Source organism: Pristiophorus japonicus, unplaced genomic scaffold (assembly GCF_044704955.1).
Source record: "Pristiophorus japonicus isolate sPriJap1 unplaced genomic scaffold, sPriJap1.hap1 HAP1_SCAFFOLD_62, whole genome shotgun sequence".
NCBI lineage: Eukaryota > Metazoa > Chordata > Chondrichthyes > Pristiophoridae > Pristiophorus > Pristiophorus japonicus.
In genome coordinates this window covers 4,062,863-4,134,951 of record NW_027254531.1, presented here as the reverse complement: position 1 = coordinate 4,134,951, position 72,089 = coordinate 4,062,863, and the positions used below count along the sequence as shown (strand labels likewise).

Here is a 72,089-nt window from a genome sequence, read left to right as displayed (position 1 = left end):
TTGTGTGTAATGTTTTGTTCTTTGCAATGAATTTGGATGTCCTTGGGTGAAATATATAAATATATTTGTGCATCTATATGTGAGTTGTAAATTAAATTGTGTGGAACCTTGATAATCAAATTGTTTGCTTTCATATCTGTTTTATTATAAATGTATTTGTTTTTATGTCTGTTTTTTTCTGAATTTATCTCTAAGTATCGCTGTGCTACAATTGTATTTACGTTTATTTGCTAGGTGTTTAAAAGTAACATAGATACAAAGGTACACACTGAAAATACATTTTTAACAAATACAGATGCTCCACAATAATATTATAAATAACTTTGTTGCATTCAAATGTATAAACACTAAAACAGATATACAAACTTTATTTATATCCCACAGAACAAATTGCAACTTGACACAGAGACACCAGAATATATTTAGTGCTATCACTGATCAAAGAACATTTTACTCTCTACGGTGCTCAGCAAATTCTGCTGTGCCTGTGTTTCCTCTGCTTGTGCTCGGTGTAAGGGAAAGTTTGGGCGGGCCGTGGTATATTGTTTCCCAAGGCTGGGCTGAAATGTGCTGTCTGAGGCCACATTCAGTGCTATAGTTGATATATAATAATCATCTGGATTTTATGTATAAAGGCATAATAACAACATCTACAGATGTTTCATCCCGGTACACAAATCCACTGCCAAATTAGTTCAAATGCTCACCATCCCCAGTAGTTAACCTTAGCGCAAGCTCTAATGATGTACAACTCGACAACCCAACCCGGTAACAGGTCCCTCCTGTGCGAGATCTGGTCCCAAAGCCCCACGATTCTGCAGCCGACCTCGTGCACCGTTTATCCATAGACACGTTGTCATTTCTAAATTCAATAGCGCGGGGCACTGGGAATAATCCACAGAATACCTTTGTGGTCCTGCTCATTAATTTTCTCAATTGCACTTGAAACTCTGACTGAAGGAACTCATCCCCTTGTTTCCTTCTGTCATTGGTTAGCACATCGATCACGGCTGCTCCCCTTCACCTCTCAGAATGTTCTGCACCCACTCAGTGATGTTCTTTACCTGGCAGCAGGGAGGATATACAGCACGCATGACTCACGTTTGCCGTTGCAGAAAGGTACTGACTTTTGAATCCCCAATGACGTCAACTTATGTTACTTTTTAGTTTCAAAAGCAAAGTACTGCGAATCCTGTAAATCGAAAATGAAATCGGAAAATGTTGGATATACTCAGCCAGTCAGGCAGCATCTCTGGAAAGATTTCTGATGACGGGGTTGTGATTAAATTTGATTGACGTGAAGCGTCAACAATGCAATCCAGATACGGTCCGATATTTTAATCCCAAAGCGCCAGTTTGTGGGTTTTGAAACCAATGCGGATACCACGCATTAATCTGGAAGCTAAATTGTTGTTGTTCTGGTAAAGTCGCAACACCACAGGACTGCAATCAATATCCAAGTCTTTAAGATTAACATATGTTTTACAATTAATAAAATGAGCCAGTTCCAAAAGGCATTCAATCTTCAAATGGTTAACTTCTGCCGTTTAATTTCCACAATGTCTGCCGGGGAAAAACACAGGATTTGGCTGTTTTTTTTAATTGCAGTTCAGTGCTGTTGCGACTAGTTTACTTTGAACATTCTCCTTTTAAACATTCTCACAGAGGCCGCCTGACTGGTTCACGAGTTCTCGGCATCAACGTTTACTCACCCCTGTGACCGCCACCTAGTGGTTAAGATGCAATGCTCTATCCTCGTCAGCACAGGTTCGATGCCCGTTCTGGGATTTAATCGATTAAAATAAAGCTTATTAAATTAATTTCATAACACTCTGTGAATAAGTAATAATTATTGCAATCACCATGGACAACTTGGCACATTCTGTTTCAAACTGAGGGAAATACATAGCAACGGAGAGCCTGCCAAAATTGAATCAGATTTTGTGCTTTGCGTGTGATGAAATTTCAGCATTTCTCATTTCACAGAGTGTATTTTAAGACTCTGCTTAATAAATGCTCACTGTTTATTACAGCAAGATTCTGGTGCAACTGTGATTGGATATTTATTCACTGCACCCGCTCATTTGCAATGGAATTCTTCCAGTCACACAGCCTTCGTTCAATCGAAAAAAATCGAGATCGTGAATAAATTATTTATTTATTTCAAACAAATCAAATTCAATCTTTTAAAAATATAATTTAAATGTATTTATTTTTTTAAATGTTAAATATATATATATATATTTGTAAATTGGCTTTTTGTCTGGGTTGGTTTTCCGACCCTCAGTCCTTCCTGCCTGTCTATCACCTCTGGTTTCAATGATCGTTTCAGCCCCGCGTGTTCCTGACACCCACTCTCACTCACGCACTGCACAATTGCAATCAGGGATGATAGAAATCTCACTTTATTCTTTTAAAAGGGAACTGCTGTCAGTCAAGGGTCATTCTGCATCTGTGTAAAAGGGATGTGCTTGTAGTCGCAGATCATTCTGTGTCTGTTTAAAAGGGATGGTTGTCATTTCCTGTTCATAATCTGTCCCATTAAAACGAATTTTCTCATAATCCTGCATCATCCTGTATAGTTTAAAAGGTGTGTGATTTGAACTATGATGGATGAATTGTTGAACTGTTGTGTTCCAAGTTACCTGGGGTTTGCCTGCGCCGGTGCGCACCCAGATCGCCGTGCATCTGTTCAGTTACTCGAAATATGCTCATCTTTTCCTAATCCAATCCGTGATATCGCAGTTGCCCCGAATTTGCTCCCAATAGACACAACAGCATTTTTTGCGCTGATGATCGAGGCTGCGTGACCTAATGGATAGAGCGTCTAACTTCGATTGCAATGGTGACGTTATCAGAGGATTGCAGATTTGAGTCCTGCTGCGGTCAATTATTTCGCTGCGTGAAATTTTATATGCTTTGTTGTGATTCTGCGGAAAAACCAACCATCTCTTCCAGTCACTCAGCTGAAATAAATCAAGGCTGCTTGCTTTGAGAATCGAAGGGCACGTTTTCATCATTGTCGATCTGGTTAAACGGGCAGAGCAAGCTGTGAAGTGGACTTTCTTGCTCGTTCTTTCTGTTTGCATACAAAAAGCAGGAGATTGAATGGCTTACGCTGTGGTGAATCGGAGACGCGGTGATCGAGAGGTGAAAGCGATGGACTGCTGATCCATTGTGCTCTGCACTTTTGTGTTCGAATCTCATTCTCGTCGTTATTTTGTTACAGCTTTGACAACTCCCTGATGGTTTTGTTAACCACATCGCCAAATTCCCCTATTACTGACAAGGATGCTGCACTTTGATCATGTCATGTCTCAAATTCATAATATTTTCGTCAAAGGGATAACATTTGTCGGACTGTGGAGAGGGGGTCTAATTGGATAGGTCTCTGAGGGACAGCGCAAGCACGATGGGTCGAATATCTTTTCTAACTACCGTAAGAATCTGAGAGCTACACTCTCCGCTATTGGTGGCTCATTGGGCTAGGGGTATGATTCTTGCTTTGGATTGGTCATATTTGAATTGCGAGAGGTCCAGGTTCCCAATCCCGGCCGAGCATCGCCATCTTTTACTCAAAGTTCCGCTTCTCACAGCCGCCCGACATGTGAGAAAACAGACATATTTCACATTGAATGTTGGTAATATGGGGTTATGGGTAGCGGGCAGGGACGTGGACCTGAGTCCAAGATCCGATCAGCAATTATCGTATTAAATAGTCGTGCAGACTCGTGGGGCCGAATGGTGTATTGCTGCTCATATTTCATATGTTCTTATGTGCTTATAAATGGGCGGTCCCTTATTCTAAGACTATGTCCCCTAGTTTTCGTTTCCCCTATGAGTGCAAATATGCTCTCTGCATTCACCTTGTCAAGCGTCCTCATTATCTTATAAGTTTCGATAAGATTACCTCTCATTATTCTGAACTCCAGTCTGGATAGCCCCAAACTACTTAACCTATCTTCATAAGTCAATCCCCCTCATCTCCGAAATCAACTGAGTGAACCTTCTCTGAACAGTCTCCAAGTATATCCTTCCTTAAATACGGAGACTTAAACTGTACACAGTACTCCAGGTGTGGCCACAGTAATACCCGGAACAATTGTAGCAGGTCTAATTTGCTTTTATAAACCATCTCACTTGCAATAAACGCACATTCTATTTGCCTTCCTGATCAATTGCTGTACCTGCATACTAATTTTTATGTTTCAAGCACAACGACGCCCAGGTGTCCCTGTACTGCCGCACTTTGCAACTTTTCTCCATTTAAATTTAATTTGCTTTTCTATTCTTTCTGCCACAGTTGGTAACGTCACATTATCACACATTATATTGGAACTGACAAACTGTTGCCCACTCACTTAGCCTGTCTATATCCCTTTGCAGTTTTTTTTATGTGTGCTGCTCAGAATTAGCTTTCCTAGGCATCCTTGTATCATCAGCAAACTTCGCTCCTTTACATTCGGTCCTGTCATGCAAATCGTTAATATAGAGTGTAAATACTTGAGGTCCGAGCACTGATACCAGCGTGACCCCACTAGTCACAGTTAGCCAAATGGAAAATTACGCATTTGTCCCGATGCTCTGTTTTCTATTTTTGAGCAAAGCCTCTATCGATGCGAATATTTTACTCCCAACACCGTGAGCTGTTATCTTGTGCAGTAACCTATTATGTGGCACATTATCGAATGCCTTCTGGAAATCCAAATACACCATATCGACTGGTGTCCGCTTATCCACTCCTTACATCCTCAAAAACTCCAGAAAATTTGTTAAAATGATTTCCTTTTTATGAATCCATGCTGATTCTGCTTGATTGAATCATGCTTTTCCAAATGTCCCGCTACTGCTTCCTTAATAATGGACTGCAGCTTTTTCGCAACGGCAGTTGTAAGGGTAACTGATCTATAGTTTCCTGTTTTTTGCTTGTCTCGTTTTTAAGGGGCGTTACATTTGCCGTTTCCTCATTCGCTCTAACCGCCTCCGAATCCAGGGAATTTTGAGAAATTATAACAAATGCATCCATTACCTCTGCAGCCACTTCTCTTAAGATCCTCGGATGAAAACCATCAGGACCAGGGGACTTGTCTGCCTTTAATGCAATTATTTTACTAGCATTACTTCGTTCGTGATAGTGATAGTATTAAGTTCATCCCTGCCTATATCCGCTTGATTATCCACTATTGCGTTGTTTTTAGTGTCATCGACTGTAAAGACCAATACAAATTTTTTTGTTCAACGTCTCTGCCATTTCCCTGTTCTCCAATATTAATTCCCCAGTGTCATCCTCCAGGGGACCAACATTTCAATTAGCCATTCCTTTCATTTTTATGAATTTGTAGAAACTCTTACTATCTGTTTTTATATTTCCTACTGGGTTACTTTCATTATCTATCTTCCCTCTTTAATCATGTTTTTAATCATTCTCTGCTGGCTTAAAAAAATCTCCAATCCGCTGCTCTCGTCTCCCATTTGTCTTGGCCGCATGTATACCTTTGATTTCAATTTGATACCCTCCATTATTTTGTTAGTTAGACACGGATGGTTATCCCTTCTCTTACAGCCTTTCCTTCTCATTGGATAAATTTTTGTTCAGAGTTATAAAATATCTTCTTAAATGTCTGCACTGCTCATCAACCATCCCACACCTTGGGCTACTTTCACAGTCTACTTTATCCACCTCTACCATCACACCTTTGTAGTCCCCTTCATTTAAGCTGAGGACACTGGTTGGAGAACCAAATTTCTCTCCCTCCAACTGAATTTGAAATTCAACCATATTGTGGTGACTCAATCCTATACGATCTTTTACTACGAGATCATTTATTAATCCTGTCTAATTACACAGTACTAGAGCTAAGATAGCCTGCTCCCGAGTTGGGATAGCTTGTACAGTAGAAACAAATTATCCCGGATACACTCTATGAACGCCTCCTCATGTCGAGCCTGACCAATTAATTTTATCCAGTAAATATGAAGATTAAATGCCCCGATGATTATTGCCGTTTTTTTTTTTACAAGCCTCCATTATTTCTTGATTTATACTCCGTCCAACCGTGTAGCTACTGGTAGGAGCCCAGCAGCGGCTTTTTTCCCGTTATTGTTTCTTATCTCCACCAAAACTGATTCAACCACTTGATCCTCTCGTTTCTAACCAACACTCATCCCATCTTTTATTAACAGTGTTACCCCACCTGCTTTTCCTTTTTGTCTGTCCTTCCGAAATGTCAAATACACCTGAATATTTAGGTTCCAGTCCTGGTCACCTTGCAACCACGTCTCTGTAATGTCTTTCAGATCAAACTCATTTTTACCTATTTGTTCCGTCACTCATCTGTTTTGTTACGAATGCCACGTGCATTTAGAAAAAATGCTTTTTAGTTTGTTTTTTACCCTTTTTTCCTGCTTGTTTCCTCTGTCCTACAAACTCACTTTCTATCTTTTGCTTTTAATTCCAACTCTACTCCCCTCCCTATTGAATCTATTCTAAGGTTCCCATCCCCCTGCCAAACTAGTTTAAACATTCCCCAACAGCACGAGCAACCACCGCGTCCTGCCGGCCCGCCGCAATGCGAGGTTATTAGTCCCGGCTCTGTTGAGGGGCAACCCGTCCGACTTGAACAGGCCCCAACTCCGCGAAAATCAGTCCAAATATCTCAGGAAACTAAAGCCCATCCTCCTGCACCATCTCTCCAGCCATGCATTCACGTGCTCTACCCTCCTATTACTCTACTCACTAGTTCGTGGCACCTGGAGTATTCTGGAGATTACTACCTTTCAGTTCCTGCTTTTTAGCCTCTAGCGTAGCTCCCCAAACTCAGCCTGGAGGACCTCAGCCCTCTTTCTACCTATGTCATTGGTAACAATATGGACAATGACCGCTGACTGATCACCCTTCTCCATCAGAATGCCCTGCAGTCGCTCGGTGACATACTTGCCCCCAGGAAGACAACATATTATTCTGGTGTCACGTCTGCGGTGGCAGAAACTCCTGTCTGCTCCCCTGATTATTGAAACACCTATCATTAAGCTATTCCTTTCTTCTCCCTCCTCCCCTGTGCAGGATTTGTATCTGGCTGCACTCGCCAGAAGCACTATGTCCACACCAGTACTCAGAAGATAACATCTGTTGGCGAGCGAGATGGACTCGGGGGCTCGTGCACGACCTGCCTCGTCCTCCTATTCTGTCTGCTGATCACCCTCTCCCTCTCTACCTGCAAGCTCTTAGGTTGCGGGGTGACCACTTCTCGAAGGGAAGTGGGTAACTATTTGATAGCGAACAGTTTGCAGAGCTCTGGGGAAAGAGTCTCATTCCATGCTTCTGTGATGCTACAATCCTCTCTCTCAGTGAGCTTGTGTTTTCACCTTTAATCGTCAGTTCATGGATTTAATTCCCGGCCGTGCCGGCAGGGATTTTCTCACATTTAGTGTGCTGGTTCTCTTTTTCTCTCTCTATCATTCATTCTATTTCTCTCTGACTCTAACTTTCTTTACGTGTGTCAGTCTCGCTTTATGTATACTTCAGTTGCAGTCAATTTATGTCCGCTTTTCTCATTGGGGATCTGTTTATCTGTCCAAATATGGTTTTTCTCTCTGTCACTCTCTCCTTCGCTCCCCACATCATTTTATTCCATACCTTATGAGTTATCTCTTAAGCGCTGGTTCAGTCTGAACTTGCTGATACTGATTGGTTGACGTGCATTTTAACATTATTCATTCAAATATGTTCAGTGTTGACGGGAAGATTACATGTTCTGTGGGTTAAAGCAAGGAGCTTTCTTGTCTAGTTACGGACGGTCAGTTCAATGCGTTATTTGCCTAAGTGCTGTGCTTCTGCGGTTCAACTTTTCACCGACCACAGTTAAAAACAAGGCATATATCCTCCCACGTTTGCAGAGTATGCAGGCGTGTAGTTTGCTCTGCGCTGAAAACTAAATTTTGAGTCTGCAAGCGATTTGCCGAATTTCCAAGCACTGCATTGCAGCGTGCCCATGACCAGGATGGCCGAAATGTTAATGCGATGGAATTAAAATTCAACTGATGTGTCTCTGCTTCTGGTAGATGTTCAAACAACTGGTTTGACAATTAGACTTAATGCTTGTTTGTTATGAAAGCGTGGAAGCGGTCATAATCTCTGCAAATAATATACTTTTAATTCACCCATCAAGACAACATTTCTTTAATTATATTAGGTGTTCTGCCAATTGTCTGAACATTGGAACAGGATTAGACCATTCCGCCCTTTGTGCCTATTCGCCATTCTGTTAATTCTTAGCTGAGCTCGATCTTAACTCCATCTATCTGCATTGGCTCCACATCATTTTAACGAGTGTCTAGCAAAAACTATTAATCTAAAATTAAAATTTTTAATTGAGCGAGTATATCCTGCCTTTTGTAGAAGATAAATCCATCACCCTTTAAGTGAAGAAAATTTTCCTAACGTCTCTATCGAATGTACTGCCTCTGATTTTAACATTGTCGTAAACTCCCCCACGAACAGTAAAAAAAAGCTTGATCTCTATATATCTTATTCATTCGTTTCAAAACCTTAAAATCTCAATCAAACCACCACTTAATCTTTTATATTCCAGGGAGTACAGGCCTAGTTAATGTAATCTCTCCTCATAATTTAACCCGAGGCATCCTGGTAACATTCTGGTGACTATGACCTGCACACATTCCATTCCCGCCTATCATTTCTAAGGGGCCGTGCCCATAAGGGGACTCGATATAATGTCTTTCTAGATATAGCAGAGGGCTCAACAAACAGCGGGCACATATTTATAGTAATTGGAGAAGGTTTACAGGAGATGTGATGGGAAATTTCCACAGGCAGAAAATTGTGGTTGTCGAATACGAATTGCCTGAAAGAGTGTGCCTTTTGATCAAAATGGAGTCCTGGCCCTTCCAGAACTTTCTGCATTTTAGCAGTCAGCTTGCATAAACAGCTATACCTGGGCTGAGATGGTTGATGGCCATCAGACAGCTAGGAGACAAGTCATGCTGAGACAAGTAAAAAAGAAAATTCAAAAAAATAAATAAAATAATGTTAAAAAAAAATAAAAAAAATAAAGCTAGCAAACAAAAAAAGCTTTATTGAATGGAGAGAGACTTGTGAATGTCTTGTCTTTGAATGAGAGTGCTTCTGTCTTTTCTCCTTGTGTCTGGAAACCTGTTTGGAAAGGTTGTGGAGCTGCCTGTTTGTTTTAGCTCCACCCACTTTTTCAAACAAAGTGAATTTTTTTTTAACCCTTCATAGTTTTGTCCTGTATGTTGGAAGTTTAAGACATTTTAAGTTAGAAGCGCAGGTGTGAATTTATTCGGATGAGAAGTTATGGAGCTAGGAAATGCACAAAGGATAGGTTTTTTGAGACATGGTCCCGGTGGTTAAAAGTTGAAATGACTTTTTTTTAAAAAAAAAGCTTTGTGGGTCTCTCGATGTGCAGGCTGGGGGAGTACACTATTTGTCCTTGGTGTAAAATCTTGGTACAAAAGCTTCTAGCTCAGTAAGAGGATTTGTTTTTGATAAAGAGTGGCAGTACAATAGTTGAATTGGGATTTTGAGATATTTCAGGTGATCTCCTTGAGTGCATTGGAAAAATCTTGGGTTTGGAAGCCTTTTAATAAGATTAGAAAACAAGTACTTTACATTCTGTGATCTGTGAATCACTATAAGCATAACTGAGAAGTCCGTGTAACACACAGATTCTTCCGGTTCAGAAGCCCAATAGTGACAAATGGAGGTTTGTCCATGACCTACGAGCTGTGAATGAATCTACTATATTCTCACAATGCTTAGAGTTGATTTGGAATGAGGTATCCCGGAATGCTTTCCAGAACCTTAAACAGTCCCTCACTTCAGCACCCGCCTTGGGATTACAAGATTACACTAAGCTATTCAACTTATTTGTGCATCACAAGTCGGGTTTTGCACAATCCGTTTTGACTCAGTTACATGGGGACAGGCAGCGACCAGTAGCATATTTCAGTACCCAACTAGACCCAGTGGCACGCGGACTACCAGGATGTCTTCCTTCGTTGGCAACAGCTTATTATGCTATGCAACAGGCTCAGACAATAACTCTAAATCATCAGACCATTTTGTATATCCCACACTCTGTCGAGATTTTACATCCTAAATGTGCCACCCAATACCTAACCTCCGCAAGAACCACTAAATACGAGGTCGAACTGTTATCAAATCCGAACCTTATCATCAAAAGATGCACTACCTTAAATCCAGCCACTCTACTCCCCACGGAAGACGACGGCGAACACCATTCATGTGAAATGGTAACCGAATTCGTGACTAAACCACGTATCAATCTCACAGATGTACCAATGTGTAACCCTGAGCTAGTGTGCTATGTTGACGGATCAGCCCTACGAAATGATAGGGGCCAACCTAGAGCGGCTTATGCAATTGTAACTCAGTTTAATGTTGTCGAAACAGCCTCTCTTCCAGACTTCTTTTCAGCCCAACAAGCCGAATTGTTTGCGTTAACTCGAGCCTGTATTCTGGCTGAAGGACACACAGTTAATATCGACACTGACTCCAGGTATGCTTTTAGGGTATCACATGACTATGGACAAATTTGGAAGATTTGCGGGTACCTGACTTCTTCAGGAACCCCTATCAAAAATGCAGAACAAGTGGAAAATCTCCTGCGAGCCATTCAATGCCCTTTGAAACTTGCCATTATCAAATACCAAGCACATACAGGCCAGTAGAATGAGGTGGCACTTGGGAATGCCAGAGCTGATAATGCAGCTAAGTCAGCAGCTCTGTCAAAAGGGGGGATGCAGGTGTCATTGTTCCCACTAAGGAAAGATAATTGCTCAGACCCGCCACCCACTATTAATGACGTGCTGGCCTTTCAGACACAGGCCAGTACGGAGGAGGTGGTGACCTGGACGAAGGATCAATGTTATAAAAATCCGGAAGGAATATGGGTTCAGCACGACGGCCGCGTGGTGGCCCCCAGATCCTTACTTCCATGGATTGCCCGATGTGTGCATACATTCACACATGCAGGCAAAGTGGGATTGGCAGATTATATTTTGGCAACTTGGTATGCACCAGGTATTTCGGCAATTGCAAAACAAATCTGTGAAAATTGTGTTACCTGTCAGACAATGAATCCGGGTAAGACGGAAAAAGTAGAATCTGCCTCCCACCCAAATCCAGTCGGGCCTTTTGTTCATTTACAAAACGATTTTATTGAATTACCTATGTGTATGGGATTCAAGTATGTATTAGTTATTGTAGATGTGTTCTCTAGATGGATTGAAGCCTTTCCATGTAAAAAGGCCGATGCCACTACTGTTGCTAAATGTTTGTTAAAAGAAATTGTACCGCGCTTCGGAATCCCTGCTAAGCTTTCTCGTGATAACGGGTCACATTTCACGGGAACTGTTATAAGAGCAATGTGTAAAGCTTTGCAGATTAATCAACGTTTTCATTGCAGTTATCATCCACAATCAGCTGGACTTGTTGAAAGATATAATGGAATGCTTAAAAATAAGCTGGCAAAACTGTGCGATGACACTGGACTGAAATGTCCAGAACTGCTGCCCTTAGCCTTGATGGTAATGCGATCTGCAACCAACAGAACAACAGGCCTGTCACCGCATGAGATAGTTATGGGACGTCCCCAAACGACTACCTTTTACAGCACCATTTACTGCAAAACAGATGGACATCCACAAAATGGAGGAAAATATGTTGAATTATTGTATTGCACTAAACAAATGTATTTCCAGCTTTCATTCACAGGTAAAGGAAGCCCAAGTCAAGCCAGCGGAAGGAAAGTGTCATAACCTGGAGCCAGGGGAATTCGTTTACATCAAGATTTTTAAAAGAAAAAGCAGTCTACAGCCAAGATTCGAAGGACCATACCAGGTCTTGCTGGCGACCAATACTGCAATCAAGGTAAAGGAAAGACCAACATGGATCCACGCATCCCATTGCAAAAGGGCACCCGACCAGGAGGAAGGGACGAAGGAATCAGAGGAACAGAAAAAGGAAGACTGAATAAGGAACTGTATGGACTATGGGGACTGATGGTGCTGGGCTTGACAGGGTTTTACCTCACATTATTGATTACACCAGGGGTACAGACCCACCACCAAAGGGAATTGCACGTAAACGTATTTATGGCACTGAGTCATAGGTATGCTCAAAAAAGAAACTTGTCGAGTTGTTGAATATGTTCCCATGTACCTGTCCACTCCAGGGGGGGTATTCCCCTGAGATCTGTCCCCTTTAAAAATCGGAAATGGTAGAATGGTTGACAGTGCAAAATCTGTGGAACAGGGTTTGATCATATTCCTGCTGATAGTCTTCGCCCTGTATCTATTTCTGTCGTCATTAAGTGTTGCTGTGCCAAGGTCGGAGAAACTATGTTACCTCCCGAGACCACGGCTAGAATTATGGTAGCAACAACTGCTGAAGGCTCTTGTGTGGAAATGGAAATGGAGAGACTGTACAAGATCAGAATGTATTGAGTTGTCCTTGTGAAGGACAAAATGGGGGAATGTGGAAATGTATTTTTATCTAAGCTGATACCATACGGTATTTGTGTGCCTTTTGATCAAAATGGAGTCCTGGCCCTTCCAGAACTTTCTGCATTTTAGCAGTCAGCTTGCATAAACAGCTAAACCTGGGTTGAGATGGCTGATGGCCATCAGACAGCTAGGAGACAAGTCATGCTGAGATAAGTACCCCCCCCCCCCATGGTGCTTTCCTATTGTCTACACTACAGGAGTTCCATGTCACCCCACCCTTATCTTCTAGCCATTATCTCTTTCCGAGACCTCATCCATTTGATGCAAACAGATAAACTGACCAGGAAATTGGAACAATCCTGACACAACACAAGACAGGTGATAGCCCATTACCTATGACTCATGGAATAATGGCCATTTGGCTTTCTGATAACCATGACAAAAGGAAATATCTGGATACCATGTCAGGACCAGGATATAGTAATTAACTCTTTATCTGTATTCACTGACTGTGAGACAGAGCAATACACAGGGAGACGCCAGAACTTTGGTTTTACTGCATAAATATCTTGTTAAACTGAACCATTTCGGAGGTGTTCACTTAGACCTTGACTGAGTGTAATCTACCCCTTGCTAGCAAGTAAATTGAAACTTCTACCGGAGCTGTAAGTGTCTGTGTCATTCTTTTCGGAGGTCGAGATTTCGACACAGGATGGGCCGAAATTGCCTCCTTCCGTGCTGTAAACTTCTATGAATCTATTATATTCTATAACTTAGTTTACTCCAGATATAATCTAACTACATCTCTGTACTGTTGATGAAAAACTTCCATTGCATTATAGTCTAACCCCAAGTTATAAAGCCTAACATGCCATTAGTTGTTTCGAATATATTTGTAACTTGCTACTGCATTTTAGCGGGATGGGCACTTGGACTGAAAACCACTTTGGAACTCCATCCCTCCGAGCTGTGCTCTATTTAATTAGTACTCGGACCTAATCTATGTGATCTAAAATGGATGACCACACAATTACCTGTCAGGAAACTATCTGCCACTGAGTCGTCCATTCATTTAATCTATCAATATATCTTTATAAATACACGGTAGCATCTTCACTAATTACTATATCACCAATATTTGCATCATCGTCAAACTAGGATATATGGCTGCCTGTTGTGCCTTCTTAATCTTTAAGAAATATAGAATGAAACAATTTTTTTAACACTAACATTTTAAAACGTGCCATACTTTGAAGCCCTGGTATGGTCTGTCGGAAGAGGAGGTAGGAGTAAGATTTCGGGTCGATGACCCATCTGATCCTACAAATATACATCATGCAACTGTGCGCTGTTTTCAAACAGTAAAAGCACGGGCTTGCATCCCCGTAGCATCTTTCAGAAACATAGGATGATCCACTTGCTCGCCGTTGCTCAGTTTGAGCTCCGACAGGACGACCAGCCTCCAGACATCATTACAGCCTTAGTCCAAATATGGACAAACGTGATTAATTCTAAACTTAGACGAGAGTGATTTTCCTGGACATCAAAGCAGCATTTTACGGAATGTTTCATCAAGGAGGGTTCCAACGTTGAAGTCCTTGCGGGATTAATCTCCACTGCTGGAGACATACCTAGCAGAAAAAATGATGGTTATTGTCGTTCGACGCCAATGATCTCAATCAGGATATCACTGCAGGAGTTCATCATCACCTGCTTCATCAATGACCTGCCCATCATCATAAATTCAGAAGTGGGCACGATCGTTGAAGATTGATTTTTCCAACTCGAGTCTCAATTCCACAGATAATGAAACAGGAAATATATCGCCTTTCCTTTATTTTCGCTTGGAAATACTTCTACAACAGGACATTGGTAGTACCATCACCTCGATGACTGGACCATAGAGCCACATAAATTTACAGCACAGAAGGAAACTATTAAGTCCATCGCGTCCTTGCTGGTGGACAAAGCACTATCCTGCCAAATCCAATTTCGAGCTCTTGGACCATAGCCATCAAGTCCATATACAAGTACTGCAGTGGTTCACGAAGTTTGTTCATCACTACCTTCTGAAACGCAATTAGGGTTGGGCAATAAATGTCAGCCATGCTACTTACGCCCACATCCACTGAATTAATATTTTATTAAAACGTGCTTTACAATAAATAAAGTCATTCTTCAAGTATGGTCACTGGATGTACTGTCGGGCAATACTGCAGCCAATTACCACACAGCAAGATCCCATCGATGGTGGGATACAAATATGTGCAGGACACAAAAGAGCATTCCCCACCTCTTAGAATCATAGAATCGTAGAAGTTTGCTTCAGAGAAGGAGAACATTCGGCCCATGCTGTCTCCGCCAATCGAAAGAGCTATCCAGCCGAATCGCACTTCCCAGCTCCTGATCTGTAGCGTTGCAGATTCGGGCAATTCAATCCATATACAAGTACTGATTGAATGTGATGAGGGATTGTGTCTCCGCCAACTTTTCAGTGAGTGAGTTTCAGACCCAAATTCATTCTGGGCGAACAGATTTCTCCTCGACTCTCGTGTAATCTTTTTATAAATTACTTTAAATCTAGGCACTTGATTATTGACCTCATTAATCAGGGGCATATGTGTTTCTTATGGAAACTATCTCGGCCCCTCACAATGTTATACACCTCAATTATGTCACCCATTATTCTCATCAGTTCCGAAGAAAACAACTCAATCTTTCCCCAGAACCAAATCTATCCATTCCTGGCAACATCCAGAGGACAATAGAGGAAACAGATGGAAGTGGAGGTGAATTGTTTGTTTTTAAGCTCTGAGTTGTCGTGATCTGTAATGCACTGCCTGAAAGGGTGGTGAATTATAGAATCATCGATGCATAGAATTGTTACAGCACGGATGAAGGCAATTTGGCCCGTCGAGCCCGTGCTGACACTCAGTGAGTCTCACCCCCATGTCATTTCCTTGTAGCTCTGCAGATTCAACAGTAACCCTGAAAATGGAATTGGATAAATGCTTGAAGGGGCACATTTTGCAGGGCGCTGTGGAAAGATCTGGGACTAATTGGATAGCTCGTTCAAAAGTACGATGGTCCAAGTACTCTCCATTGGTAATGTATTATTTTATGAAATGTTTTCTGATAGTTTCATGTAAATGGCGCTAGTCATTTGCCCGTTCCACAGTCCCACTTCATTTATTTGTACATGCGAATATGCTTTTCCAACCGAGTTGAAATGAAGTGGGATTCGGTGGCAATGCGATGCAGGTCAGCTAGTTTATCAGGGCGCAGTGGCCAAGTGGTAAAGCTTCGGTCTCGTAAACCAAAACACATGGGTTCGACCTCCACATGCATCTATCGAGATTTTATCACATTAAATGTGACATTCTAAAGCTTTTTCCTTTTTAACTATCAAAACACTTCACAATTTTGAACTTATATCATAAGTCGCCTCTTAACGTTTTGTATTCTAAGGAGAAAAATCCCAGCTTCTCCATTCTCTTCGTGTAATGAGGTCCGCAACTCTGGCAGTATTCTTGTAAATCTATTCTGCACCCTCTCCAAGGGCTTGACTTCTTCCATGAAGCGTGTTGCCCAGAACTGAACGTAATATTCGAGCGAAGACCTCATAATAGCTTTTTAATTGTTTGGCATAAATTCCTTGTTTTTATACTCTATTCTTCTATTAACAAAGGAAAAGTCCTCATGTCTTCCAGATCCTGCCCCGTGTATTAAATTGTACGATTTAGAGCTGGTTAATACAATACAGGGAGAGTATTTTGACCGGTTTCAGGATCATTGATCTCCAGACGCAGATGCTTAAAAAGGGATTTAAATTTTCACGTATAAATCTGGCCCCGTTAAAATTGTATCACTAATTCATATTGCCTCTCATCATCCTCCTAAAATATATCACTTCACAATTCTCTGCGTTAAATTACATCTGCTATCTGTCTGTTCATTTCACCAGTTGGTTATTTTCATACTCCCTCTTTGTAGCAATTACTATCTGCTTTGTGACCCTTTGCTTTTCTTTCGAGCTTTCCCATTCACCAGGATCTGTGCTACTTTTTGCATTTGTGTACGTTTTTACTTTTAGTTTAATGTGGTCCCTTACTTCTTTATTCGTCCATGCCTGTTTTTTTGGCCCCTCAGGGGTACACACTGATACTGTATCACTTTTAATTATTTTTAACACCTCCTCTCATTTTACCCATTAACAGATTTTCCAAGTTTATTCTGGACAGTCTCTGTCTCAGCCCCTTGAAGTCGGTCTTACCTAAATATAGAATGGTAGTAACTGTTTCGCGTTTCTCCCTGTTAAGTTGAAGTCGATAATGTTTTGATCGCTATTAAATACATTTTCACTTACCCTTAGGCTATTGAATAAATCCGGCTTGTTACTCATTACTAAATGTAAATTGGTACGCCCCTTGTTCGTTCTGGAACATATTATTGTAGAACTAGCCCGGACACACTCAAGAAATTCACAATTTTCTAACAGGTGCTAGTCCGATTATCCCAATATATATGAACATTTAAATCCGCTATGAAAACCACACTTTCTTGAATACACGCTTGTCTAATGTCTACATTTATATATTCTAGTACTTCACAGCTGCGACCAGGGGGCCGATACACAACTCCCACTTTTGTCTTAATTCCTTTCCTATCTCTTAATTCTACCCATAAAGTCTCCACGTCCGGCTTACTCGTAATTATATACTCGCTTAGAACTGAATCGTAGAATCATAGTTATTTACAGCACGGAAGAAGGATATTTCGGCACATTCGCTCAACGCCGGCCAACAAAGAGCTATCCAGAGGAATCCCATGTTCCAGCTTTGGTCCGTCGCCGTGTAGGTTATTGCACTTCAAGTGCATATCCAAGCGTGCTTTAAATGCTCCGAGGGTTTTTGCCTCTACCATCCTTTCAGGCAGTGAGTTCCAGACTCCCAACTTGCTCTGGGTGAAGACATTACCCTTCAATTCCCCTGTAAACTTGCAACCAACGACTTTAAATCTATCTCCCCTTCTTGTTGAACATTCTGCTCTGAAAAATAGGTCCTTCCTATCCACTCTCTCTCGGCCCCTCATAATTTTGAACACATCAATAATGTTTCGCCTCAGCTCCCTATGTTCTAATGAAAATAAACCCAGCCTATCGAATCATTATTCATAGCTAAAATTCTCCAGTCCAGGCAACATCCTCGTAAATCTCTTTTGCACCCTCTCTAGTTCAATTACATCTTTCCTGTAATGATGTGTACGCAGTAATCTAGCTGTGGCCCAAATAATGTTTTATATAGCTCAAGCATAACTTCACTGCTATTGTACAATATACCTCAGCTAATAAAGGTAAGTATGCCGCATGCCTTCTCAACTAGCACGTTTTCTTTGCATCCTGAAACAGGGAGACAATGATGAAATATTACAACAACAACTTGCATTTATGTAGCGCATTTAATATAGTTTGACGTCACAGGGTGCTCCACAACAGCTTAAACCAAATCAAATAATGTTGACACCGAGCCACATAAAAGAGATATTACGGCAGATGGCAAAAAACTTGGTCAAACAGGTAGGTTTTAAGGAGCATCAATCTTGACATCTTTTTGAAAGACCGTAAGCCCGGAATATTAATCAGTTTTATTTCCTCAAGGTCTGAAAGTTGTGAGAAGTTGGCTTTTGAAGTAGACTCATGGGTGTCGAATTCATTATATCATATAGGATATTCATTGGAAAAACAGGCTTTTCGGCCCAACCTGTCAATATCGCCGTTTGAGGCCTCTTTCCGCATCCAGCACTATCAGCATTCAGTTCTCCCTCATATATTTATCTAACCGCTCCTGACATGCATCTATAATATTTGATTCAACCACTTTGGTAGTAGCGAGTTCTACATTTTTACCACTCTCTGGCTAAAGAAGATTCTTCTTAATTCCCAATTTGATAGTTGCTGATTTTTCTTATATTGATGTTCTCTAGTGATACTCTTCCCCACAAGTGAAAACACTCTGTATCTACTCTGTCAAACATTTCAAGATATTAAAGGGCTCTATTAGGTCACCCCTCAGACTCCTCGTTTCGTTACAAAATAAATTGAGCCTGTCGATAATTTCCTGATAGTATACCATCTTCTCCACACCCTATCCAGTGCCTCGCTATCTTCTTTTTAATTTGGCGACCAGCATTGCATACAGTACGCCTAATGTGGTCTAACTATCGAGAGCTCTGAATTTGGTCAGTTTTGAAACAGGCGTGGCCCGCATATCATCTTTTGAGGAGACATTTCACAGCCATCCTGTAGCAACTAAAGGCCGTTTGCTTACAGAAGCTGATTGTACATTTTCAACATTCTCGATATGGGTGCACGGGCAGGACACGTCGGGAAGGGGACATTTTGCAGCGTATTTATGTACGGATGCAAAAAGCCTGAAATGGAATAGCCGAGTTCCGCTGGATGGCAGACGAGAGGTTAAGGCGTTGGACTGCGAATCGATTGTGCTCATTTACGTTGTTAATCGTTTGTTGTTGATAAACCTTCCAAGCATTTGACTGAATATGACATAAATTATGCTTTGAATCCAAATCTCATCAAAACTCTAATTTCCTGAAAACATAGGTTATCCATTAAGCTGACTAAGTCACGGTGATTTATTATATTTTCTTGAAATGCCAACTGAATTTACTGACTGGAGGAATTGTACTAACTCCACGTGATCGGCTCGGCACATCCTTGGGGCGAATTGCGAGCGGTGCGAGAACATCCTGCAGCAAAAACTGCAACTGAGTCATTAATCTTCTTTAAGGAAGGGGAAATGCCCCCTATACCTCATGCTATACAAGTGGGCACAGTTACATCCAAATCTCATCATGCTTAATCCCCTCTTCGCGGGACTGGAGAACCATTTTCAAGAAGGAGGCTCATGGTCTGCTCAGCAGAAAGTCAATGTTCTGCATGTTCTTTCATTCAGCTTTCCAACTGGACACAGGCGACCAATTGCCGTGCGAGCAATGCTGACTATTCTAAGTCAACAATATTGGAATGTGTTTACAAAACTAATTTTGAATATGTAACCTGTATTATCAAATAAGAATTTGCAGCATGAATAGCTCTTTATTGTCGTCTCTCTCGGCATTCTCATAATGAATACTCTACCTTAAGCCAACTGTAATTGGTGCTGCTTTGCTTCACTGCGAGCGCGAAGGGACACATCTGTGAAGATATTTGCCCCGAATTAACACTATTCCTGTGCTATTGTCCACATCTTTCTTACCCATTTCTGCCCTTGTTGCAGGTTAGATCAGCCCAGGCCGTCCATTGAAGCCTGATAACTCAATCAGCGAAAAGCAGAGAAATACAAGAGACAGAGACAGGTAGAGACAGAAAGAAGCATGCGAAGACAATATCAGAAAAGGTCATTGCATCTTGAGGGGAAATTCTTTTGCTCTCTTGAAATGTTGTAAAGCGTAAAAGATAATTGGGCGACGGTTTAAACGTGACTCGTTCCCTGGCGGATCTCTCAGGCGCTTAGATAGGGAAATGCAGCCCGCAACTAGAGCTCTTATTTGTTCGAGCACTGAATGGAGCTTTAAACAGTGTAGTGGCGAGCAGGTAAACTTGAGTGGATTTCAGACCCACAACAATAAATTATACGGCTATCGCAGGCAATTGCGGTTTGCTGCAAACTTTCACTTTCCAGCCTCGGAACCAGCCAACCCTGACCTGAAGGGCTATGTGGAAAGGACAGGAAAGTGGGACTAGCTGAGAGCTGGCACACTCTCGATGGGACGAGTGACCTCCTGCTGTGCGGTAATAATTCTATTAATTTACAATTGGACTTTGATAGGAATGGAATCGACAAGTTTGAATGTTTCTGTAGAACATAATCAGCGAGAAGTCCAATGCACGAGCCATTGCAACACTGAGCACAACATTTGTCGCGAAAAGTTCAGGAACATCCTTGTTTCTGTTGGAGGTGGTGCAGGAATTATGTGGAGATAACCAATGCGTTTACATATCTTCTCTTTGAAATCGAGCGTGTTTCCGGCACATTATTCTTTACATCAGAGTTACTGATTAAATGTTTATGCTGTTGTCACAGGAAAAACTCCCGAAGCATCCGAAACTCCCGTGGCTTTTCTGTGGCTCTGTTTACTCTCTTCCCTTCCTCCTGCACGCTGCCATTTGGTAACCTTGTTTTAAATGTTGCTCTGGTCGAGGGCATTCTACAGTCTCAGAACCCTACCGTTTCATATGTTTAGTAATTATGAAATTCATTGAGCTACAATGGCAGCGCTTGCGACAATACATTAAAAAGCGGTTTATTGGAAACACGTTGAGATCACAGTTTGGTTTTGCGCAGAATTGAACCTCTATCACTCAAGATTGACTGTTATATTTACAATAAACTGTATCTTGTTATAAATGTTGGCTCATTAGTTCCGTAGAATTAGATGAGGAATTGTTTGATCCCCTCATTTATCACATGTGGGGAACAGACACGGGTATTCATTGACAAATGGCCCACAGATTGCCACTGAGATAACCGGAGTGAGAGAGACAGACAGCACCGTGATACATGGCCGAATATACAAGACAGATGGATCAATAGAAAAAGGCCTCAGACATCACATGCAAAATCATCGGTTGCTCTAGGTGAAGCTCGAACTCACAACCTCGGCATTTCCCGGGCCTGCACTGTCATATAAGTACCGCGCGGTAACCGATTGCGCCACTAGAGCTGCCTGCATTGCGGTATCAGTGCTCCCATCATAGAGCTGCCTGTTCCATCTGTCTCACAAGCAAGAAGACAAAGATTCATCGAATCATTCAACACAGAAGGAAGCTGTTCATCCCATCGTGTCAGTGCCGGCTCTCTGCAAGAAGCCTTCAGTTATTGCGACTCCAAACTTTTTCGCCATAGACGTGTTTTATTTTCGTGTGCAATCCATTTTGTTATTTGTAATGAATTTGGATGTCCTTGCGGGAAATTTATAAATATATCTGTGCATCTATCTGTGATTTGTAAATTAAATTGTGTGGAACCTTGATAATCAAATTATTTGTGTTCATATCTTTGATTTTATAAATGTACTTGTTTTATGTCTGTTTTCTTTATGAATTTATCTCGAAGTATCGCTGTGCTATAATTGTATTTACGTTTATTTGCGAGGTGTTTAAAAGTAACATAGATAGAAAGGTATGCACAGAAAATACATTTATAACAAATACAGATGCTCCACAATACTATTATAAATAACTTTGTTGCATTCAAATGCATAAACACTAACATAGATATACAAAATATATTTATATCCCACAGAACAAATTGCAACAGAAACACCAAAATATACTTAGAGCAATCACTAATCAAAGAACATTGTACTCTCTACGGTCCTCAGCAAATTCTGATCTGCCTGTGTTTCCTGTGCTTGTGCTCAGTGTAAGGGAAGGTTTGGGCGAGCCGTGGTATATCGTTTCCCAAGGATGGGCTGAAATGTGGTGTCTGAGGCCACGTTCACTGCTATAGTTGATATATAATAATCAATTGGACTTGTGTAAAAAGGCATAATTACAACATCTACAGATGTTTCATCCTGGTACACAAATCCACTGGCAAATTAGTTCAATCCCTCACCCGCCCCAGTAGTTAACCTTCCCGCGAGCTCTCTTGATGTACAACGCGACGTACTGTAACAGGTCACTCCTGCGCCAGAACTGGTCCCAATGCCCCCGGATTCTGGAGCACAACCTCGTGCACCGTTTATCCAGACACACGTTGCCATTTCTAAATTCAATTGCGCGGTGCACTGGAAATAATCCATAGAATACCTTTGTGGTCCTGCTCATATATTTCCTCAATTGCACTTGAAACTGTGACTAAAGGAACTCATCCCCTTCATTACTTATGTCAATGGTTAGCACATAGATCACGGCTGCTCCCCTTCACCTCTCAGAATGTTCTGCACCGACTCAGTGATGTTCTTTACCTGGCAGCAGGGAGGATGCACACCACGCATGACTCACGTTTGCCATTGCATAAAGGTACTGACTGTTGAATCGCCAATGACGTCAACTTATGTTACTTTTTAGCTTCAAAAACAAAGTACTGCGAATCCTGTAAAACTGAAATGAAATCAGAAAATGTAGGATATACACAGCCAGTCAAGCAGCATCTCTAGAAAAAAACTTCTGATGACTGGTTTGTGATTAAATGTCATTGACGTGAAGCATCAACAATGCAATCCAGACACTGTCCGATATTGTAATCCTAAAGTGCCAGTTTGTGGGTATTGAAACCAATCCAGGTACCACGCATGAATCTGGGAGCTAAAGTGTCGTTGTTGTTCTTGTAAAGTCGCAACATCAGAGGACTGCAATGAAATGTCCAAGTCTTTAAGATAAATCATATATTTTACAGTTAATAAAACGAGCCAGTTAGAAAACACATTCAATCTACAAAATGGTTAACTTGTGCCGTTTAATTTCCGCCATGGGAGCCGGGGAAAAATACAGACTTTGGCTGTTTTTTAAATTGCAGTTCACTGCTGTTGCCACTAGTTTACTTTGAACAGTCTCCATTTGAACATTCTCACAGAGGCTGTCTGACTGGTTCACGAGTTCTCGATATCAATGTTTACTCACCCCTGTGACCACCACCTAGTTGTTAGGATGCAGCGCTCTATTCTCGTCGACACAGTTTCGATGCCCGTTCCGGGATTCATTAAATTAAAATGAAGCTTATTAAATTAATTTCATAACACTCTGTGAAAGATTAATAATTATTGCAATCGCCATTCACAACATGTCATATTCTGTTTCAGACTGAGGTAAATACATGGCAACAGAGAGCCTGCCAAACTTGAATCAGATTTTGTGCTTTGCGTGTGATGACATTTCAGCCGTTCTCAGATATGAGAGGCAGACGGGGAAGACTGACGGAAGGCAGACAGAGAGCGAAAGACAGGGGCAGAAGAGGGTGAATGGTGGAAGGGAGACAGTAAGTGACAGACAGGGTAGGCAGACGGGAGCTAGCCAGAAAGATAGCAAACTGGGCTGAGATAGAGAGAGACAGACAGACGGTGGGGTGAGGCAGTGAGAATGAGAGAGAGCGGTTGAGACAGAGGTTTAAGAGACAGATAAATAGCGAGTTGGCTGAAACAATCGGGGTAGATAGGGTGAGACGCCGAGTGATAAAGATGGGGGAGACAGCAACGGCAGACAGATGAAGGATAGAATAAAAGGAAAAGGAGGTGGGGTAGCATTGCTGGTTAAGGAGGAGATTAAGGCAATAGTTAGGAAGGACATTAGCTTGGATGATGTGGAATCAATATGGGTAGAGCTGCAGAACACCAAAGGGCAAAAAACGTTAGTGGGAGTTGTGTACAGACCTCCAAACAGTAGTAGTGATGTTGGGGAGGGCATCAAACAGGAAATTAGGGGTGCGTGCAATAAAGGTGCAGCAGTTATAATGGGTGACTTTAATATGCACATAGATTGGGCTAACCAAACTGGAAGCAATACGGTGGAGGAGGATTTTCTGGAGTGCATAAGGGATGGTTTTTTAGACCAATATGTCGAGGAACCAACTAGGGGGGAGGCCATCTTAGACTGGGTGTTATGTAATGAGAAAGGATTAATTAGCAATCTCGTTGTGCGAGGCCCCTTGTGGAAGAGTGACCATAATATGGTGGAATTCTGCATTAGGATGGAGAATGAAACAGTTAATTCAGAGACCATGGTCCAGAATTTAAAGAAGGCTAACTTTGAAGGTATGAGGCGTGAATTGGCTGAGATGGATTGGCGAATGATACTTAAGGGGTTGACTGTGGATGGGCAATGGCAGACATTTAGAGACCGCATGGATGAACTACAACAATTGTACATTCCTGTCTGGCATAGAAATAAAAAAGGGAAGGTGGCTCAACCGTGGCTATCAAGGGAAATCAGGGATAGTATTAAAGCCAAGGAAGTGGCATACAAATTGGCCAGAAATAGCAGCGAACCTGGGGACTGGGAGAAATTTAGAACTCAGCAGAGGAGGACAAAGGGTTTGATTAGGGCAGGGAAAATGGAGTATGAGAAGAAGCTTGCAGGGAACATTAAGACGGATTGCAAAAGTTTCTATAGATATGTAAAGAGAAAAAGGTTAGTAAAGACAAATGTAGGTCCCCTGCAGTCAGAATCAGGGGAAGTCATAACGGGGAACAAAGAAATGGCGGACCAATTGAACAAGTACTTTGGTTCGGTATTCACGAAGGAGGACACGAACAACCTTCCGGTTATAAAAGGGGTCGGGGGGTTTAGTAAGGAGGAGGAACTGAGGGAAATCCTTATTAGCCGGGAAATTGTGTTGGGGAAATTGATGGGATTGAAGGCCGATAAATCCCCAGGGCCTGATGGACTGCATCCCAGAGTACTTAAGGAGGTGGCCTTGGAAATAGTGGATGCGTTGACAGTCATTTTCCAACATTCCATTGACTCTGGATCAGTTCCTATGGAGTGGAGGGTAGCCAATGTAACCCCACTTTTTAAAAAAGGAGGGAGAGAGAAAACGGGGAATTATAGACCGGTCAGCCTGACATCGGTAGTGGGTAAAATGATGGAATCAATTATTAAGGATGTCATAGCAGTGCATTTGGAAAGAGGTGACATGATAGGTCCAAGTCAGCATGGATTTGTGAAAGGGAAATCATGCTTGACAAATCTTCTGGAATTTTTTGAGGATGTTTCCAGTAGAGTGGATAAGGGAGAACCAGTTGATGTGGTATATTTGGACTTTCAGAAGGCGTTCGACAAGGTCCCACACAAGAGATTGATGTGCAAAGTTAGAGCACATGGGATTGGGGGTAGTGTACTGACATGGATTGAGAACTGGTTGTCAGACAGGAAGCAAAGAGTCGGAGTAAATGGGTACTTTTCAGAATGGCAGGCAGTGACTAGTGGGGTACCGCAAGGTTCTGTGCTGGGGCCCCAGCTGTTTGCACTGTACATTAATGATTTAGATGAGGGGATTAAATGTAGTATCTCCAAATTTGCGGATGACACTAAGTTGGGTGGTAGTGTGAGCTGCGAGGAGGATGCTGTGAGGCTGCAGAGCGACTTGGATAGGTTAGGTGAGTGGGCAAATGCATGGCAGATGAAGTATAATGTGGATAAATGTGAGGTTATCCACTTTGGTGGTAAAAACAGAGAGACAGACTATTATCTGAATGGTGACAGATTAGGAAAAGGGGAGGTGCAAAGAGACCTGGGTGTCATGGTACATCAGTCATTGAAGGTTGGCATGCAGGTGCAGCAGGCGGTTAAGAAAGCAAATGGCATGTTGGCCTTCATAGCAAGGGGATTTGAGTATAGGGGCAGGGAGGTGTTGCTACAGTTGTACAGGGCATTGGTGAGGCCACACCTGGAGTATTGTGTACAGTTTTGGTCTCCTAACCTGAGGCAGGACATTCTTGCTATTGAGGGAGTGCAGCGAAGGTTCACCAGACTGATTCCCGGGATGGCGGGACTGACCTATCAAGAAAGACTGGATCAACTGGGCTTGTATTCACTGGAGTTCAGAAGAATGAGAGGGGACCTCATAGAAACATATAAAATTCTGACGGGGTTAGACAGGTTAGATGCAGGAAGAATGTTCCCAATGTTGGGGAAGTCCAGAACCAGGGGTCACAGTCTAAGGATAAGGGGTAAGCCATTTAGGACCGAGATGCGGAGGAACTTCTTCACCCAGAGAGTGGTGAACCTGTGGAATTCTCTACCACAGAAAGTTGTTGAGGCCAATTCACTAAATATATTTAAAAAGGAGTTAGATGAGGTCCTTACTGCTAGGGGGATCAAGGGGAATGGCGAGAAAGCAGGAATGGGGTACTGAAGTTGAATGTTCAGCCATGAACTCATTGAATGGCGGTGCAGGCTAGAAGGGCCGAATGGCCTACGCCTGCACCTATTTTCTATGTTTCTATGTTTCTATGTTTCTATGAGTAGACAGAGACAGAGAGAGAGGCATACAGGAGAGAGAGGACCAGAAAGACCTACGAGGAGGGAGAATAAGAGAGACATATGGGGGATCAGAGCGAGAGACAGACATGGGTAGGAGAGTGGGAAAATAGACTGATGGAGACAGGCGGTGGAAAAAGACAGAGAGAGGCAGGTGGGGAGAAAGACGGAGGAGTCAGACCGGTAATACACCGAGAGAGAGAGAGAGAGAGATCGTACGGTAGCAGAATGGGAATGTTACTGAACTCCTAATCCAGAGGCCTGGTCCAAAGTTTCCGAGATATAACTTGAGATCCTGCAAAGGCAGCTGAGGAATTTAAATTCAGTTAATTGCATCAATCTGAATTTAAAGAGCTAGTATAAGAAATGACCATGATAATACTGGAGTGTCGTAACAATTCATCTGGTTCACTAATAGCCTTTAGGGGATGAAGGAGAGAGTGATACAGCAGACGGAAACGGGCAAGTCAGAAATAGAACAGAAGGACCAGACAGACACAGCAAAGTTCGGGAGAGAGACAGCCAGAAAGGGGAGACAGCGAGGGTGACAAACGGTGGAGTTAAACAGGAGGGAGACAGGGATGTCGCGACAGAGGAAGGCAGTAAGAGAAGTAGGTTGACAGACTGTGGGGCCAGACGGTACGAGAACTTCAAGGGACAGACTGTAGAGACAGACGGGAGAGGGGTGGAGGGGGAGAGACTAATGGGCACAGACGGGGAGACGGAAAAAGAGATAACAGCAGAGGAAAGAAAAATACAGTGGGCGTCAGACGGAGAGACAGGCGGGAGGGGCACAAAGAAAGACAGGCGGGGGTTACACACGTGGCGAGAAAGTCGACGGAGTGATAGATAGGACGAGAGAGTGTTGGAAACAGATGGCGAGACAGAAAGAAAGACAGATGTGAGGAGACAGAGAAAGAAAAATAAACGGGGAGACTCTTTCCAATCTCGCTCTCTCGTCTAATTTTAGTATATAACAATGTAACTGACACTGAAAATAGTATCGTGGAACATAAAGTTGCAAAGAGACGTTTATTAAGTGTTTGCGAAAAAAACTGTGCAGTGATAGGTCCCTGTGGCGAAGTGTAAATTCTTCCACATTGAACCTAAGAACGATGGATCAGAGTATATTATACTTCGACACTGTGCCTGACAATGATATTTAGTAGTGCAAGTTCTGTAATCTCTCCTAATCCTCCGGTTTTTGCTGGTCATAATTCACCTGTCTTTTGAACACCAAATGCCCCTGTTTCTGAAACTCCTAATTTCGTGTAGCCGGTGTCTGAATTCCCCATGTTTCAGAAGCTCCTTATCCCTCTGTTTCATGAGCTCCTTATCCCACTGTTTTAGGAGCTCGTTATCCCTCTGTTTCAGGAGCTCCTATTTCCATGTTTCGAACTCCTTATTCCCCAATTTCTGCAGCTCCTAATTCTCCATTTTCTTGGACTCCTCATTGCTCTGATTCAGCTGTTTCTGTTTCCCCAGTTTCTGGAGCTCCTCATTTCCCTGCGTCAGGAACTCCAGATTATCCTCTTTCTGGCGCTCCAATTCCACTGTTTCTGCAGCTGCTCGTTCTACTGTTTCAGTAGCTTCTTTTTCCCTTGTTTTGGAGTAACTAATGTCCCTGTCACTGGAGCTCATATTTCCCCTGTATCAAGTGATCCTAATTCATTTCTTTCTTTAACTCCTATCTCTCCTTTTCTGCTGCTCCTAATTCCCCTGCTTTACAAGGTAAAGTGCTGGAGCTCTTAATTTTCCTCTTCCTAATTACCTTATTTCTAGAGCTCCTCCTTTCCCTGATTATGATGCCCTCTCCTAACTCCCCAGTATTTAGAGCTAAGAACTGGAGCGGTCTAGCAATTTCTCTGTTTGTGGAGCTCTCTGCTAATTTTCAGGTTTCTGTCATGATCTCCTAATTCGCCTATTTCTGGTGGCCCTTCAGAAATCCCTCGTATCCGGAGGTCCTGATTACACTGTTTCCGTTGATCCTCATTCTCCGTGTTTCTGGAGATTCTAATTCAACTGTTTCTTGATTTATTTCCTCTCATTTTAGGGCTCTCTCATTCCGCTGTTGCTGTAGATCAACCAATGCTGCTGTTTCTGGAGCTCCTAATTCCCGTTTCTGGAGCTTCAAATTTCCCTGTTTGCAGAGCTCCTACTTCCCCTGTTTCTGCTGCCCTATCCCAATTCATACTTTTTATGAATATCCTAACTCCGCTGTTCCAGCAGCTCCTACTTCTGCTGTATCTGGTGCACTTAACTCCACGTGTGTACAGTCACTCAACGACGTAATGGAAAGCCGTTTGCTTTAAGAAGCGGATGGCACATTTACAACATTGTCGATCTGGTTGCTTAAGCAGGACAAGCGGTGAAGTGGACATTCTTGCAGGATATTTCTGCTTGGATGCAAAAAGCAGGAATTTGAATGCCTAACGTTGCTGCAAACGGTAGACGATGTGGCCCAGAGTTTAAGGCGAATAACTGCTAATCCATTGTGATCTGCATGCTCAGGTCCGAATCCCAGACTCGTTCTTATTGTGTTAAACGTTGGAATCCTTTTGTTGTTTTGTCAATCACATAAAGCCTCATGGCCAAATTTGCCTTTTACTGTCAAGGATGCTGCACTTTGGTCATGTCATGTCTCAAATTAATGTAGGGCCTGTAATTCCGGCCTGACTGGGTCTGTACGGAATATGTATGCAACCAGCACGGACTCACAAAAGCCCTTCCTTGGCGTGCGAGGCGCATGCACTGAAAATCAGGTTTCCCAATGTCAAATTCTTGCTTGACAGATCGAACGCTCTTCAGCAGAAGGATATTCGATGGGTGAGTATGCGCTATTTGCTACCTATTGCTCAGCGAATGTCCTTAAATTTCTTGCGCCTGGGAAAAGCTGGCGCATAGCCTACTTTTATCAGCATAAGTGTTTTAAAACATGTAAAAAAATATAAAAACATCTACAAATAAAATGTAATAACATTTTTATGTTTAAAAAATCTGTTCACTGAGGAAGGTTTATTTTAAACCCTAAATAACAAACTTTTTTTTAAATTCGAAAAATATATTTTTTTCTAACACATTTGTTAACTTTAATTTAAATTAATATTAAATACGTGAGGTGTTTTTTTTTAACTTTTTATGTGTGTTTGGTTGATGGGGGCGTTTTCATTCGTAATATTGAGAACCCCTACTGAAGGAGATGCTATTATTACAAATGATAATACTGTACCTTCTTTCGCTGTCCAGAGCCACGTGAATCCAGCTTATCCCCCCACAGTTCCAAGACTTGAATGTGCTGCGAAGGGCGGGAAGAGAATGCCTCAGATGCGGACGGTGCAGGAGCAAAAGGTAGTTGTGGAACGTTATCACTATTTTCAGCTGAGCGCCTGGGGGAAGCCGAGCACAATGACTTCAGGACCAATATATTCATCAAAGGTAAAATTTACGTTCTTATGTTCTTATTCGCAAGATTATGGGGAGGGGGACTAATTTGATCGCTCTCTCAGAGACACAGCACAACCAAGTTGGGCCGAATAGCTTTCTTCACTGCCGTCAAAATATGCCCTTTTAATATAGAATGGGTTACGCACTTTACTGTCGGCTGCTCCTTGGTCTAGGGGTATGATTCTCTCTTTGGGATTATCACAGTGGAAAGGCGAGAGGTCCCGGATTAGTTTGTGTCTGTCTAAATGGATTTGCTGTCAGTCCAGGATCAATCTGTGTCTGTTTTCAAAGGGATTTGCTCTCAGACCCGGGTCATTCTGGGCCGGTTTAAAATTAAAGAACTCGCAGTCCAAGAACATTCTTTATCTGCTTCAGGGGTATTTGCTTTCATACCCAGTCAAGGGTCATTCTGCATCTGTATAAAAGGGATGTGCTTGCAGTCCCGGATCATTCTGTGTCTGTTTAAACGGGATGGTTGTCAGTTCCGGTGCATAATCTTTCCCTTTAAGACGGATTTTCACATAGTCCCGGATCACCATGTATATTTTGAAAAGGAGTGTGATTTCAGCTGTGATGACCGAATTAAGCTGTCGTGTTCCAAGTTCCAAGCCCAGATAAATTGCGCACCCAGATAGCAGCGTTTCTGTTCATTTACTTGAAATATGCTCAGCTTTTCCAAAACCCACTCCTTGATATAGCTGTTGCCCCTAATTTGCTCGGAATATAAACAACAACAATGTTTTTCCTCATTGCAGCAGCCGCGTGGCTTAATGGATAAGGCGTCTGATTTTGATTACAACCGCGACGTTATCAGAAATTTGCAGGCTGGAATCTTGCTGCTGTAAATTAACTCGCTGCGGGAACTGTTCTATTCTTTGTTGTCATTCTGCCACAAAACCAGTCATCTAGTGCAGTCACTGACATGAAGGAAAGGAAGGCTGTTTGCTTCAAGAAGCTAATGGCACATTTTCACTGTCGATCTGGTTGCACGGGCAGAAAAAGCGGTGAAGTAGATTTTCTTCAACATTATTTGTGTTTGGATGCAAAAACCAGCAGATTCAATTGCTGACTTAGCTAGCAATAGGAGACGAGGTGGCCGTAAAACTTCAGATGAAGATCTCCTAATCCAGTGTGCTGTGCATGCGTGAGTTCGAATTCCATCCTCGTCGTTATGAGGTTAAGCAATTGACCCTTTCGGTTATTTTTTCAATCATATTTAATCTCATGGCCAAATTCAACATTTAGTGACAAGGATGCTGCACTTTGGTCATGTAATGTTTCAAATTAATAATATATTGATCAAAGGGAAAACATTAGCAGGGCTATGATCATGGGGTCTAATTACATGGTCTCTGAGAGACAGTACATGCAGGATGGGCCGAATAGTGAACTAACGTCAGAGTCTGAGCCCGAAGCTTGTCGCTGTCGGCGGCTCGTTGGTCCAGGGTTGAGCTTCTCGCTTCGAGATTTTCATAATTCAAATGTAAGAGATCTCGTTTTCAAATCCCGAACGAGCTCCGCTATCTTTTAGACAAAATCCGCTTCTCACAGCCGGTCGACATGTGAGAAAAATTAAAATTTTAAATGAAAACGTGTAATTTCCCGCAGTTGTTCCCATGGCGTCCAAATCGCAGAGTTTCACAGAAACAAGGTGACATTTACTAATTGAGTAACATTTAAATATCTCAGATTTTGATCCCTCTGTTTTTTTTGTCAATCACATTTAACCTCAATGCCAAATTCACTTTTCACTGACAAGGATGCAGCTCTTTGGTAATGTAATGTCTCAAATTTATAATATATTCATCAAAGGGAAAACATTAGCAGTACTATGGAGAGGGGGACTCATCAGATCGGTCTCTCAGAGTCAGCACAGGCACGATGGGCTGAATAGTAAACTACCGTCAGAATCTGAGAGTTACACTCCTCATTGTCGGCGGCTCGTTGGTCTAGGGATATGATTCTCGCTTTGGGATTTTCACAATTGACATGCGAGAGGTCCCGGGTTCAAATCCCGGACGAGCCCTGCCAACTTTTAGTCAAAGAACCGCTTCTGAGCAGGTCGACATGTGAGAAAACGTACACATTTCAAATTAAAACGTGTGATGTCGCTCCGTTGTTCCCACATCGTCCAAATCCTGGAGTTTCCCAGGAGCAAAGTGAAACTCACCGAACTGAGTAAAATTAAAGTATCTCAGATGTACTCGGCTCTGTTTCTCATTGGACAAGCAAAACCTGTGTTTAATTCCGACCAATACTTGATCAGTATATCTTCGTTTCTGCACGAATGAACTCACCTCCATTGGGATAAGCACACATTCAGCGTCAATCTCAACTTCAACGTGAAGCAAACTCTGCCCTGAATATGAATGCATCCTGTTTCTCGAGCGCTGAGAAGGTGACTTTTGAATTAATCCCTTGGCTGCCGAATTCAAACCGGATAAGAAATCAATCCGGGAGGCCAAGCTGCCTGGTCAGATTAAAAGGCCCTATATTTCAGGCATGTTATAGTCTTCTGGCCTCAACACTAGGTTCAGCATATCGGATCGTAAGCATCACTACCATTGTCTGGTAATGGCGTTGACACCTATATTTTAGGCATTTTATCGGCTTCTGGCCTCAGCATTAGCTTGAACATATGGGATCATAAGGACCGCTCCCATTGTCAGATAATGGTTCTGCTGTTCCCACTAACACCATTCCTGGACGATTCTTTGTTACTTTATTCCCCGATCACCACCCACTTCGCCGTTTCCCCGTTGTGCCATTTATTATTTAATCACTTCTGCGTTCCACAGTATCACAGCCATTCCTTTTTGTCCTTTCACGCTGCCTATATTTTCCAGGCGCTGATTTTGTTGAAAAAGTCAGGAATCTTTAACTTTTCCCTAAACCATCTGAATGATTATCCTATTGAACGTGAAAACGTGAAAATTTACTTTTTGTCGGGTTGGTTTTACTTCCCTCCCTCCTTCCTGCCTGTCTATCAACTGTGGCTTCAATAACCTTCGCAGACCCGCGTGGTCCTCAGCCCCCCGTTTATTCACACACAGCACAATTGCCTTCAAGAATGACAGAAATCCCACTTTTTTATTTTAAAAAAAGGAACTGCTGTAAGTCAAGGGTCATTCTGGATCTGTACAAGAGGGGTGTGCTTGCAGTCCCGGATCATTTGGTGTCTGTTTAAACGGGATGGTTGTCAGTTCCGGTTCATAATTTGCTCTTTTAAGACGTATTTTATCAAAATGCAGGATCATCCTGTATAGTTTTAAAAATAATGTGATTTCAGCTGCGATGGCCGAATTGTAAAACTGTTGTGATTCAAGCTACATTGACGTTGCCTGTGCCCGTGCGCATCCATATCGCAGCGCATCTATTCATTACTCGAAATATGCTCATGTTTTTCGAAATTCACTCCTTGATATAACCCTTGTCCCAAATTTACTCTCAATATAAAAAAACAACAAATGTTGCGCCAACGGCAGCGGCCGCTTTCTCGAATGGATTAAGCATCTGACTTCGGTTCTTACCGCGATTTTATCAGAAGATTGCAGGTTCGAGTCTTGCCACGGTCAACTTACTCGCCGTGTGAAATTTTATATTTATTATTTTGATTCTGCCTCAAAACCAACCATCTCGTACAGTCACTCACCTGATGTAAAGGAAGGCTGTTTGCTTTAAGAAACTAATGGCACATTTTCATCACTGCCGATCTGGTTGCGTGGGCAGAACAGGTGGTGAAGTAGACTTTCTTGCACATTATTTCTGTTTTGATGCAAAAAGGAGTGGATAGATGTCTGACGTTGCTGTAAGTAGGAGACGAGGTGGCCGAGAGGTTCAGTCGATGGACTGCTAAGCCAGTGTGCTCCCAATCTCGTCATTATTGTGTTAAACATTTGACCCCTCTCGTTTTTTTGTTAATCACATTTAACCTCATTGCCAAATTCAACTTTTTACTGACAAGGATGCAGCTCTTTGGTAATGTAATGTCTCAAATTAATAATATATTCATCAAAGGAAAAACATTAGCAGGACTATGGAGCGTGGGACTCATCAGATAGGTCTCTGAGAGTCAGCACAGGCACGATGGGCCGAATACTAAACTACCGTCACAATCTTAGAGCTACGGTTTTTGTTGTGGGCGGCTCGTTAGTCTAGGGGTATGATTCTCGCTTTGGGATTTTTACAATTGAAATGCGAGCGGTCCCGGGTTCAAATCCCGGACGAGCCCTGCCGACTTTTAGTCAAAGAAACGCTTCTGAGTCGGTCGACATATGAGAAAAGAGACAAATTTCAAATGTGTGATTTCGCTCCGTTGTTCCCACATCGTCCAAATCCTGGAGTTTCCCAGGAGCAAAGTGAAACTCACCGAACTGAGTAAAATTAAAGTATCTCAGATGTTCTCGGCTCTGTGTCTCATTGGACAACCTAAACCCGTGTTTGGTTCCGGCCAATCCTTGATCAATATATCTTAATTTTCGCATGCATGAGGTCACCTCCATTGGGATAAGCATACATTCGGCGTCAATCTCCACTTCAACGTGAAAGATACTCTGCCCTGAATATGAGTGCGTCCTGTTTCTCTCGCGCCGAAAAGATGTGAGAAGCTGGCTTTTGAATTGGTCCCTTGGCTGCCGAATTCAAAACATGCAGGAAATCAATCCGGGGTGGCCAAGCTGCCTGGTCTAATTAAAAGGCGTTCACACCCTATATTTCAGGCATGTTATAGTCTTCTGCCCTCAACATTAGGTTCAGCGTATCGTATCATAAGCACTGCTCCCATTGTCTGGTAATGGTTCTGCTGTTCCCACTAACACCTCCTGTGGACCATCCTTTGTTACTTTATTGCCCGCTTACCACCTACTTTGCCTTTTTCGCATTGTGTCATTTATTATTCAATCACTCCTACGCTCCACTGTATCACAGACTTTCCCTTTTGTCCTTCCTCGCTGCCTATTTTTTCTAGGCGCTATTTTTGTTGAAAAAATCTGTAAACTTTACATTTTTCCGAAAATATCAGAATGATCATCTGACTGAACGTGAACCCGCGATCTTCATCCACAGAATCTGCACGACCTGCTGAGTTTTACAGAATACTCTGTTTTTGTTCATTCTGTTTCCGCATCCCTTTTAAGGTGATGTGCTGATGGTCGGGGTCATACTCTGTCTCTCTAAAATGGTGTGCGATCAGTACCGGTTCGTTCTGTGTCTGTTTAAAAGAGATGTGCTGTCTGTCCCGAATTTCAAACTTCAAATTTCAAAAACTGCCTTTGGAGGGTGCACGAATTTAGTTTGTTTGTGTGTTTGTGTAAGCGAGACAGTGTGTGCTAACATGCTGCGCGATCTTACTGTGCATTTCATGTCATGGGGGAAAAACGGCATTATTTGCAACTTGAAGCCACACTGATTTGATTGAACACGCATTGGAGGATTGCCTGACAGGAGAAGAATCTGCTGTGGGAATTTGCTATTCCACATCTGAAAGAAGGCAAATGACATGAGTTAGAAACAGCGATTTTAGCGAAAGCTTGCGCATGGGCTGTGTGGCATGATGACCTCCTTCCCCCTTATTTTCAAATACAAATCAAATCAAGACAAGACAAACATGACTGACTGACTTTGTTTAGGTATATATATATTTCAATATTTATATATATGTATATTTATATACATTCCCTACTTGCTAACTTTCACAATAAATGTGTTTTTTCTGTTCTGCTCTGGGCTCTGTTACATTTGACCTCTTTCACAACACAAGCAGCTGCTGTCGCGATTTTAAAAGATCGCCTTTGTTGCCCACATCTTCCCTCGTGGCTTGTCTTCCACCATGGGCTTACTGTGTTTGGGTATTTACTGACTGCACCACCTGATTTCCAGTGGAATTCATCCAGTCACATAGCCTTCGTTTAATCAAAAATATATAGATTACGAAACAATTATTTATTTATTTAAATCAAATCAGATTAAAATTTTTGAAATAAAACTGTAAATTTATTTATTTTCTTATTATGATAAATATATATATATTTCAAATTGGCTTTTTGTCTGGGTTGGTTTTACTTCCCTCCCTCCTTTCTGCCTGTCGATCACCCGTGGCTTCAACAACCGTCCCAGCTGCGCGTGGTCTTGCGACCCACGCTCACTCACGCACAGCACAGTTGCCTTCAGGAATGATAGAAATCCCACTTTATTCTTTTGAAACGGAACTACTGTCAATCATGGGTCATTCTACATGTGTAAGTGGGATGTACTTGCAGTCCCGGATCATTCAGTGTCAGTTTAAACGGGGTGGTTGTCAGTTCCGGTTTATGTGAGTGAACTCTAACATTGTTGTTGCCAATTTAAGTGTATCTAAGGGTTAAGTCATGGCAGGAGAGCTTGGTCGGGTGTTATGCTCCTCCTGTATCTTGTGGGAACTCAGGGACGATACCAGTGTCCCTGACGACTACATGTGCGGGAAGTGTATCCTCCTCAAGCTCCTGACGGTCCGCGTTACGGAGTTGGAGCTGAGGGTGGATTCACTCTGGAGCATCCACGATACTGAGAATGACGTGAGTAGCACGTGTAGCGAGTTGGTCGTACCGCAGGGAAAGGGTCCACAGCCAGATAGGGAATGGAAGACCAACAGGAAGAGCAGTGCAAGGAAGGTAGTGCAGGGGCCCCCTGTGGTCATCCCCCTGCAAAACAGATACACTGCTTTGGGTACTGTTGGGGGGGATGACTCATCAGGGGAGAGCAGCAGCAGCAAAGTTTATGGCACCGTGGCTGGCTCTGCTGCACAGGAGGGCAGGAAAAAGAGTGGGAGTGCGGCAGTGATAGGGGATTCAATTGTAAGGGGAATAGATAGGTGTTTCTGCGGCCGCAACCGAGACTCCAGGATTGTATGTTGCCTCCCTGGTGCAAGGGTCAAGGATGTCTCGGAGCGGGTGCAGGACATTCTAAAAAGGGAGGGAGATCAGCCAGTTGTCGAGGTGCACATTGGTACCAACGACATAGGTAAAAAAAGGGATGAGGTCCGACAAAATGATTTTAAGGAGCTAGGAGCTAAATTAAAAATTAGGACCTCAAAAGTAGTAATCTCGGGATTGCTACCAGTGCCACGTGCTAGTCAGAGCACGGATCGCAGGATAGCGCAGATGAATGCGTGGCTTGAGCAGTGGTGCAGCAGGGAGGGATTCAAATTCCTGGGGCATTGGAACCGGTTCTGGGGGAGGTGGGACCAGTACAAACCGGACGGTCTCCACCTGGACAGGACCGGAACCAATGTCCAAGAGGGAGTGTTTACTAGTGCTGTTGGGGAGGAGTTAAACTAATATGGCAGGGGGATGGGAACCAATGCAGGGAGACAGAGGGAAACAAAAAGGAGGCAAAAGACAGAAAGGAGTTGAGGAAAAGTGGAGGGCAGGGAAACCCAAGGCAAAGAACAAAAAGGGCCATTGTACAGCAAAATTCTAAAAGGACAAAGGGACTTAAAATAACAAGCCTGAAGACTTTGTGTCTTAATGCAAGGAGTATCCGCAATAAGGTGGATGAATTAACTGTGCAAATAGATGTTAACAAATATGATGTGATTGGGATTACGGAGACGTGGCTCCAGGATGATCAGGGCTGGTAACTCAACATCCAGGGGTATTCAACATTCAGGAAAGATAGAATAAAAGGAAAAGGAGCTGGGGTAGCATTGCTGGTTAAGGAGGAGATTAAGGCAATCGTTGGGAAGGATATTAGCTTGATGATGTGGAATCTATATGGGTAGAGCTGCAGAGCACCAAAGGGCAAAAAACGTTAGTGGGAGTTGTGTACAGACCTCCAAACAGTAGTAGTGATGTTGTGGAAGCCATCAAACAGGAAATTAGGGGTGCATGCAATAAAGGTGCAGCAGTAATAATGGGTGACATTAATATGCACATAGATTGGGTTAACCAAACTGGAAGCAATACGGTGGAGGCGGATTTCCTGGAGTGCATAAGGGATGGTTTTTTAGACCAATATGTTGAGGAACCAACTAGGGGGGAGGCCATCTTAGACTGGGTGTAGTGTAATGAGAGAGGATTAATTAGCAATCTCGTTGTGCGAGGCCGCTTGGGGAAGAGTGACCATAATATGGTGGAATTCTGCATTAGGATGGAAATGAAACAGTTAATTCAGAGACCATGGTCCAGAACTTAAAGAAGGGTAACTTTGAAGGTATGAGGCGTGAATTGCCGAGGATAGATTGGCGAATGATACTGAAGGGGTTGACTGTGGATGGGCAATGGCAGACATTTAGAGACCACATGGATGAACTACAACAATTGTACATTCCTGTCTGCCGTAAAAATAAAAAAGGGAAGGTGGCTCAACCGTGGCTATCAAGGGAAATCAGGGATAGTATTAAAGCCAAGGAAGTGGCATACAAATTGGCCAGAAATAGCAGCGAACCCGGGGACTGGGAGAAATTTAGAACTCAGCAGAGGAGGACAAAGGGTTTGATTAGGGCAGGGAAAATGGAGTACGAGAAGAAGCTTGCAGGGAACATTAAGACGGATTGCAAAAGTTTCTATAGATATGTAAAGGGAAAAAGGTTAGTAAAGACAAACGTAGGTCCCCTGCAGTAGAATCAGGGGAAGTCATAACGGGGAACAAAGAAATGGCGGACCAATTGAACAAGTACTTTGGTTCGGTATTCACTAAGGAGGACACGAACAACCTTCCGGATATAAAAGGAGTCAGAGGGTCTAGTAAGGAGGAGGAACTGAGGGAAATCCTTATTAGTCGGGAAATTGTGTTGGGGAAATTGATGGGATTGAAGGCCGATAAGTCCCCAGGGCCTGATGGACTGCATCCCAGAGTACTTAAGGAAGTGGCCTTGGAAATAGTGGATGCATTGACAGTCATTTTCCAACATTCCATTGACTCTGGATCAGTTCCTATGGAGTGGAGGGTAGCCATTTAAAAAAGGAGGGAGAGAGAAAACAGGGAATTATAGACCGGTCAGCCTGACATCGGTAGTGGGTAAAATGATGGAATCAATTATTAAGGATATCATAGCAGTGCATTTGGAAAGAGGTGACATGATAGGTCCAAGTCAGCAGGAATTTGTGAAAGCGAAATCATGCTTGACAAATCTTTTGGAATTTTTTGAGGATGTTTCCAGTATAGTGGACAAGGGAGAACCAGTTGATGTGGTATATTTGGACTTTCAGAAGGCTTTCGACAAGGTCCCACACAAGAGATTGATGTGCAAAGTTAAAGCACATGGGATTGGGTGTAGTGTGCTGACATGGATTGAGAACTGGTTGTCAGACAGGAAACAAAGAGTATGATTAAATGGGTACTTTTCAGAATGGCAGGCAGTGACTAGTGGGGTACCGCAAGGTTCTGTGCTGGGGCCCCAGCTGTTTACACGATACATTAATTATTTAGACGAGGGGATTAAATGTAGTATCTCCAAATTTGCGGATAACACTAAGTTGGGTGGCAGTGTGAGCTGCGAGGAGGATGCTATCAGGCTGCAGAACGAGTTGGATAGGTTAGGTGAGTGGGCAAAGGCATTGCAGATGAATATACTGTGGATAAATGTGAGGTTATCCACTTTGGTGGTAAAAACAGAGAGACAGACTATTATCTGAATGGTGACAGATTAGGAAAAGGGGAGGTGCAATGAGACCTGGGTTTCATGGTACATCAGTCATTGAAGGTTGGCATGCAGGTACAGCAGGCGGTTAAGAAAGCAAATGGCATGTTGGCCTTCATAGCGAGGGGATTTGAGTGCAGGGGCAGGGACGTGTTGCTACAGTTGTACAGTGCCTTGGTGAGGCCACACCTGGAGTATTGTGTACAGTTTTGGTCTCCTAACCAGAGGAAGGACATTCTTGCTATTGAGGGAGTGCAGCGTAGGTTCACCAGACTGATTCCCGAGATGGCGGGACTGACCTATCAAGAAAGACTGGATCAACTGGGCTTGCATTCACTGGAGTTCAGAAGAATGAGAGGGGACCTCATAGAAACGTTTAAGATTCTGAAGGGGTTAGATAGGTTGGATGCAGGAAGAATGCTCCCAATGATGGGGAAGTCCAGAACCAGGGGACACAGTCTAAGGATAAGGGGTAAGCCATTTAGGACCGAGATGAGGAGGAACTTCTTCACCCAGAGAATGGTGAACCTGTGGAATTCTCTGCCACAGAAAGTTGTTGAGGCCAATTCACTAAATATATTCAAAAAGGAGTTAGATGTAGTCCTTACTAGTAGGGGGATCAAGGGGTATGGCGAGAAAGCAGGAATGTGGTACTGAAGTTGCATGTTCAGCCATGAACTCATTGAGTGGCGGTGCAGGCTAGAAGGGCCGAATGGCCTACTCCTGCACCTATTTTCTATGTTTCTGTGTTTCTATGTTTTGACCTTTTAAGACGTATTTGCTCAGAATGCCGGATCATCCTCTATCGTTTTTAAAGGGGTGTGATTTCAGCTGCGATGACCGATTGTTAAACTATTGTGTTTCAAGCTACATTGACGTTGACGCATCCATATTGCAGCGCCTCTATTCATTACTCGAAATATGCTCATGTTTTCCCACATCCATTTCTTGAAATAAACCCCTGTCCCAAATTTGCTCTCAAGATAAAAAAAAACACAAATTTTGCGCCGATGGCAGCGGTCGCATGGCCTAATGCATAAGGCGTCTGATTCGATTGTAACCACGATATTATCAGAAAATTGCAGGAGCGAGTTCTGCCGTGGTCAACTAACTCGCCGCGTGAAATTTTACTTCTATGCTTTGATTCTGCCTCAAAACCAAACATCTCGGACAGACACTCACCTGAAATAAAGGAAGGATGTTTGCTATAAGAAGGTAATGGCACATTTTCATCACTGTCGATCTGGTTCCACGGGCAGAACAGGCGGTGAAGTCGACTTTTTTGCACGTTATTTCTGTTTGGTTGCAAAATGGATGGATGTCTGACGTTGCTGTAAATAGGAGACGAGTTGGCCGAGAGTTTCAGGCGATGGACTGCTAATCCAGTGTGCTCCCACCCTCGTCGTTATTCTGTTAAACCTTTTACCCCTGTGGATTTTTTTGTCAATCACATTCAACCTCATTGCCAAATTCACTTTTTAGTGACAAGGATCAACTCTTTGGTAATGTAATGTCTCAAATTAATAATATATTCATCAAAGGGAAAACATTAGCAGGACAATGGAGAGGGGGACTCATCAGATCGGTCTCTGAGAGTCAGCACAGGCACGATGGGCCGAATAGTAACCTACCGTCAGAATCTGAGATCTACGCTCCTCGTTGTCGGCGGCTCGTTGGTCTAGGGGTATGATTCTCGCTTTGCGATGTTCAAGATTGGAAATGCAAGAGGTCCCGCGTTCAAATCCCGGATGAGCCCTGCCAACTTTTAGTCAAACAACCGCTTCTGAGCCGGTCGACAGATGAGAAAAAAGACATATTACAAATTAAAACGTGTGATTTCGCTCCGTTGCTCCCACATCGTCCAAATATTTTAGATACCCAGGATCATAGTGAATCTCACCGAACTGAGTAAAATTGAAGTATCTCAGATGTACTCGGCTCTGTGTCTCATTGGACAACCGAAACCCCGTGTTTGGTTCCGGCCAATACTTCATCAGCATATCTTCATTTCTCCATGCATGAGCTCACCTCCATTGGGATAAGCATAAATTCGGCGTCAAACTCCACTTCAACGTGAAACAGACTCTGCCCTAAATTTGAGTGCGTCCTGTTTCTCTCACGCCGAAAAGATGTGAGAAGCTGCCTTTTGAATTAGTGCATTGGCTGCCGAATTCAAACCGTTCAGGAAATCAATTCGGGGTGGCCAAGCTGCCTGCTCTGATTTAAAGGCGTTCACACCCTATATTGCAGGCATGTTATAGTCTTCTGGCCTCAACATTCGGTTCAGCGTATGGGATCATAATCACCGCTCCCATTGTCTGGTAATGGTTTTGCTGTTCCCACTAACACCTCCTCTGGTCCATTCTTTGTTACTTTATTGCCCGCTTACCACCCACTTTGCATTTTCGCATTGTGTCATTTATTATTCAATCACGCCTACGCTCCATTCCCTTTTGTCCTTCCTCGCTGCCTATTTTTTCCAGGCGCTATTTTTGTTGAAAATAATCTGTAAACTTTACATTTTTCCTAAAATATCGGAATGATCATCTGACTGAACGTGAACCCGGGATCTTCATCCACAGATTCAGCACGACCTGCTGAGTTTTACAGAATTCTCTGTTTTTGTTCAATCTGTTTCCGTATCCTTTTTAAGGTGATGTACTGCCTGTCCGGGGTCATTCTCTGTCTCGCTAAAATGGTGCGCTATCAGTCCCGCTATGTTCTGTGTCTGTTTAAAAGGGATGTGCTGTCTGTCCCGGATTTTAAATTTCAAATTTGAAAAACTGCCTTTGGAGGGTGGAGGAATTTTAGTTTGTTGGTGTGTTTGTGTCAGTGAGAGAGTGCGTGTAAACGTGCTGCGCGATCTTACTGTGCATTTCATGTCATGTAAGAAAAAAAGGCATTATTTGCAACTTGAAGCCACATTGATTTGATTGAACACGCATTCGATGACTGCCTGACAGGAGAAGAATCTGCTGTGGGATTTTGCTATTCCACATCTGAAAGATGGCAAATTACATCAGTCAGCAACATAGTGATTTTAGCGAGAGCTTGCGTATGGGCTGTGTGGCATGATGACCTCCTTCCCCCTTGTATTCAAATACAAATCAAATCAAGACAAGACAAGGCATGACTGACTGACTGACTTTGTTAATATATATATTTGTATATAAATATTGATATATATGTATATTTATATACATTCCCTATTTGCCAACTTTCACAATAAATGTGCTTCTTCTGTTCTGCCTGCACTGGGCCCTATTGCATTTGACCTCTTTCACAGCACAAGCAGCTGCTATCAGATCCAGCAGAAAGGCACTCGCGACTTTAAAAGATCGCATTTGTTGCCCACATCTTCCCTCGTGGCTTGTCTTCCACCATGGGCTTACTGAGTTTGGGTATTGACTGACTGCAACCGCTAATTTCAAGTGGAATTCATCCAGTCACACAGCCTTCGTTCAATCAAAAATATATAGATTATGAAACAATTATTTATTTATTTAAATCAAACAAATTCAGTTTTTTGAAATAAAATTGTAAATTTATTTATTTTCTTATTGTGATAAATATATATATATTTCAAATTGGCTTTTTCTCTGGGTTGGTTTTACATCCCTCCCTCATTTCTGCCTGTCGATCTCCTGTGGCTTCAAAAACCGTCCCAGCCCCGCGTGGTCCTGAGCCCCACGCTCACTCATGCACAGCACAGTTGCCTTCAGGAATGATAGAATTCCCACTTTATTCTTTTAAAACTGAACTGCTGTCAGTCAAGTGTCATTCTAGGTCTGTAAGAGGGATGTACTTGCAGTCCCGGATCATTCGGTGTCTGTTTAAACGGGGTGGTTGTCAGTTCCGGTTCATAATTTGCCCTTTTAAGACGTATTTTTTCAGAATGCTGGATCATTCCGTATAGTTTTAAAAAGTAGGTTGATTTCAGCTGCGATGACCGAATTGTTAAACTGTTGTGTTTCAAGCTACATTGACGTTGCCTGTACCCGTGCGCATCCATATTGCAGCGCATCGATTCATTCCTCGAAATATGCTCATGTTTTTCGAAATGCACTCCTTGATATAATCCTTGCCCCAAATTTACTCTTAATATAAAAAAACAACAAATATTGCGCAACGGCAGCAACCGCTTTCCCTAATGGCTAAGGCGTCTGACTTCGGTAAAAACCGCGCTGCTTTCAGAAGATTGCAGGTTCGAGTCTTGCCACGGTCAACTTACTCGCAGCGTGAAATTTTATAATTTTTATTTTGATTCTGCCTCAAAACCAACCATCTCGTACAGTCACTCACCTGAAGTAAAGGAAGGCTGTTTGCTTTATGAAGCTAATGGCACATTTTCATCACTGCCGATCTGGTTGCATGGGCAGAACTGGCGGTGAAGTAGACTTTCTTGCACATTATTTCTGTTTGAATGCAAAAAGTAGGGGATAGATGTCTGACGTTGCTGTAAATAGGAGACGAGGTTGCCGAGAGGTACAGGCGATGGACTGCTAATCCAGTGTGCTCCCACCCTCGTCGTTATTGTTTTAAACATTTGACCCCTCTCGTTTTTTTGTCAATGACATTTAACCTCATTGCCAAATTCACCTTTTACTGACAAGGATTCAGCTCTTTCGCAATGTAATATTTCAAATTAATAATATATTCATCAATCGGAAAACATTAACATGACTATGGAGAGGGGGACTCATCAGATAGGTCTCTGAGAGTCAGCACAGGGACGGTGGGCCGAATAGTAAACTGTCGTCAGAACCTGAGAGCTATACTACTCGTTATCAGCCGCTCGTTGGTCTAGGGGTATGATTCTCGCTTCGGGGTTTTCATAGTTGTAAATGCGATAGTTCCTGGGTGTAAATCCCGGACGAGCCCTGCCAACTTTTAGTCACAGAAACGCTTCTGAGCCTATCGACAAATGAGAAAACAGACATATTTCAAATTAAAACGTGTGATTTCGCTTCATTGTATCCCACATCGTCCAAATCCTGGAGTTTCCCAGGAGCAAAGTGAAACTCACCTAACTGAGTAAAATTAAAGTATCTCAGATGTACTCGGCTCTGTGTATCATTGGACAACCTAAACCCGTGTTTGGTTCCGGCCAATACTTGATCAGCATATCTTCATTTTTCCATGCATGAGCTCACCTCCATTGGGATAAGCATAAATTCGGCTTCAATCTCCACTTCAACGTGAAACATACTCTGCACTGAATATGAGTGCGTCCTGTTTCTCTCGCGCCGAAAAGATGTGAGAAGCTGGCTTTTGAATTAGTCCCTTGGCTGCCGAATTTAAACCGAACATGAAATCAATCCGGGGTGGCCAAGCTGCCTGGTCTGATTAAAAGGAGTTCACACCCTACCTTCCAAGCATGTTATAGTCTTCTGGCCTCAACATTAGGTTGAACATATCGGATCATAAGCACCGATCCCATTGTCTGGTAATGGATCTGCTGTTCCCACTAACCCCTCCTCTGGACCATCATTTGTTACTTTATTGCCCGCTTACCACCCACTTTGCGTGTTCGCATTGTGCCATTTATTATTCAATCACGCCTACGCTCCACTGTATCACAGACATTCCCTTTTGTCCTTCCTCGCTGCCTATTTTTTCCAGGCGCTATTTTTGTTGAAAAAAATCTGTAAACTTTACAGTTTTCCTAAAATATCGGAATGATCATCTGACTGAACGTGAACCCGGGATCTTCATCCACAAAATCAACATGGCCTGCTGAGTTTTACATAATTCTCTGTTTTTGTTCAATCTGTTTCCGTATCCCTTTTAAGGTGATGTGCTGCCTGTCCGGGGTCATTCTCTGTCTCTCTAAAATGGTGCGCTATCAGTCCCGCTTCGTTCTGTGTCCGTTTAAAAGGGATGTGCTGTCTGTCCCGGATATTAATTTTCAAATTTCAAAAACTGCCTTTGGAGGGTGCAGGAATTTTAGTTTGTTGGTGTGTTTGTGTAAGCGAGAGAGTGCATGCAAACGTGCTGCGCGATCTTACTGTGCATTTCATTTCATGTGAGAAAAAAGGCAGTATTTGCAACTTGAAGCCACACTGATTTGATTGAACACGCATTCGAGGACTGCCTGACCGGAGAAGAATCTGCTGTGCGATTTTGTTATTCCACATCTGAAAGAAAGCAAATGACATAAGTTTGAAACAAAGCGATTTTAGCGAGAGCTTGCGTATGGGCTGTGTGACATGATGACCTCCTTCCCCCTTACATTCAAATACAAGACAAGACATGACTGGCTGACTGACTTTGTTCATATATATATACCTAAATATATATATGTATAATAATATTGATATATATATATATATTTAGATACATTCACTATTTGCCAACTTTCACAATAAATGTGCTTCTTCAGTTCTGCCTGCACTGTGCTCTATATACATTTGACCTCTTTCACAGCACAAGCAGCTGCTGTCAGATCCAGCCGAAAGGCACTCGCGACTTTAAAAGATCGCATTTGTTGCCCATATCTTCCCTCGTGGCTTGTCTTCCACCATGGGCTTACTGAGTTTGGGTATTTACTGACTGCAACCGCTAATTTCAAGTGTAATTCATCCAGTCACACAGCCATCGTTCAATCAAAAATATATAGATTATGAAACAATTATTTATTTATTTAAATGAAACAAATTCAGTTTTTTGAAATAAAATTGTAAATGTATTTATTTTCTTATTATGATAAATATATATATATTTCAAATTGGCTTTTTGTCTGGGTTGGTTTTAATTCCCTCCCTCCTTTCTGCCTGTCGATCACCTGTGGCTTCGACAACCGTCCCAGCCCCGCGTGGTCCTGAGCCCCACGCTCACTCACGCACAGCACAGTTGCCTTCAGGAATGATATAATTCCCACTTTAATCTTTTAAAACGGAACTGCTGTCAGTCAAGGGTCATTCTACATCTGTAAGAGGGATGTACTTGCAGTCCCTTATCATTCGGTGTCTGTTAAAACGGGGCGGTTGTCAGTTCAGGTTCATAATTTGCCCATTTAAGACGTATTTTCTCAGAATGCCGGATCATTCCTTGTAGTTTTTAAAAGTAGGTTGATTTCAGCTGCGATGACCAAATTGTTAAACTGTTGTGTTTCAAGCTACATTGACGTTGTCTGTGCCCGTGCGCATTCATATCGCAGCGCATCTATTCATTCCTCGAATTATGCGCATGTTTTTAGAAATCCACTCCTTGATATAACCCTTGTCGCAAATTTACTCTCAAGATAAAAAAACAAAAAATGTTGCGTTAAGCAACCGTTTTCCCTAATGGCGAAGTCGTCTGATTTCGGTATTAACTGCGATGCTATCAGAAAATTGCAGGTTCGAGTCTTGGCACGGTCAACTTACTCGCCGCGTGAAATTTTATATTTTTTATTTTGATTCTGCCTTAAAATCAACCATCTCGTGCATTCACTCACCTGAAGTAAAGGAAGGCTGTTTGCTTTAAGAAGCTAATGGCACATTTTCTTCACTGCCGGTCTGGTTGCATGGGCAGAACAGGCGGTGAAGTAGACTTTCTTGCACATTATTTCTGTTTGGATGCAAAAAGTAGGGGATAAATGTCTGACGTTGCTGTAAATAGGAGACGACTTTACCGAGAAGTTCAGGCGATGGACTGCTAATCCAGTGTGTTCCCAGCCTCGTCGTTATTGTGTAAAACATTTGACCCCTCTCGTTTTTTTGTCAATGACATTTAACCTCATTGCCATATTCACTTTTTACTGACAAAGATGCAGCTCTTTGGCAATGTAATATCTCAAATTAATAACATATTCATCAAAGGGAAAACATTAACAGGACTATGGAGAAGGGGACTCATCAGATAGGTTTCTGAGAGTCAGCACAGGCACGATGGGCCGAATAGTAAACTACCGTCAGAATCTCAGAGCAAGGCGCCTCGTTGTCAGCGGCTCGTTGGTCTAGGGGTATGTTTCGAGCTTCGGGATTTTCATAGTTGGAAATGCGATAGTTCCTTGATTCAAATCCCGGACGAGCCCTGCCAACTTTTAGTCAAAGAAACGCTTCTGAGCCGGTCGACATATGAGAAAACAGACATATTTCAAATTAAAACGTGTGATTTCGCTCCGTTGTTCCCACATCGTCCAAATCCTGGAGTTTCCCAGGAGCAAAGTGAAACTCACCTAACTGAGTAAAATTAAAGTATCTCGGATGCACTCGGCTCTGAGTATCATTGGACAACCCAAACCCCGTGTTTGGTTCCGGCCAATCCTTGATCAGTATCTTTTAATTCCTGCATACATGAGCTCATCTCCATTGGGATAAGCATACATTCGGCGTCAATCTCCACTTCAACGTGAAACATACTCTGCCGTGAATTTAAGTGCGTCCTGTTTCTCTCGCGCCGAAAAGATGTGAGAAGCTGGCTTTTGAATTAGTCCCTTGGCTGCCGAATTCAAACCATACAGGAAATCAATCCGGGGTGGCCAAGCTGCCTCGTCTGATTAAAAGGCGTTCACACCCTATATATCAGGCATGTTATAGTCTTCTGGCCTCAACATTAGGTTCAGTGTATCGGATCATAAGCACCGCTCCCATTGTCTGGTAATGGTTCTGCTGTTCCCACTAACACCTCCTCTGGATCGTCCTTTGTTACTTTATTTCCCGCTTACCAGCCACTTTGTTTTTTCGCATTGTGCCATTTATTATTCAGTCACCCCTACGCTCCACTCTGTCACAGACATTCCCTTTTGTCCTTCCTCGCTGCCTGTTATTTCCAGGCGCTACTTTTGTTGAAAATATCTGAAAACTTTACATTTTTCCTAAAATATCGGAATGATCATCTGACTGAACGTGAACCCGCGATCTTCATCCACAGAATATGCACGACCTGCTGAGTTTTATAGCATTCTCTGCTTTTGTTCATTCTGTTTCCGTATCCCTTTTAAGGTGATGTGCTTATGTTCGGGGTCATTCTCTGTCTCTCTAAAATGGTGTGCGATCAGTCCCGGATCATCCTGTGTCTGTTTAAAAGGGATGTGCTGTCTGTCCCGGATTTCAATTTCAAATTTCAAATACTGCCTTTGGAGGGTGCAGGAATTTTAGTTTGTTGGTGTGTTTGTGTAAGCGAGAGAGTGCGTAAAAACGTGCTGCGCGATCTTACTGTGCATTTCATGTCATGTTAGAAAAAAGGCATTACATGCAACTTGAAGCCACACTGATTTGATTGAACACGCATTCGAGGACTGCCTGACAGGAGAAGAAACTGCTGTGGGATTTTGCTATTCCACATCTGAAAGAAGGCGAATTACATAAGTTAGAAACATAGCGATTTTAGCGAGAGCATACGTATGGGCTGTGTGACATGACGACCTCCTTCCCCCATATTTTCTAATACAAATCAAATCAAGCCAAGACAAGACATGACTGACTGACTGACTTTGTTTATATATATGTGTATATAAATATTTATATGTATGTATATTTATATACATTCCCTACTTTTTAACTTTCACAATAAATGTGCTTTTTCAGTTCTGCCTGCACTGGTCTCTATTACATTTGACGTCTTTCACAGCACACACAGCTGCTGTCAGATCCAGCAGAAAGGCCCTCGCGATTTTAAAAGATCACCTTTGTTGCCCACATCTTCCATCGTGACTTGTCTTCCACCATGGGCTTACTATGTTTGGGTATTTACTGACTGAACCACCTGATTTCCAGTGGAATTCATCCAGTCACACAACCTTCGTTCAATCAAAAATATAAAGATTATGAAACAATTATTTATTTATTTAAATCAAATCAAATTCAATTTTTTGCAATAAAATTGTAAAATTATTATTTTCTTATTCTGATAAATATATAGATATTTTAAATTTTCTTTTTTTCTGGGTTATTTTTACTTCCCTCCCTCCTTCCTGCCTGTCTATCACCTGTGGCTTCAACAACCGTCCCAGCCCCGACTGGTCCTGAGGCCCACGCTCACTCAGGCACAGCACAATTGCCTTCAAGAATGACAGAAATTCCTCTTTATTCTTTTAAAAGCGAGCTGTGTCAGTCAAGGGTCATTCTACATTTTTGTAATAGGGATGTGCTTGCTGTTCAGGGTCATTCGGTGTCTGATTAAACGGGATGGTTGTCAGTTCCGTTTCATAATTTGCCCCTTCATGAAGTGTTTTCTCATAATCCGGATCATTCTGTATAGTTTTAAAAGGAGTGTGATTTCAGCTGCGATGACCGAATTGTAAAACTGTTGTGTTTCAAGCTACATTGACGTTGCCGGTGCCCGTACGCATCCATATCGCAGCGCATCTATTCATTACTCGAAATATGGTCATGTTTTACCACATCCATTACTTGAAATAACCCTTGTCCCAAATTTGCTCTCAATATAAAAAACAACAAATTTTGAGCCAATGGCAGCGGCCGCGTGGCATAATGGACAAGGCGTCTGACTTCGATTGTAACAACGATGTTATCAGAAGATTACAGTTCCGAATCCTACTACAGTCAACTAAATCGAAGCGTCAAATTTTTTATTCTTTGTTTTGATTCTGCCTCAAAATCAACCATCTCGGACAGTCACTCACCTGATGTAAAGGAAGGCTGTTTGCTATAAGAAGCTAATGGCACATTTTCATCACTGTCGATGGTTGCACGGGCAGAACAGGCGGTGAAGTAGACGTCCTTATACTTTATTTCTGTTTAGATGCAAAAAGTAGGGGATGGATGTCTGATGTTGCTGTAAATCGGAGACGAGGTGTCCGAAAGGTTCAGGCGATGGATTGCTGATCCAGTGTGCTCCCACCCTCGTCGTTATTGCGTTAAAAATGTCATCCCTCTGTTTTTTTTGTCAATCACATTTAACCTCATTGCCAAAAGCACATTTTACTGACAAGGATGCAGCTCTTTGGTAATGTAATGTCTCAAATGAATAATATATTTATCAAAGGGAAAACATTAGCAGGACAATGGACAGGGCGACTCATAAGATCGGTCTCTGAGAATCAGCACAGGCACGATGGGCTGCATAGTAAACTACCGTCAGAATCTGAGAGCTACGCGCCTCATTGTTGGCGGCTCGTTGGTCTAGGGGTATGATTCTCGTTTTGGGATTTTTACAATTGAAATGCGAGAGATCCAGGACGAGCCCTGCCAACTTTTAGTCAAAGAACCGCTTCTGAGCCGGTCGACATGTGAGACATTTCAAATTAAAACGTGTGATTTCGCTCCGTTGTTCCCACAGCGTCCAAATCCTGGATTTTCCCAGGAGCAAAGTGAAACTCACCGAACTGAGTAAAGTTAAAGTATCTCAGATGTACACGGCTCTTTCTCTGATTGGACAACTTAAACCCATGTTTGGTTCCGGCCAATACTTGATCAGTATATCTTCATTTTTGCATGAACGAGCTCACCTCCATTGGGATAAGCATACATTCGGCGTCCATCTCCACTTCAACGTGAAACATACTCTGCCCTGAATATGAGGGCGTCCTGTTTCTCTCGTGCCGAAAGGATGTGAGAAGCTGGCTTTTAAATTAGTCCCTTGGCTGCCGAATTCAAACCGTACAGGAAATCAATCCGGGTGGCCAAGCTGCCTGGTCTGATTAAAAGGCGTTCACATCCTATATTTCAGGCATGTTATAGTCTTCTGGCCTCAACATTAGGTTCAGCTTATCGGATCATAAGCACCGCTCCCATTGTCTGGTAATGGTTCTGCTGTTCTCACTAACACCTCCTCTGGACCATCCTTTGTTACTTTATTGCCCGCTTACCACCCACTTTGCCTTTTCGCCTTGTGCCATTCATTATTCAATCACTCCTTCGCTCCACTTTATCACAGACATTCCCTTTTGTCCTTCCTCGCTGCCTATTTTTTTTCAGGCACTATTTTTGTTGAAAAAATCTGTAAACGTTACATTTCTGCTAAAGTATCGGAATGATCATCTGACTGAACGTGAACCCGGGATCTTCATCCACAGAATCTGCACGAATTAGTGAGTTGTACAGAATTCTCTGTTTTTGTTCATTCTGTTTCCGTATCCCTTTTGATGTGATGTGCTGATCGCCGGTGTCATTCTCTGTCTCTCTAACATGGAATGCTATCAGTCTCGGATCATTCTGTGTCTGTTTGAAAGGGATTGTTGCTGACTCTCACGGATTTCAATTTCAAATTTCAAAAACAGCCTTTGGAGAGTGCAGGAATGTTAGTTTGTTTGTGTATTTGTGTAAGCGAGAGAGTGCGTGCAAACGTGCTGCGCGATCTTAATGTGCATTTCATGTCATGTGAGAAAAAAAGCATCACATGTAACTTGAAGCCATACTGATTTGATTGAACACGCATTCCAGAACTGCCTGACAGGAGAAGAAGCTGCTGTGGGATTTTGCTATTCCACATCTGAAAGAAGGCAAATGACATAAGTTAGAAACATAGCGATTTTAGCGAGAGCTTGCGTATGGGCTGTGTGACATGAAGACATCCTTCCCCCTTATTTTCAAATACAAATCAAATCAAGTCAAGACACGACATGACGGACTGACTGACTTTTTTTATATATATATATGTATATATTTATAAACATTCCCTACTTTTTAACATTCACAATAAATGTGCTTTCTCTGTTCTGCCTGCACTGTTACATTTGACGTCTTTCACAGCACAAGCAGCTGCTGTCAGATCCAGCAGAAAGGCACTCGCGATTTTAAAAGATCGCATTTGTTGCCCACATCTTCCATCGGGGCTTGTCTTCCACTATGGGCTTACTGTGTTTGGGTATATACTGACTGCACCACCTGATTTCCAGTGGAATTCATCCAGTCACGCAGCCTTCGTTCAATCAAAAATATATAGATTATGAAAAGATTATTTATTTATTTAATTCAAATCAAATTCACTTTTTTGCAATAAAATTGTGAAGTTATATATTTTCATTTTATGATTAATATATAAATCTATTAAATTGTCTTTTGGTCTGGGTTGGTTTTACTTCCCTCCCTCCTTCCTGCCTGTCTATCACCTGTGGCTTCAACAACCGTCCCAGCCCCGCGTGGTCCTGAGCCCCACGCTCACTCAGGCCCAGCACAATTGCCTTCAATAATGATAAAATTCCCATTTTATTCTTTTAAAAGTGAACTGCTGTCAGTTAAGGGTCATCTCTTTTGTATAGGGATGTGCTTGCTGTTCAGGATCATTCGGTGTCTGCTTAAACGGGATGCTTGTCAGTTCTCGTTCAAAATTGCCTCTTTATGACGTAATTGCTCATAATCCGGGTCATTCTTTATACTTTGAAAGGAGTGTGATTTCAGCTACGATGACCGAATTGTTAAACTGTTGTGTTTCAAGCTACATTGACGTTGCCTGTGTCCGTGTGCATCCATATCGCAGCGCATCTATTCATTACTCAAAATATGCCCATGTTTTCCTACATCCACTCCTTGATGTAACCCTTGTCCCAAATTTGCTCTCAATATAAAAAAACAAACATTTTGTGCCGATGGCAGCGGCCACGTGGCCTAATGGATAAGGCGTCTGACTTCGGTTGTAACCAAGATGTTATCAGAAGATTGCAGGTTTGAGTTCTGCCATGGTCAACTAACTCGCAGCGTGAAATTTTATATTCTTTGTCTTGATTCTGCCTCAAAACCAATCATCTCGTACAGTCATTCACCTGAAGTAAAGGGAGGCTGTTTGCTTTAAGAAGCTTATGGCACATTTTCATCACTTTAGATCTGATTGCACGGGCAGATAGGCGGTGAAATAGACTTCCTTGACATTATTTCTGTATGGATGCAAAAAGTAGGGGATGGATGGCTGATGTTGCTGTAAATACGAGACGAGGTGACCGAGAGGTTCAGGCGATGGACTGCTGATCCAGTCTTCTCCCACCCTCGTCGTTATTGTGTTAAACATTTGAGCCTCTGTTGTTTTTGTCAATCACATTTAACCTCATTGCCAAATTCAACTTTTACTGCCAAGAATGCAGCTCTTTGGTAATGTAATGTCTCAAATTAATTATATATTGGTGAGGCCACACCAGGAATATTGCGTGCAGTTTTGGTTTCCATATTAATGAAAGGATATACTTGCTTTGGAGGCAGTTCAGAGAAACTTCACTGGGTTGATTCCGCGGATGAGGGGGTTGACGTTTGAGGAAAGGTTCAGCTGGCTGGGCCTCTACTCTTTGGAATTCAGAAAAATGAGAGGCGATCTTATTGAAAAGTATAAGATTATGAGGGGGCTTGACAAAGTTAATGCAGAGAGGATATTTCCACTGCTGAGAGAGACTAGAACTAGAGGGCATGATCTTAGAATAAGGAGCCGCCCATTTAAAACAGAGATGAGCACTGTTCGGATATAAATCCAGCCTCTCCCTTTAAAATGAAGGGAACACAAAATAATGAGAAATTGCCGAAACCCAGAATTGAACCATGGACTTTGAAATCGCACGTTCTCCAAAAGCGCTATTTCCACCCGACAGCAACCGTACGAAAACTTTCTCACACATTTCTAAAAGAAAACATAACCCCTGGATAAATTGCACTGCCCAGTCAATCCTCACTTCGGGGCAATTTGTCCCAAACAAATCTCGGAGCTCAGGTTGTGTTACTCAAAAGTAAAATGATAATGACAATCTCTATGCTCAGGTTAAGTTATCGCTGCCTATGGCGCAAGCATTCTCTGATTACATTCTTGTACACGATGCCATGTTCAAAATGATGCATATGTCCACACTGGCAATGAATTGCCTGATAGCCGAGCTGTGATGAGCAGGGTTTGTTCGGGTGATGCAGCATCAGAATGCACATCGAAGTCTAATGATAATTGTGATTATTATCACACTGCAGTTAAATGTTGGCAAAACTTACAGTGTCAGTCAGAAATGTTGAGAGAGGTCGAGTTGTTTACTGCTGAACTTAAAACAATAGTGGGGGAAGTATTTTGTACCGCTGCAACGAATGATGCGCTGCTGATGTTCGGGGCAGCAGCAGTGTGGTGAGCTGCAAGTTTGTTCAGGAGCACCCACAGTGCGGCTAGGCATCCACTGAAATCTTTTTCATTCTGTCCTTTTCTCTGGATTTTTCACTCTTGGAGCCGGTGAACATTTGATTTGGTTTGTCCGTCTCGGGGGACAGAGCTGTTCTGTCTGTTTATTCCTGCTTATGACCATTTACGGGACCAGGCCACTGCTTCACCTTTTATCAGCATCCCAGCAACAAAATAAACAGAACGTTTGTCTCTCCGCCCCAGCGGCAAAAAAGAAATGGATGTTATTCCAAATAATTCCAAACCCTTGGGATTCTGTGTGGATTTGTTTCTATTGAAAGATTGGATTTTAAATGTTGTAAAAGAACCGAAAAAATTATGAGAAATATTTGAACGCGTAAGGGGATATCGGCGTTATTAGCACCAACTGAGCTAACCGGCCAAAAAGTGTGCTGAAGGTAGGTGCCAGCCCAGCCTGAGGGGATTATGTTTGCGGCTCACACTGGGTGACCGAGTTACTGCATGAACATTGAACACATGACATCGCTTAAACATTGTTCACTGTTCATATATAAAACTGGGCAGGGTGTAAATAAGAAGTAACAGAAAAACAGCGCATGAATCCAACAATTCATTGTAGAAATTATTATCATGCAAGCTCTGAGCAGCCCATCTTTCAAGCACTTTCCAGATATAAAACCAGCTTCTCCCATAAAATGAAGGGAACACAAAATAACCAGCAATTGCCGAAACCCGGGACCTTTAAATCTGCAGTCTAACGGTCTCCCAACTGAGCTTTTTCGGCCTGACAGCAAATGAAGCAAACTTTTCTCACAGCTTTTTGAAGGAAAAGCTAACCTCGGGAGGAATTGCCCCGCCCACACAGTCCTCATTTCGGGGCAATGGTTCCAAACACATCTCTGAGTTCAGGTTGTGCTAATATAATGTATAATGATAATGAAAATCTTTATGCTCAGGATACGTTACCAGTGCCCATAGGCCAGGCATAATCTGATTGCAATCTTGCACACGTTGCTAAGTTTAAAATGTTGAATTTTCCACAATGGCAGTGCATTGACAGATAGCCGTGCTGTGATAAGCAAGGGTGATGTGACGCAAAAGGTACATTGAAGACTAATGATGGACATGACTGGCAACATTTACAGTGTCAATCAGCAATTCTAGTTTTAGTTGTTGAGAGAGGTCTAGTCATTGACTGCTGACTTTAAAACAGCAGGCACAGAGGTGAATGTTGTATAACTGCAACATATAATGCGCTGCTGATGGTTGGAGCAGCATCAGTGTGTTAAGCTGTAAATTTGTTCAGGAGTACCACTGTAAAGAGCCGAAAATACACTGTTCACTGACCGGGAATCAAACGCAGGCTGCAGCGGTGAAAGCATCAAATCCTCACCAATAATCCACCGGGGAAGCTACTGCAAATATCTTTGCCAGCAAACAGTCTGCTATGTATGCACGCCTACAATGTTATGATGCAATGTTATGATGTACTGTAACACTGAATGTACCTTCGCCCTGTACACACCTTACCTGTACACCAGAGGCTGCTGCTGCTGGAGACCTAAGGGTAACATGCACACTGCAGGTAACACTGTATAAAAGGGAGCTCACCTCTTGGTGTCATCACTCTTGGTGCTGCAATAAAGAACTACAGTCTTAACATTAAGTATCATACCCCTGCCTCGTGGATTTATTAGCAGAATATCTACCTGCACAATAACTGGCGACGAGGTCATGAACTACACGCATACCATTTCGAATTTCATCAACTTTCATCTATTCACCGATGGAGAAGATATGGACACCTTCATGGAAAGATTAGAACACTTCTTCATAGCCAACGACCTGGATGGGGACACACTGGCTACACTGCCGCACATATGCAGGGCCGTCCTGCTTAGTAGTTGTGGGCCCACTATCCAGGGCCTTGTCAGGGACTTGCTAGCCCCAGCGAAGACAACAATCAAGAGCTATGGGGAACTTTTCACCTTAATACAGGAGTAACTAAAACCCCAAAACAACATCCTCACAGCCTGGCACCGGTTCTACACTCACTGGCGACCTTAAGGCCATGATATTGCTAAGTATCTTGCAGATTTCTGAAGATCACCATGTGATTTTGGCGACCACCTTAACGAAGCACTAAGGGACATATTTGTTATCGGAATCGGCCACAAGGGCCTCCTCCACACACTGCTCTATGCAAACATCACAGTCACCCAGCAGAATGCAATTAACTTGAGCCGGGCCTACGTGATTTCAGTCGGCGACCGCAAGCGAATAATGACCCACACCCAGAACTCTAAACTAACGAATGCAGTGAACCGAATGGCTACTTCTAAAGGCAGAAATGCTGCCCTGAGTTCCGCATCCCTGAGTCCACCACATGGGGCAAATCGGCTAGCCCCATGCTGGCACTGTGGAGGAAACCACAGGGCCCAGTAGTGCCGCTACAGAGACTATAGATGCAAAAGCTGCAATGCGATAGGGCGCTTTCAGAGAATGTACAGAAAAAGCTTTACTCACCACGTCGCTGAAGAATTGTCTGATCACCTGGGCTAAGACATAGATGAAGACGAAGCTACTCAACCCCTAATGTAACGTTGAATTGTGATGCCGGAGTAACTGATGAGAAAATGTAATGAATGCTTGTGTAAGTGATGTTGAGAAAAAGTTTGTAACGCTTAATGATGATGACAGAAATTAAAAAATGCCAAATGCAACCATGTATGGAGAGATCAAAACACAAGAAATTGATGTAAATGATGTGAGTGATAATGTAAAGAGAGAAAGCAGTGTAGATTGGACTATGTATGATAGGAGCCAATTAGTCATGTATACAAGAAGTATACTGTTAAAGGACACCGGGTTCAACAGGGACAATGTTTATGCCAGAGGAATCCCCCAGTGGGAGACCCCCAGATGCAGCGGGCTACCTGACCATGTAGCCTGGACTTTTGGGACAAATGTGATGCCCCAGGAATGGCTTACACACACACAGAGGGTACAGACCCTGTGCAGGGACAGGGACAGCGGTCAATGGGTAGCACAGCCACCAATATTGGCAACCTGCCCCAGATCAGCCCTACACCCCCTGGTCACCAGGAGCGAGAGGCCAGTACCCTCCAGCTTTCCTGCCGGACCCTGGAATGAGCAGACTTTCATCACAAATGGAGGAAAAGAAGCCCACACAGCCCTGTGGGCCTGCCCACCACCATCATCATCCATCATCATCGCCAGTCCCTCGAATCCAGGATGACTTGCTTCCACGTCAAAAAGTTCACAGGTGTTTCAATGAAGCACCTAACATTCCAGGTCAGAACTAAGCCTTGAAATTTGGACAATGCCTGTGTGTGGATTTTTTAAAAGTGTGGTGGCCGTTGCACACCATCCACCACACGAGCTATGCCTTGGTCCAGTGGCAAGGATTAACCAAGACGACTGGAGACCAGCTCTGCTACACAAATCGCAGTGTGGGCTGGACTGTGATGCCCCTGGGCCATCGCCTCTTCTGGGCCCCGAACCCGCGTCTCTCCTGAGCCCCGATCATATCACTCTGTCTCTCGCCACTTCTTCGCCACTCCTTCGCCCTGACTTCGCCGCTCCTGCAGTAACTGCCCAAGCTCCAATCACCCCCTGGACATTGGTGACGTCACTCTGCACTGCCGTTGCTCTCCTGCTCCAGAACGTGCTGCTCCCAGGAATGGTATGCCTCCACTCTGCTCCTTCCGCTCCCCGGCCTGCTCCGAATGTACTCGCAGGCTGCGGGCTGCTCAGCCTACTGGGCCAGGCCACCACACTGCTCCTTCCACTCCCCGGCCTGCTCCGCTGGTGCTCGGAGGCCGGGGACCGCTCAGCCTACTGGGCCAGGCCTCCACACTGCTCCTTCCGCTCCCCGGCCTGCTCCGATGGTGCTCTCACGCCAGGCACCGCTCAGCCTACTGGGCCAGGTGCCACACTGCTCTTTCCGCTCCCCGGCCTGCTCCAAAGGTACTCGCAGGCTGCGGACCGTTCAGCCTGCATTAATGCATGACAGTCCGCACAGCATACACCCTCGCTGCTTAACCCTGCCCACCACCACACACTTACCCACTCTACAGTGTATGTATCCTACCCACTACTGCACTGGCACACCCACTGAGGGATCCCACAAAAGTGACACCCAAATGGTCTCTGCGTGAGGGGGGAAATGTATGAGGCCAGCTTCATGCACAGGAATCACATCTGGCACCAACACAGCCCTCACCAAAAGCTCCCACAGCCCACTACTGATCACATCACCACCTTCACCCTGCACAGACCTTACCTGCACACCAGAGGGTGCTGCTGCTGGAGAACTAAGGGTCACCTGCACATTGCAGTTAACCCAGTATAAAAGAGCGCTCACCTCTTCGTGTCCTCTCCCGAGGAGCTGCAATAAAGGACAACAGTCTTCACAGTTTAAGTACCATACCACTGCCTCGTGGAGTCATTAAAAGAGTGCCTACATACAAACAGACAAACGCAGTCTTCCTCCTTGCTCCTTCGAAATTCACATCACATTCGTGCAACGTAAAACTGTTTGTAGCTAATGGTATTTTTGTTGAGACATCGATGACCTGGAAGAGGGGACAGAGTGTAGTGTAACAAAATTTGCAGATGAAACAAAGATTAGTGGGGAGGCGGGTTGTGCAGAGGACACAGAGAGGCTGCAAAGAGATGTAGATAGATTAATGAATGGACTAAGGTTTGGCAGATGGAATACAATGTCGGAAAATGTGAGGTCATCCACCTTGGGATTAAAAAACAGTAAAAGGGAATATTATTTGAATGGGGAGAACTTACAACATGCTGCAGTGCAGAGGGACCTGGGGGTCCTTGTGCATGAATCCCAAAAAGTTAGTTTGCAGGTGCAGCAGGTAATCAGGAAGCCGAATGGAATGTTGGCCTTCACTGCGAGAGGGATGGATTACAAAAGCAGGGAGGTCCTACTGCAACTGTACAGGGTATTGGTGAGGCCGTACCTTGAGTACTGCGTGCAGTTTTGGTCACCTTACTTAAGGAAGGCTATACTAGCTTTGGAGTGGGTACAGAGACGATTCACGAGGCTGATTCCGGAGATGAGAGGGTTACCTTATGATGATAGATTGCGTAGACTGGGTCTTTACTCGTTGGACTTCAGAAGGATGAGGGGTGATTTTATAGAAACATTTAAAATAATGAAACGGATAGACAAGATCGAGGCAGAGAGGTTGTTTCCACTGGTCGGGGAGACAAGAATTAGGGGAACAGCCGAGGGGGAGCTAATTTAAAACCGAGTTGAGAAGGAATTTCTTCTCCCAGAGGGTTGTGAATCTCTGCCCAATGATGCAGTTGAGGCTAGCTCATTGAATGTCTTCAAATCACAGATAGATAGATTTTTTAACCAATAAGGGAATTAAGGGTTACGGGGAGCGGGCGGGTAAGTGGAGCTGATTCCACGGCTAGATCAGCCATGATCTTGTTGAATGGCGGAGCAGGCTCGAGGGGCTAGATGGCCTAATCCTGTTCCTAAATCTTATGTTCTTATGTTCTTATGAAAGACATATCCGCACAAACACAGTCGTAAGTGCGGGTAGGCATCCACTTAAATCTATTTCTCCCTGTCCTTTTCCCTGGTTTGTGCACTATCGGTGCCGGGTGAACATTTCATTTCAAGTATTTGTCCTGAACTGAAGCTATTTGCCCATTTCAAGGGGAGAGAAGCGTTCTGTCTAACCGTTCCTGCTTATGACCATTAACGGGAACAGGCCGCTTGTTCATCGTTTATCAGCAGACTAAGAAATAGAAATAAACAGAAAGATGTGCCTCATCGCCACAGCGGCAAAGAAGCAATGGAAGTTATTGCAAATAATTCGCAACCCTTGCGATTCTGTATGAATTTGTTTCATTATAAATATTGGATGAAATGTTATGAAAAACCGGAAAAAAATATGAACAGCATTCGAACAGGGACCAAACCCGCTATCTTGGCGCTAAAAGCCCCATGCTCAAACCAACTGAGCTAACCAGCCACACCGTGGACCGAGTTTGTGTTTCCGGTACACACTGGTTGATAGATTTAATACACAAACATTGAACACATCACATCGCGTAAACATTGTTCACTGTTCATATACAAAACTGGGCGGAGTGTAAATAGAAAGTAACAGAAAAAGAGCGCTGAATCTAACAGAATGCATTTTGAAAATTATCACACAACCGCTGAACAGCCTGTCCCTCAATTATTGTCCACATATAAAACCAGCCTCTCCCCTTAAATTTGAAAAAATTCAAAATACCCAGAAATTGCCAAAACCCAAGATTTGGCTCCTGCAAGGGACCTTTAGATCTTCAGCCGAACGCTCTCCCAACTGAGCTTTTTCGGCCCGAAAGCAAATGAAGCAAGACTTTCTCACACTTTTTTGAAACAAAACCTAACCCCGGGAGGAATTGCCCCGCCCACTCAGGCCTCACTTGGGGGCAATGGGTCCCAAACTGATCTCGGATGTCAGGTTGTGTTAATGTAATGTATAATGATAATGACAATCTTAACGTTCAGGTAAGGTTATCATTGCCCACGGCCCAAGCACTCTCTGATGCTTGTCTTGTTCACGTTGCTAAGTTCAAAATGTGTATTTTTCCACACTGGCAATGAATTGACTGATCACTGTGATGTGAGCAGCTAGGTTTGTTCGGGTGATGCCGCGCCAGAACGTACATGGAAGCCTAATGATAATTGTGATTGTTCTCACACTGCAGTTAAATGTTGGCAAAACTTACAGTGTCAATCAGTAATTCTAGTTCCATATGTTGATTTAATGTTCTGCTGAAGTGTTCATAAAGATGCAAAGCTCACCAGGCTACATCTCACAGTGTTGAAGACACATTGAAATATGCTGGTGTGTTTATTCAAATTTCAGAACATAAAATATGAGTAAAATTCCCCGTTCTTTTGAAGACACTGATGGGTTGTGAAAGGGAGATGGGCCGAAGTCACACTGAGCCGCACTGAATTCGAACCAAGGTGAAATTATAACAGGTTCAGTCCTCAGCAGTGAGATGCTGAAGAGAGATAAGAGGCGTGAAACAAGGAGAGAGTTAACGATACTGATGTTGAATCTCCTTTAGATCAAACACTCCATGAAGTTTCTGCTGGGGAATTCAGATCTGGGAAATCGCCTGTGAAACTTAAACATAGACATACAGTGAGCCAATGTGCAATACAGGAAGGGCCAGGCCAAATGAATATCTTAATGTTCAGGAAAAGCCCATGGCCCAGGCATTCTCTGATTACAGTGTTGCACAAGTTACTAAGATTACAATGTTGAATGTTTCCACACTGGCAATGCATTGAGTAATAGCCGTGCTGTGATAAGCAAGAGTCATCTCGTGCAAAAAGGTACATGGAAGACTAATGATAGCCATGATTAGAAACATTTACAGAATCGAGCAGAAATTCTAGTTCCATTTGTTGAGAGAGATCAAGTCATTTACTGCTGACTTTGAAATAGCAAGCACAGAAGTATTTTGTATCGTTGCAACGAATGGTGCGATGCTGAAGGTTGGGGCAGCAGCACTGTGGTGAGCTGTAAATTTGTCAGGAGCAGTCGATTACCTTACAGTTCAAACAGCCCAAAATATACTGTTCCCTGACCGAGAAGCAAACCCTGAGGGTCTAGTAAGGAGGAAGAACTGAGGGAAATCCTTATTAGTCGGGAAATTGTGTTGGGGAAATTGATGGGATTGAAGGCCGATAAGTCCCCAGGGCCTGATGGACTGCATCCCAGAGTACTTAAGGAGGTGGCCTTGGAAATAGTGGATGCATTGACAGTCATTTTCCAACATTCCATTGACTCTGGATCAGTTCCTATGGAGTGGAGTTTAGCCAATGTAACCCCACTTTTTAAAAACGAAGGGAGAGAGAAAACAGGGAATTATAGACCGGTCAGCCTGAAATCGGTAGTGGGTAAAATGATGGAATCAATTCTTAAGGATGTCATAGCAGTGCATTTGGAAAGAGGTGACATGATAGGTCCAAGTCAGCATGGATTTGTGAAAGGGAAATCATGCTTGACAAATCTTTTGGAATTTTTTGAGGATGTTTCCAATAGAGTGGACAAGGGAGAACCAGCTGATGTGGTATATTTGGACTTTCAGAAGGCTTTCGACAAGGTCCCACACAAGAGATTGATGTGCAAAGTTAAAGCACATGGGATTGGGGGTAGTGTGCTGACATGGATTGAGAACTGGTTGTCAGACAGGAAACAAAGAGAAGGAGTAAATGGGTACTTTTCAGAATGGCAGGCAGTGACTAGTGGGGTATCGCAAGGTTCTGTGCTGGGGCCCCAGCTGTTTAAACTGTACATTAATGATTTAGACGAGGGGATTAAATGTAGTATCTCCAAATTTGCGGATGACACTAAGTTGGGTGGCAGTGTGAGCTGCGAGGAGGATGCTATGAGGCTGCAGAACGACTTGGATAGGTTAGGTGAGTCGGCAAAGGCATGGCAGATGAAGTATAATGTGGATAAATGTGAGGTTATCCACGTTGGTGGTAAAAACAGAGAGACAGACTATTATCTGAATGGTGACAGATTAGGAAAAGGGGAGGTGCAAAGAGACCTGGGTGTCATGGTACATCAGTCATTGAAGGTTGGCATGCAGTTACAGCAGGTGGTTAAGAAAGCAAATGGCATGTTGGCCTTCATAGCGAGGGGATTTGAGTACAGGGGTAGGGGCGTGTTGCTACAGTTGTACAGGGCCTTGGTGAGGCCACACCTGGAGTATTGTGTACAGTTTTGTCTCCTAACCTGAGGAAGGACATTCTTGCTATTGAGGGAGTGCAGCGTAGGTTCACCAGACTGATTCCCGGGATGGCGGGATTGACCTATCAAGAAAGACTGGATCAACTGGGCTTGTATTCACTGGAGTTCAGAAGAATGAGAGGGGACCTCATAGAAACGTTTAAGATTCTGACGGGGTTAGACAGTTTGGATGCAGGAAGAATGTTCCCAATGTTGGGGAAGTACAGAACCAGGGGACACAGTCTAAGGTTAAGGGGTAAGCCATTTAGGACCGAGATGAGGAGGAACTTCTTCACCCAGAGAGTGGTGAACCTGTGGAATACTCTGCCACAGAAAGTTGTTGAGGCCAATTCACTAAATATGTTCAAAAAGGAGTTAGATGTACTCCTTACTAGTAGGGGGATCAAGGGGTATGGCGAGAAAGCAGGAATGTGGTACTGAAGTTGCATGTTCAGCCATGAACTCATTGAATGGCGGTGCAGGCTAGAAGGGCCGAATGGCCTACTCCTGCACCTATTTTCTATGTTTCTATGTTTCTAACAGTGAAAGTGCAAATCCTAGCCACTAGACCACCAGGGAAGCTGCTGCAAGTGACTTTGCCAGCAAGCAGACAAACACATTCTTTCCTCCTTGCTCCTTCGATATTCACATCCCATTCGTGCCAGGTAAAACCGTTCGTAGCAAGTGGCAATTTTGCTGAGAACACGAAAGGCATGTCCGTGCAACCACAGCATTGAGTGCGGGTAGGCATCCACTGAAATCTATTTCATTCTGTCCTTTTCTCTCGGTTGTTCACTCTCGGTGCCAGTTGAACATTTCATTTGGTGTATTTGTCTTGAACTAAAGCGTTTTGCTTTTCTCGGGGGACAGAACCGTTCTGTCTGTCCGTTCCTGCTGATGACCATTTACGGGAACAGGCCGCCAGTTTATTGTTTATCAGCAAACCAAGAAACACAAATAATCAGAAAGATGTGCCTCTCCACCCCGGCGGCAAAGAAGCAATGGATGTTATTCCAAATAATTCCCAACCCTTGGGATTTTGTATACATTTGTTTAATTATAAAGATAGGATTTTAAATGTTATGAAAAACCGAAACTAATATCAATTGCATTCAAATGGACCGCACTGGGATCGAACCAGCGACGTTAGCGTTAGGAGCACCATACTCTAACCAACTAAGCTAACTGACCACACAGAGCACTGAAGTTGCGTGAAAGCCCAGCCTGACGGGATCATGTTTCCGGCTCACACTGGGTGACAGAGTGACTGCATAAACATTGAACACATCACATCGCTTGAACATTTTTCACTGTTCAAATTCAAAACTGGGCAGTGTTTAAATAGAAAGTAACAGAAAAACGGCGCTGCCTCTAAAAAAATTCATTTTGAAAATTATAATGGAACCGCTGAACAGCCCATCCCTCAAGCACTGTCCCCATACAAAACCAACCTCTCCCCTGAAATAAAATAATCAAAATATGCCGAAACCCGAAGTTGAAGCAGGTACTTTTTGGTCTTAACGCTAACGCTTTCCAAACTGAGCGATATCGGCCTGCAAGGAAGTGAACCAGAATTTTCTAACACCTTTGTGAAAGAAAACCTAACCCCGGAAGGAATTGTCTCGCCCACTCAATCCTCACTTCGTGGCGATGGGTCCCAAACAGATCTCGGAGATCAGATTGTGTTAATGTAATGTATAATGATAATGAAAATCTTAACACTCAAATTAAGTTATCACTGCCCATGGCCCAGGCACTTTCTGATTCCAGTCTTGCCCATGTTATTAAGTTCCAAATGTGCATGTTTGCAGACTGGCTATGAATTGCCTGATAGCTGTGCTGTGATGAGCTAGGTTTGTTAGGGTCATGCAGCGCTAAAACGTACATGGAAGCATAATGATAATTGTGATTGTTCTCACACTGCAGTTAAATGTTGGCAAAATTACAGTGTCAATCAGCAATTCTAGTTCCATCTGTTGACATATTGTTCGGTTGAAATGTTCATAAAAATACAAAGCTTCCACACCAGGCTAGTGTTATGAAGTGTTCATAAAGATACAAAGCTTGTACACCAGGCTAGATCTCACTGTGTCGAAGACACAATGAATTACATCAAACAATGCATGAATTCAGAGCTGGGAAATCGCCTGCGAATCCTAAACATAGGCACACAGTGAGCCAATGCGAAATACAGGAGGGGCCCAGGCCTGATGAATATCTTAATGCTCAGGATAGGTTATCACTGCCCATGGCCCAAGCGCTCTCTGATTACAGTCTTGCACACGCTGCTTAGTTTAAAATGTTGCATTTTTTCACACTGGTAGTGCATTGACTGATAGCCATGCTGTGATAAGTGAGTGTGTAGCGCAAAAAGGTACATGGATGCCTAATTATAACCATGATTGATCTGACACTTGCAGTGAAATTTTTGCAACATTTACAGTGTCAATCGGCAGTTCTAATTCCATATTTGAGAGAAGTCTAGTCATTTGCTGCTGACTTTAAAACAACAGACAAAAAAGTGTATTTTATATCACTGCAATGAGTGAATCGCTGAATGATGCGCTGCTCATGGCTGGGGCAAGCTGTAAAATGGTTCAGGGGCGGCCAATTACATTGAATTTCAAACAGCCCAAAATACACTGAGCCGCACTGACCCCGAGCCAAGGTGACATTATATTAAGTTCAGTCTTTAGCAGCGAGAAGCTACATAGAGATAAGAGTCGCGAATCAAGGAAAGATTTTCTGATGCTAATGTAGAATCTCATTTATATTATACACTCCATGAAGTCTTTGCTGGGGGATTCACAGCTGAGGAATCGCCTAATAAAGCAGCTCAAACATGTGAAACTACAACCTCAGTCTCTGCTCCAGGTCTGTCATTGCAGGGAGGCAGCTACTGAATCTGCCCCAGGGGCTCAGCTTGTGTGGAGTTTGGACATCTATACCCGGTGTGGTCCTGAGCTACACACAACAGAATGCGATCAGGTTCCTTCCTCCGCCTTATGCATCTTGTTTATTGCACGTGGTTTGGGACTGAGCCTTACACAGAGCAGGGAAAGCCCAGACGCCATCCCCACATGTGGTATGTTACTCTATCACCCAGTGTGGTACTGTGCCCCACACAGAGAAGGGAAATCCAGACTCCATCCCCACCTGTGGTATGTTGCTCTATCTCATCCAGTGTGGTACTGAGACCCAGACAGAGCAGGCAAAGCCCAGACTACATCCCCAACTGTGATATGTTACTCTATCACCCAGTTGGTACTGAGCCCCACAGAGAGCAGAATGGGTCGAGGCTCCATTACAGGCCTGTGGTTCGTTGTTGTCTGTGTGTGCTACTGACCCCCATAAAGAGCAGAAAGAGCAGGGTCCCATCATTAACCTGGGCTTTAGAGTGTCTGGTTCCCCGGGCATTCAGTGAAGCAAGCACGTGTATATCTGATCCCTCCATTGAAGAACATATACGAAAGCAGAAGAATTCGTGGAAAGATTCCGAAAGTTGTGACGAACTCAGATATCATGTTAATTGGTTGATGAAGCGTTCTAAAAGCTGAGCGCAGGTTTTCTGTTCAATTTGTTTGAGGTATTTTCTTTCACCAATCATTTGCATGTTCCCACAATGAATGCTACTTTCTTTAATTGGGATAACTAAACAGATAATGGACAGTTGATAGCTTGCTCACTGTGATCAGAAGTTTTGGCTCAATAACCTCATATGTTGTTGCCAAATCCACACATATCTGTGGTGCAATTGAGTAGCACGTTCGTTTATTAACTAACTATTAACTAACAGGGCGGTGGTTCGAGGTCACCGAGGGATTGTGCTTTTACTTCATGGTCTTCAATATCTGTGGGTTTGGCTGCAAGAAAATGGGCGGCAAACTGTGCCAGATGGAATTCAAGTCGGAAAGTGTGAGATCCTCCATTTGGATCAGAGAAAGCCATTTTGTTGCACCGATGGTGCTCGCAGGCCGTGGAGCAGGCAGACTGCTGGGACAGGCCTCCACGCCGCTCCGGAACCTGCTCCGAGGGCTGAGCGGCCCAGAGACTGCGAATCTTTAAAGATGTATGTGCTAAAATGCCCAAATCTCTCTCTGTCTCCACGTTCGTTCGTGCTTACCCCTGATGCATGAATGACTGTTGAGCATTTACCCTGCCCACGTGCACTAATCTAAGTTATACACAATTTGCCAGTAATGAGACCAATCTCGCAAAGCAGTAAGATCTGCCTGAGGCAGACGAGACCCGAATACTCGCTCAAAGCTCGATATCCTTTGCAAATGTGCAGATTGTGCCATCACCGACATCCAGATCATTAGTAAAAATAGTAAAGAGCAATGGACCCAACACGAACTCCTGCGGGACCTCACTGCTGGCCGGTATCCAAACCAACCCAAAACCATCTATATCACCTTGATGCCTTTGCACTGCCAGCCCGCTTCCAATCCAGCTCATTGTAGTATGAGTGATACCAGGAAAAAAATGGAAAAGAGTGGCTAACGTAAATGTTGGTCCCCTGGAGGATGAGACTGGGGAATTAATAATTGGGTACAGGGAAATGCAGAGACATTGAACAAATATGTTGTATCAGTCCTCACGGTAGATGATGCTAAAAACATCCCAATAATATATCATCAAGAGGCTATATAGAGGGAGGAACTATAAACAATCACTATTTCTAAAGAAGTAGTATTTGGTAAAATAATGGGAAGAAAATGGACAAATCCCCTGAACCTAATGGCTTGCATCCTAGGATCTTTAAAGAAGTGGCTGCAGAGACAGTGGATGCATTGGTTGTAATCCACTAAAATTCATTGGATTCTGGGGAGGTCCCAGAAGATTGGAAAACCACAAATGTAACACCCCTAATTAAAAAAGGAGGGAGACAGAAAATTGGCTAATTGCTTTCATTGGGAAAAAGCTGGAGTCCATTATTAAGGAAGCGGTAGCAGGACATTTGGAAAAGCATAATACAGATAAGCAGAGTCAGTACGGCTTTTAGAATGGGAAATTATGCTTGACAAATTTGCTGGAGTTCATTGAGGATGTAATGTGCAAGGTAGATAAGGGGGAACCAGTGGATGTGGTATATTTGGATTTCCAGAAGGCACTCGATAAGGTGCCACATAACAGGTTACTGCACAAGATAAAGGTTCATGGGGTTGGGGGGTGGGCTAACTAACAGAAGACAGAGAGTCGGGGTAAATGGTTCAGTTTCCGGTTGTCAAAAGGCAACTAGTGGGGTGTCACCAGGATTACTGCTGGGGCCCCAACTATTTACAATATATATTAATGACTTGGATGAAGGGAACGAGTGTAATGTTTCCAAGTTTGCTGATGATACAAAAATGGGTGGGAAAGCACATTGTGTGGAGGACAGAAATAATCTGTAGACAGGCTAATTGAGTGGACAAACAAAAGGAGTATAATCTGGGAAAGTGTGAGGTTATCCACTTGGGCAGAAAATAAAAATACAATTTATTATTTAAATGGAGAAATATTACAAAATGCTGCAGTACAGAGGGACCTGGAGTCCTTGTGCATGAAACACAAAAAGTTAATATGCAATACGCAAATAACTATGAAGGCAAAGAAATGTTGGCATTTATTGCAAAGGGAATGGCGTATAAAAGCAGCGAAGGCTTGCTACGATTGTACAGAGTCTTGGTGAGACCACACCTGGAGCACTGCGTACAATTTTGATCAACTTATTGAAGGCAGGATATACTTGCATTGGAGACAGTTCAGAGAATCTTCACGAGTTTAATTTCTGAGATGAAGCGGTTGACTTATGAAGATAGGTTAAGCAAGTTGGGCCCTATACTCATTGGCGTTTAGAAGAATAAGAGATGATCTTAATGAAATATATGGTACTGAGGGGGCGTGACAAGGAAAATGCAGAGAGGTGTTTCCATTCGTGGGGGAATCTAGAACTAGGGGGCATAGTTTAAGAATAAGGGGTAGCAGATTTAAAACTGCGATGAGGAGAATTTTCTTCTCAAAGTGTCGTAATTCTTTGGATTCTCTACCCCAGAGAGCTGTGGAGGCTGGGTCATTGAATATATTTAAGGTGGAGATAGACAGATTTTTGAGCGATAATGGAGTGAAGGATGATGGGGAGCGGGCAGGGAAGTGGAGCTATGCCCAAGATCGGATCAGCCATGATCTTAATAAATGGCAGAGTAGGTTTGAGTAGTCAATGGCCTACTCCTGCTCCTATTTCTAATGTTTTTTAAAGTGTGAACTATCGATGCAACTGTCAGAATGGACATTATTCAGTCTGAGATAACAGCAGAATCCAAACCCAGCAGTCACTTGTGAACTCGCTGCTGTCTGAGCAGGTGGGATGACCGAATGTATCTCTTCCCACACACGGAGCAGGTGCACGGCCTCACCGCAGTGTGAACTTGCTGGTGTGTCAGCAGGTCGGATAACTCCGTGAATCCCTTCCTACACTCAGAGCAGGTGAACGGCCTTTCCCCAGTGTGAACTCACTGTGCATCAGCAGGTGGGATGATTGAGTGAATCCCATCCCACACATGAAACAGATGAACGCCCTCTCCCCAGTGTGAACTCGCTGATGTGTCAGCAGGGTGGATGATATAGTGAATCCCTTCCCACAGTCGGAGCAGGTTAACGGCCTCTCCCCAGTGTGACTGCGCCAATGAACTTCCAGATCAGTTGGGAAATTGAATCCCTTCCCACAGTCCCCACATTCCCACGGTTTCTCCTTAGTGTGGGTGTCCTTGTGTCTTTCCAGGTTGGACGATCAGTTGAAGCCCAGTCCACACTCAGAACACGTGCATGGGTTCTCCCCGCTGTCAATGCTGCAATGTTTTTTCAGGCTGTGTAACTGGTTAAAGCTCTTTCCACAGTCAGTGCACTGGAACTCTCTCACGCGGGTGTGTGTGTCTCGGTGCTTTTCCAGTCACATTGATGTTTGAAATCTGTTCTGACAGACAGAAGAGACAAACATTTTTCCTTCCACATTCAAACGCTGATGATATTCAGGTCCTGAGGAGTCGAGTGATTCTGTCAGATCTTGAAGTGATGTTTGGTTTGAGTTTACCGTCTGCAAATCCTGCCCATTGAATACCCTGGAGAAGGAGTTTACTAAAATTATTACTGCAAGTACAGGACAGAAATTCAGAACAGACAATTCTAGATCCTACGGAACATTCTTTCCTCTCTTGTTCGTCCCAAAGCAGTAAATTCCTGCCCCATATACTCATCCCTGTCCCTGTCCTGAAATTCAAACACATCGCACGTCTGAAGGCAAGTTGTCCTCCGCTCCCAACTGTCATCACCAACTCTGGTTGGGTTCAGTTCTACACTAAATGTTTCCCCTCCCCTGAAGGTGCTGACTCTGGCTGGGTTCAATTCTACACTCACTGGTTCCCCTCCCCTGAAGGTGCTGACTCTGGCTGGGTTCAGTTCTACACTCACTGGTTCCCCTCCCCTGAAGGTGCTGACTCTGGCTGGGTTCAGTTCTACACTCATTGGTTCCCCTCCCCTGAAGGTGCTGAGCCTGGCTGGTTTCAGTTCTACACTCACTGGTTCCCCTCCCCTGAAGTTGCTGACTCTGGCTGGGTTCAGTTATACACTCACTGGTTCCCCTCCCCTGAAGGTGCTGACTGACTGGGTTCAGTTCTACACTCACTGGTTCCTCCATCCCCCCGCCCCCTGAAGGTGCTGACTCTGGCTGGGTTCAATTCTACACTCACTGGTTCCCCTCCGTTGAAGGTACTGACTTCGGCTGAGTTCACTTCTATACTCACTGGTTTCCTTCCCCTAAAGGTGCTGACTCTGGCTGGGCTCATAGAAACATAGAAACAGGTGCAGGAGTAGGCCATTCAGCCCATCGAGCCTGCACCTCCATTCAATAAGATCATTGCTGATATTCACTTCAGTACCCCTTTCCTGCTTTCTCTCCATACCCCTTGAGCCCTTTAGGCATAAGGGACATATCCAACTCCCTCTTAAATATATCTAATGAACTGGCATCAACAACTCTCTGTTGAAGAGAATTCCACAGGTTAACAACTCTCTGAATGAAGAAGTTTCTCCTTATCTCCGTCCGAAATGGCTTACCCCTTATCCTTAGACTGTGTCCCCTGGTTCTGGATTTCCCCAATATCTGGAAAATTCTTCCTGCATCTAACCTGTCCAATACTGTCAGATTTTTATATGTTTCCATGAGAACCCCTCTCATTCTTCTAAACTCCAGTGATACAGGCCCAGCCGATCCAGTCTCTCCTCATATGTAAGTCCTGCCATCCCGGGCATCAGTCTGGTGAAATTTGGCTGCACTCCCTCAATAGCAAGAATGTCCTTCCTCAGAATAGGAGACCAAAACTGAAGACAATATTCCAGGTGAGGCCTCACCAAGGCCCTGTACAGCTGCAGCAAGGCCTCTCTGCTCCTATACTCATATCGCCTAGCTATGAAGGCCAACATGCCATTTGCCTTCTTCACCACCTGCTGCACCTGCATGCCAACCTTCAATTATTGATGTACCATGACACCCAGGTCACATTTCAGCTTCCCTTTTCCTAATCTTCCGCCATTCAGATAATATACTGCCTTCATGTTTTTGCCACCAAAGTGGATAACATCACAGTTATCCACATTATACTGCATCTGCCAAGCATTTTCCCACTCACCAAACCTGTCCAAATCATCCTGCAGCCATTTAGCATCCTCCTCACGGCTCACACCGCCACATAGCTCA

The 72,089-nt window shown here is 43.3% G+C and overlaps 3 non-coding genes across 3 annotated transcripts; 2 read left to right on the top strand and 1 right to left on the bottom strand.

Moving 5' to 3' along the window:
- Window positions 1-21,155: 21,155 nt before the first annotated feature.
- trnai-uau (transfer RNA isoleucine (anticodon UAU)) lies at window positions 21,156-21,249 on the bottom strand. Its single transcript has 2 exons — window positions 21,212-21,249; window positions 21,156-21,191 (listed from the first exon to the last, which is right to left on the bottom strand). It is a non-coding gene; the product is annotated as a tRNA-Ile (tRNA).
- Window positions 21,250-31,888: 10,639 nt separating this feature from the next.
- trnap-ugg (transfer RNA proline (anticodon UGG)) lies at window positions 31,889-31,976 on the top strand. The gene is given in 2 exon segments: window positions 31,889-31,924; window positions 31,941-31,976. It is a non-coding gene; the product is annotated as a tRNA-Pro (tRNA).
- A 2,117-nt stretch (window positions 31,977-34,093) lies between these two features.
- On the top strand, window positions 34,094-34,181 carry trnap-ugg (transfer RNA proline (anticodon UGG)). The gene is given in 2 exon segments: window positions 34,094-34,129; window positions 34,146-34,181. It is a non-coding gene; the product is annotated as a tRNA-Pro (tRNA).
- Window positions 34,182-72,089: the final 37,908 nt, after the last annotated feature.